The sequence below is a fragment of the Pantherophis guttatus genome, chromosome 2 (assembly GCF_059756535.1).
Source record: "Pantherophis guttatus breed Tessera chromosome 2, ASM5975653v1, whole genome shotgun sequence".
Lineage (NCBI taxonomy): Eukaryota > Metazoa > Chordata > Lepidosauria > Squamata > Colubridae > Pantherophis > Pantherophis guttatus.
The window spans coordinates 218,968,225-219,040,313 of record NC_142064.1 but is presented as its reverse complement, the minus strand read 5'-3'; the positions used below and the strand labels follow the sequence as shown (position 1 = coordinate 219,040,313).

General features: G+C 39.1%; 2 protein-coding genes across 2 annotated transcripts in view; both read left to right on the top strand.

Moving 5' to 3' along the window:
* Window positions 1-34,426, top strand: part of DCP1A (decapping mRNA 1A) — a 39,707-nt gene extending 5,281 nt beyond the window's left edge. Inside the window, exons 4-10 of the mRNA XM_034437241.3 lie at window positions 5,976-6,042; window positions 14,322-14,445; window positions 16,048-16,158; window positions 17,708-18,460; window positions 18,787-18,852; window positions 19,556-19,771; window positions 30,577-34,426. Of these exons, the coding sequence (XP_034293132.2) occupies window positions 5,976-6,042; window positions 14,322-14,445; window positions 16,048-16,158; window positions 17,708-18,460; window positions 18,787-18,852; window positions 19,556-19,771; window positions 30,577-30,657 (1,418 nt within the window). The 3' untranslated portion in view covers window positions 30,658-34,426. The remainder of the gene's footprint in view (window positions 1-5,975; window positions 6,043-14,321; window positions 14,446-16,047; window positions 16,159-17,707; window positions 18,461-18,786; window positions 18,853-19,555; window positions 19,772-30,576) is intronic.
* A 3,475-nt stretch (window positions 34,427-37,901) lies between these two features.
* Window positions 37,902-65,394, top strand: TKT (transketolase). The gene is made up of 14 exons (XM_034437252.2): window positions 37,902-38,623; window positions 43,383-43,500; window positions 44,035-44,148; window positions 45,847-45,944; window positions 52,409-52,600; window positions 53,311-53,429; window positions 54,179-54,372; window positions 55,741-55,905; window positions 57,116-57,272; window positions 59,430-59,560; window positions 61,722-61,805; window positions 62,347-62,440; window positions 64,219-64,341; window positions 65,065-65,394. Exons 1-14 carry the CDS (start codon window positions 38,517-38,519, stop codon window positions 65,250-65,252), a joined length of 1,884 nt encoding a protein of 627 aa, XP_034293143.1. The 5' UTR covers window positions 37,902-38,516; the 3' UTR covers window positions 65,253-65,394.
* The last annotated feature ends 6,695 nt before the right edge of the window (window positions 65,395-72,089 follow it).

The window sequence follows — 72,089 nt, the reverse complement described above, 5'->3', positions numbered from 1 at the left end:
ATATTATTTAGGAAATACCACTTGTAGAAGTTTAGAAAATTTCTCCTATTTTAAGTGCAGTAAAATCTCAGTTTAACACCCTTTATTTAAAGGATTTTGGATTTAGTTGCACAAAGTTCGACTTCACAAATGCCACCAAGTATGAAATCTGCCCAAACAATTGATGTAATCTATGTAATTACAGTTATTGTGGTATTGCAAATTTATGCAATGACATTAATGTTTAACAAACATTTATATTTATGAAACGCCTTTCTTCCAAAAGGTATATTGAATCAGGATTTTAATGTTTATGTGTGACATGATCTTGGAGAGTGACTGTCCCAGTTGGGAGGAGGACTCAAGCGGGAATTAGTCTGAACTCATCACTAGTCTAACACAAGAGGACAAGGTCTAATTCCCCCCACCCCCGTTCCCCTAATGTTTTTGAGCCTTTTTTAGTCTTTCCCAAGCAAAAACTGCCAGTCTGGGGAGATTCCTGTGCAATAGGCTTAGAACAATAAAGTAGCTAATTTGAACTTACATGCGCATGTCTGGTTTTTCATGCCTAAGATTATTATTTTATTATTATTATTTATTAAATTTTTATACCGCCCTTCTCCCGAAGGACTCAGGGCGGTGTACAGCCAAGATAAAAACCAACAATATAAAAGTTAAAAACAATTTTAAAATATTAAATAGTTTGGCCAACAATCTAAAATAAAATAACCCATTAAAATAATATTTTAGGCCAGCCCTGCTTGATGGAATAATAGTGTTTTAAGGGTGCGGCGAAAGGTACGAAGGTTGGGAATCCGACGAATCTCCAGGGGCAGCTCGTTCCAGAGGGCAGGTGCCCCCACAGAGAAGGCTCTCCCCCTGGGGGTTGCCAGTCGACACTGTCTAACCGACGGCACCCTGAGGAGACCCTGTCTGTGGAAGCCTACTGGTCGATGGGAGGCTATCGGAGGCAGAAGGCGGTCTCATAAGTACCCAGGTCCTATGCCATGGAGCGCTTTAAAGGTGGCAACCAACATACAATGAGAACAAGTTAACATTCAATTTGGGTTGAGTGGATGCAATTAGCTGAGGAAAATACAAAGAAAATTTAAAGAGCTTTGAAAGTGTTATAATGGGAAAGCCTTTACTCTGGCTCAATGTAATTTCTTTCCCTCAGCTGTCCTTGAAGGCCAACAGGAAAATTCCCTACCCAGAGAGAGAATGCCCCTATGACTTTGGATATATAAGAACAACAGAGTATGTACTCCTCCAGTGCCTGTATTACAGAGACAACTACGGTAGTTGTATGCAGTTTTATTACTGCACAAAAACCCAGGGTGCACAAGACAATTCTATACCTCCCTGCTGCTTGCAGATACTAATCCTGCTACAACATATAATATTGCCAAGTTCTGCACAGCAGTGTTTAAAATCTGTCAGAAGATGACCTGTGCCATAAACTAATCTTATTGAGCAGTTAGTTCATTATTCAAGTGTGTTTTTGTGTGACAGATTTAATTTGCCATATGCTAACTTTTATGTTCCCTTTCCTACATCTGCTCAATATTTCTATCCTTCCTTTTAGATTTTTTTACTCTTGATTTTTACAGTTTTTAAATATTTTAACTTTTTAAAAATTAGACTTGGATGTATCTTATACTTTTATATCTTTTAGTGTTTTTTAAATTACCAATTGTTTGTACCCCTTTATCCTTATGCTAGTCTATGACTCTAATAAGGATTTGATTTGAAAGTATTGTTATGCAGCAGGTAAATAGCACATACCTCATATATGGTAGTACCTCTTTTAGTAACACACTGAGGGAGTACTTCAACCTCGTGAACTCTGAATTTTCTTCTTTCCACTACATATTCAAACTTGCCGCTACTGTGATTAATGAGTGTGTGTGTGTGTGTGTTTGGGTAGATACATACTTTCTCTTGAGAGCAGGCAACAGAATTTCATTTTTAATGTGGGCCAGTGTGCTCACAGTAAAAAAAAATGACAATAAAGTTATCAGGAGATTGGCAATGTTGGTAGGACATCATGTGTTTCATTGCAGAAGACGAATGAATTGGTAGCTATCTTAAGCATTTTCAGCCAAGATAAGAAGTGGGACTGTTTTGCTATTTCTATGGACAGAAACAATGGAATTGCATTAGGATTTTTATAATGGAGTTTAAATTGAGAGCAGTCAAATATGTACAGTCGTGTGATGCACTGAGCTAATGTGTCAGCAGCCGTCACTGCAATCTATTGCAAAGTATTTATCTCTCTTCTTTCTTCGATAGCTTTGTTTAGGACAAACCCATTAGCTCTTGGCTTTGATATCCACTTTAGACACACTGTGTTTTTTTTTTCATCATGCTTATACCTCTAGATTAATTATTCTTCATACTGAAATGCTTGAAATGGCATCTAGAGAATTTAGGGTTCCATATTTTGATATGTTTGCCTTCCCGTATAGTACATTTATTTTGCTTCATAAAAAAAATATTAGTAAGGGAGCAAAAATATTACGGTTCTGGTGGCCAAAAATCAGACCAAAGGGTTTTTTTTTATTGTCCGCTCATGCCATTGGTTAGCAAAATCCTACTAAAACTCACAGGGATTCTAAAAGCTCCAGATTAGCCTTTGTTCAGCTTCTGATTGAAGTTGGATAGTTCTAGTCTTCTTAGAGCTGAGCCAAATGAGCTCTTCTATTAGGTGTTCTTGAATAGGTGGCTTCACATATTAAAGTTGCATCTCTTCCAGGTGGTGGATTTACCAACACATTTTCATCTTTGTAGACCAGCAGTTACCAACCGGTGGTCCATGGACCACTGGTGGTCCATGAGAAAATTTTGGTGGTCCACAGAAAAATTATTTGCATTTTTTATATTGCACTAAATCAGGGGTCCTCAAACTACGGCCCCTGGGCCGGATACATGCAATGAATGGTTGTGTTGCTGCAGAGAGTCATCATGAGTGACATCGAGTTGGCCACACCCACCCAGCCAGTCATCAGGCAGATCATATTAGTGGTATGCAGGATTTAAAATTATGAATTTAGTGGTCCCTGAGGTCCGAAATGTTGGTGACTCCTGTTGTAGACCATTATTTCTACAGTCCTAGAAAGAGATAGAGTAAGGCCTTGATGGCGAACCTATGGCACGTGTGCCACAGGTGGCACGCAGAGCCATATCGGTGGGCTCGCGAGCTCAGCTCCAGCGCACATGTGCGCGTTGGCCAGCTGATTTTTGGGTCTTCTGGGCCCACTGGAAGTTGGGAAATGGGCCATTTCCGGCCTCCGGAGAGCCTCTGGGGGAGGTAGGGAAGGTTGTTTTCGCCCTCCCCAGACTCCTAGAAAGGCTATGGAGCCTGGGGAGAGTGAAAAACGGGCCTACTGGGCCCACCGTGCCATCGCGTGCCAAAAGCAGGGAGAGCACGGGGGCACACACGCATGTATGTGGGGTGGTGGAGCACATAGAATTATGGGTGTGGGCACTCACGCGTGTGACCCCCCTGTGCTCCCCCCACTTTTGGCAGGCGATGGCAAAAAGGTTAGCCATTACTCGTCTAAGGTGTTAGTTGTTGCACTTGGATATGTATTGCTTTTTCCACATCACAGGAATTACAAGACATCAGATTAAGCATATCCCCCAAATGATCTGAATTAGCTCCAAACTGGCAAGAAGGAAAAGATAGCCATGGATAAATTAAAAGTAATCCCTAGCATATTATCATGAAGAAACATTGTCTCAAGAATCTCACAGAATGAGATCCAAAAATCCCAATTTAGCTAATATGTCCAAATGCATAAGAAAGACAACTTTCTGCACCCTAATGGGTTACAGGATTTTCAACGAACTCTCAGGATCTTAAGCAGATCTTACACTGACTTCATATATTGCATGGCAATCCCCACTTCTGAACCATTGCACTATGGAAGGCTTTCTGGGATGCAGGGGGAAACTAGCTGTAGGAACCCTGATCAATACCATAATATTGCTGTCCCAAAGCCCAGACAACCAGACTACTAAATAATATATAGTTTATAGAACTTGTCTCCTCTAAAAAAAATGATTGAAACTAGGGTTATGACCCAGAAATTGCAGTGTGATAATTATATATATTTGGTGAGCTTTATTTTATTTATTGGGTATACTTCAGGTTTTTTAAAAATATATTTGGCTTGGCCACCATATTTTTATGCCTCTGGTTTGCATCTGAGTCACCTGTCCTTCCCAAGTGATGTTTTTTTTCTTCCTGCCCTTTCATTCATCCTTTTTCTTCAGTCCCTACATTTTTTTTTAGCCATCTTCATTTACCACTTATGCTTCATATTTTTCCTCTTTTTATTTTTTGACAATAGGTAGGATGAATGACGGTTTTTAAATTTTAGGAAAACTGAGTTCATGATATTAATCATGTTTGAGAGTTCATTTTTGTAATACTATGTATGTTTACTTGGAAGTAAATCCAATTAAACTTCCTGAAAATTTCTCTCTGATAAGGGTGAGAAGAATTACAGAATTTAAGGCTGAGAAGAATTACAGAAGAACTACAGAATTTCATTTAAATTGTTAATTGACTTCTAAACAGCAATTTATAGTTACATACATAGGTTTATTTTCAGCCCTATATTTTGGATTCTTTACCAGTTCAAGTGTTTATTTCCTCTGATATATCACTAACTTCTCACATTTTGGAGATAACAGTCTTTAGCCTTTTTTGTAATTCAAGAATAGGGATTTTTCTTGGTTGTAATAATTGTTAAAAGTGGTGTGTAAGCATTTTGAATGTGAACCATTTGGCATTTGAAATACTCCATTCTGAGTTTAGAAACAGCTGTTCCAGCTTTACCAAAAGTATTGCAACACTGTTCTGGCTTTCCCATAAGCATTTTTTTGCTCAAAATGATCTGCCTTGAACTTAAAATACTTCAGGAATTATCAAAATAGTGTTAGAAGTTAAACATCTTCATAATGGGATAGAACCGATTGAGGAGTTGCCTGGGCGGTTTGGAGATTTTGAACTAGATTGCATACTGGTTTGGCTAGAACTAAAGGCCACATGGAATAGTAAGGATTTCTCCCAGAGGACAAGAATATTTACTGCAAATGTGGCACTATTCAAACAACTATCCCATCTTTTGCAATGCCCCCTGGGACTGACATGCACAAAGAACTCTGGTCAGAAATATATGTGCCATCAGCATGGCCCTTATTGGGCTAGAATGATATAAATTTGTTTTTATTAAAAGTTTTTAATCTTTTTACATTTAAATTAATAATTTCCCTTTTCTAATTCTGCATTTCTAACACGAAACAAGCATCAGAACTCTTCTGGGAAAGTTTGAATAACTTGTGTCAAAACAACAAAAGTGGAATTGAATAATTTTAGCTTGTAATGTTTTATACAACTCTATCTTGTAATGAATGTCATATAAATATTAATCCTGTATTATGGTACAGATAGTCCTTGCTTACCAACTGTTCATTTAGCAATGTTCAAAATTACAGTGATGTAAAAAAAAAAACAAAAAAAAAAAACTATGTGACCAGACCTCACATTTACAACTAATTGCAGCATCCTGCAGTCATATTATTGCCATTTGGGTGCTTTGCAACTGGCCTGCAACAAGCAGAATTAATGGAGAACACGGAAGTAAAATTGTAAACTGCGATCATTTGATGTTTTGCTTAACAATCATGGTGGTTCCTTTAAGGACCAAATAGAAAGTGATGTCATAAGTTTGTCATAGTCATAGTGAATGCAGCACATGGTGATGGAATTGCCAATCCCAATTTGGGTTGTTAAGCAAGCACTACCTGTATTATGTATTAATTCTTAACATTGAAAACTACATAGTAGCAGTACTTAGTTTTGCATAATGATTTTAAGTAAATTGCAATCTATTCATTCTGCTGCTGCTTTACATTTTTATTCACAAATCCTCTGTAATAGTTTATTTCTTAAAAAAAAATAACCACTTCTTTAAAATATCTTCCAGTGTTAATTTACAGTATCTGGTTTTATGATAAGAATGACTGTCATCGAATAGCAAAACTCATGTCTAAGTAAGTACCTAATTTTTTAATATTTAAATTGAAAGAATGACTAAGCATGCTTAGGTTATTTTTAGTTTTATAGCATCTCACTGCAAAATTGATTTTTGCGTGATTTTTTTTTTCTTCTCACCTACCTTCTAAAGGGGCATTATGACTTAATATAATACATTATGACAAAAATACATTGTGACTTAGTGTTTGGAACAAATATTGAAATTGTAATTCTGTATCTCACATTTGGAATTAAGATATGGTTTTAATTAAGGTATGCAATTAAGGTATGGGATAATTTAAAATCACAATGACTGGTAGCACTGATTGTTTATAATTATATTGATGTTTTTAATCTTAATATAATTGTATTGTAACACTCTCATAGTCTCTGGAAATGGAGTGGTATATAAATTATAATTTCAAACATCTTGATCTTAAAAATGCCAGATACAAAGATGCACTTTCCTGCATTGTCATGAGGCTTTGAATTCTGAGGAAACATTCAGACATTCAGCATATAAAAGTTCATGTGATTTTTAAAAAATATGTAACCTAAGTATTTCTTAAGGAATAAATATTTCTTTTCAATCAAAAAGCATTTAAACAACTGTCCATGGAGGTTCTCACTCACCCAGGTCATGACTGCTCTAAAGGTGTTTTTATTTTAAAGGCAACTGGATTTTCTGATATTTTTTAAAGACATTTCACTTCTCATTCAAAAAGCTTCTTCCGTTCCAACTAACTGGTGGGGAAAAGAAGGGATTTATACTCTCTACAGTCGTTAACATTCTGAGGGTTGTTGGAACAACCTAGAAGCTAATCTGTGTCCTCAGGGTCACCTGAATCAGAATGCAAACAAGGGCAGAACCCTGTTGGGACTGGGCTGCATTGTAAATGATGATACTGTAGCGTGGTGCCGAGATGAGATGAATGGTGTGGTGCCATATCCCTCCCTCTCTGTTGAGAAAACTGTTCAGTTTTAACATAAATAAATTTAAACAAGTGTCTCTTCCATTTTTTGTCCTTTTAACAACTTTTACAATAAGTGTATAGTAAAATAGTGATATGATCTGTGTGTACCTAATCAAGCATTGCTAAGTTGTTATTGTTATTAGATTTAATACAGAAACTCATTCCAGTTAACATTTTCCTTGCTTGTAATGATTGTAATCTATCACAATCTATTTTTATAAAGACACTATGAACTGAGATTCTTACCCAGCATATTTCATTTATGTCCCAATGCAATCCAAAATGATTCTCAGTGGGTTATAAGGCCATTTTGTATTTATTACATTAAACAGTTCATCATTTTAATGTCTGCTCAGTTCAATAAGATCATTTAAAAGGTTTTGCTACCTTTTGTATTTTTATCATTCTAAATAGCTTGGTGTTATGTTCCTCACCAAATCCAGGTATCTATAAAAAACCTAAAACCCAGTATAAATCCGTATGTGCTTTCTTCCATTTTGAGAACTGTCAATTTATTCCTACACTGTTCTTTAACTAGAAAAGAACATGCCTGTAAGTTTTTGGTGAAGGAATTTGCCAAAGCCTTTTGAAAACAAGTCACCTGATTGGAGTCATTACTATGTTTGTTGAGATTTTCAGAGATGTCTAAAAGGTTAGTGAGGTTGGACTTATTACAGAAGCCATATTGATTTTTCTTCAGAAAGGTTTGTCTTTCACTATGTCAATTTAACTCCTTTATACCAAGGATCCTGAACTGCCCTGCAGTTGATTATGTCCCATCAAGTAAATATCAATTCTTAGGGTCCACAGAAAGCAGCACATTAAGGATCTTTGTGTGATTTTTATCTGTAATTTAAGAAATGTTTCTTTCTGAATGTAACTTTAACTTTTTCTTAATAACTTCATTTATTCTTGTTAGCAATGCTGGTGACATTTTGGGTAGCATGTTACCTTTGCACTGTATATTGTACCTGAGTTTTTATTTTAGCTTTGCAATGGAGAAAGTTAATCCATTTGGTTTTCTCTTTTGGATTGTTTTCCACAAGCCCTTTCTTGGAAGTTTTTCCTTTTGAAATTGAATATGACAGTATAAAAGTTTCATAACAACCCTACTAGTAATTGGTAGATTTGGTGTGAGGAATTGGTGAAAAATACACACATGATTCCCTTGACCGTAATTCAAACCCTTAATCATACTTTTAGTGTGGGGGATACTATACTAATCTGGTAATATATAATACCTGCACTGTTGTAGTGGCATACGAATCTAATTTTAAAGTGTATTTATGTAATGACCTAATCCAAGTTAAATGTATTTAAAATTGGTATAAATTAGAAGCTTTATGCAGCTTAAGGTCAATTTGCATTTCCTGATGTGGTTTAGCAGCTATATCCAACATGGCGATGCCGGCCTGAGTCGCTGTCAGGACGGGCAGCATTTTGGGGGTTTCGGAGTCTCCTGGGGCTGTCAGTACCATCGGCAGCCCCACCCCCGCCCGGGAGAGTTTCCCCTCAACCCGTTGAGGGCTTTTTCGCCCTCCGGAATGCTTGGGTGAGGGGAAGGCAAAGAAGAACGCCGCGGGAGGCTGCAGGACGCCGCGAGGCGCGCCGCGAGGCGCCCCGTGAGGAGGATTAGGGAAATTGGCTGCAGCGATGCCGGCTTCTTCCCCGCTCGCTGGTCGGCGGCTGTCAGAACAGCGGCGACGACGTGGCAGGACCAATGGTGCCGATGGTGGACTGAGGGCGTTCTGGCACTGGCGGTGGAGTTGCAGAGTTGCAGCGGCAATGGCAGCCGCTGCGCAGCGATTGGGAGGGGATGTTTAGCTGGATAAAAATGGCTGCGAAAAAGGGTGAGGTGGAGGTTGTTGGACATTCGATGCTGGCGGAGAGGCGAAGCGGAGGTCGCCAACGGAGGCATGATATGGCTCAAATGACGAGGGGATGGAAAGATCTGGGGTTGGAGAGTCCGGTGGATGGCTCTGGGATGGGGCCTCCATGGGTGGCCTCTCCTCCCCCTCCTCCCCCCCCTTTCTGGCCCTGTTATCGGCCTGGGAGTCAGCCTTCCTCCCCCCCCTCACCCTCTCCTCTCCCTTGTGTATACATCTATCCTCCTACGGAATTACTGGGCAACTACTGGGCAGCTTTATTTGTACCCTGCTTCAAATCAAATCATATTAATTACTTCCATCGAAACTCCCGGCAGATGGGGACTTGGACAGTATTTTGTGGACCCTGAGGGAAGTTGGCTGTTTGAACCATCTTTTATCAGAAGGGATGATACCATCAAATTCCTTGCCTTTGGACATCTGGCCAACCACTGTGAGAGGGTGGCTGGGAAAAACTTTTCTCCCGCTGACTGTATAAACCAACTCCTTCCGCTGCTGTGAGAGAGCAGGGGATTCCGGGTTGCTGCTTATAAAAAGACCTTCTGTCCTAGGACTCTGTGGACCCTACCAAACTGCCTTCCCATTCTGATTTTACTTGATGTACTCGGCGGCGGAGCTATGTGCACTGCGAGACTCCCCCCTCTCGCAGGTTTGGCCCTCCACTCTATCGAGGGCCTACCTTAATGACGGGCTTTGGAACCCCGAGAGGTGGCATGGTGCGAGAAGGGGGTTGAGGGGTTTTTTAGCTAAATTTTTAACCAAAATTTTAAGGGGACCCGGGAGGAAGGGAGGGGGTTGTAAAAGTGGACCCGGGGGGGTTCAGATAGCAACTGAGCGGGGTGATGGGTCGATTGGCTGCAACAGAGGGGTCGTGAAAGGAAATTTAACCGGGGAGCAGGGGGACGATAGGAAGGGCTGTGTAATTGAAACAATGAGTGGGAGGGGCAGGTATGACGGGCGCAGGGGGCCATATCATGTGCTGGGGGTGCGCACACGCTGTTTACAAGTAATTACGCACCCCGGCCCCCAATGCGCGACTCGTGTCCTGGGTTGTGCAGAGTCTCAGGCCCAGGGTCCGCGGCTGATGTTGTGTAATGCCAGGTCGGTTGTTAATAAAGCCCCCCTCATTTGTGATCTTATTTTAGAGGGGGGTGCGGACCTGGCAGGTATTACGGAGACCTGGTTGGGCCAAGAGGGGGGGGTCCCCCTCGTTGAAATGTGCCCACCAGGTTTCTGTGCATTTCATCAGCCAAGGGCCCAGGGGAGGGGTGGGGGAGTGGCGGTGATTATTAGGGAGAGTCTTTGTCCGAGGGAGACCACTGTTCCTCAGATAGCCGGATGTGAGTCCCTCTTTGTGAAGTGGGGCCGTGGGGTGCAGATGGGTTTGCTGACTGCGTACCTGGCTCCCTGCCACGTGGCAGCGACCCTGCCCGAGCTACTCGACGTCATTGCCGGGGTGGCGGTTGACACCCCCAGACTTATTGTCATGGGGGATTTCAACCTTCCGTCTGCGGGTGAGGCGTCAGAGGCGGCTCGGGAGTTCATGGCTTCCATGACGGCCATGGACCTGACCCAGTTAGTTCAAGGCCCGACTCACATAGGGGGACACACTCTGGACCTGATTTTTGTCTCTGGTCAGTGGTTGAATGATCTTGGTAGAGGGGACCTAGACATCAAACCCTTGTCATGGACAGATCATTCGCTCCTTCACTTGGACTTTCCTACCGCTTTCCCCCGCCGCAGGGAGACGGAACCGACCAAATGGTTCCGTCCCAGGCGCCTGATGGACCCCGAAAGGTTCCTGACGGAGCTTGGGCCGTTTCCTGAGACTCTGGCACACGACTCGACTGAAGAGCTGGTGGCCGCCTGGGAGAGTGCGGCCACCGGAGCTTTGGACCGCGTCGTGCCTTTGCGGCCTCTGACCCGATGCCGATCTCAATTGGCTCCTTGGTTCTCTGAGGAGCTGAGAGAGATGAAGCGTCGGAAAAGACGCCTAGAGAGCATTTGGAGGACTAGTCAATCTGATTCCGACCGGACACAGGTGAGGTCTTATATCAAGACCTACCTAGTGGCGATAAAAGCGGCGAAATCTAACCATTTTTCCGCTCTTATCGCATCTGCAGAGAACCGCCCAGCCGCCCTGTTTAGGGTGACCCACTCCCTTCTTCGGGGGGGAGTGCGGGAAGATCCCTTGCAAGGCCGCGCTGAGGATTTTGTGCAATTCCTGCATGATAAAGTCGCTCGGATTCGGGATGGCTTGGACTCCGATTGGATGAGTCCAGGGGAGGAGACAGGGGCAGGCCTTGAGAATATTATCTGGGAGGAGTTTGATCCTGTGGCTCCCGAGGATGTGGACAGGGTTCTGGGTAGGATTAGTGCCGCCACATGTTTATTGGACCCGTGTCCCTCCTGGTTGGTACTGGCCTCCCGGGAGGTTACACGAGCCTGGCTCCAGGGGATTATAACTGCTTCTCTGAGTGAGGGTGCCTTTCCCGCCGCCTTGAAAGAGGCGGTGGTGAGGCCCCTCCTCAAGAAGCCTTCCCTGGACCCGGCTGAATTAGCTAACTACCGTCCGGTCTCCAACCTTCGTTTTGTGGCGAAGGTTGTTGAGAGTGTGGTGGCACGACAACTGCCCGGGCACCTGGATGAAGCTATCTATCTAGACCCGTGCCAGTCGGGCTTCAGGCAGGGGCACAGCACAGAAACGGCATTGGTCGCGTTGGTGGATGATCTCTGGAGGGCTTGGGACAGGGGTTGCTCCTCTGTCCTAGTCCTATTAGATCTCTCAGCGGCTTTTGATACCATCGACCATGGTATCATGCTGCGGCGGTTAAGAGGGTTAGGAATAGGGGGCACCGTTCTGCGGTGGTTCTCCTCCTTCCTCTCCGACCGCTCGCAGTTCGTGTTGGCAGGGGGGCAGAGGTCGACCTCGAGGCATCTCGCATGGGGAGTGCCACAAGGGTCGGTCCTCTCGCCCCTTCTGTTCAACATTTATGTGAAGCCACTGGGTGAGATCATCCGTGGTTTTGGGGTGAAGTGTCATCTGTACGCTGATGATACTCAGCTGTACATCTCCACCCCAGACCACCCCAACGATGCCCTTGATGTGATGTCTCGCTGCCTGGAGGCCGTGCGGGTCTGGATGGGGAGGAACAGGCTCAGACTCAACCCGTCCAAGACCGAGTGGCTGTGGCTGCCGGCGTCCCGATATAGTCAGCAGGTGCCATCGCTGACTATTGGGGGTGAATCTTTGCCCCCCACAGAGAGGGCTCGCAATCTGGGTGTCCTCCTGGACGCACGGCTGTCTTTAGAAGAGCATATGACGGCCGTGGCCAGGGGGTCCTTTTATCAGGTTCGCCTGATCCGCCAGTTGCAGCCCTTTCTGGACCGGGACGCCTTGCGCACGGTCACTCATGCCCTTGTCACCTCCCAGCTGGACTATTGTAATGCTCTCTACATGGGGCTCCCCTTGAAGAGCACTCGGAGGCTCCAACTGGTCCAGAATGCGGCCGCGCGGGTGGTTATGGGCGCAACTCGTTGTGCCCGCGTGACACCCCTCCTGCGCGAGCTGCACTGGCTCCCAGTGGTCTTCCGGGTGCGATTCAAGGTGTTGGTTACCACCTTTAAAGCGCTCCATGGCATAGGACCCGGGTACCTTCGAGACCGTCTTCTGCCACCAATAGCCTCCCACCGACCAGTCCGCTCCCACAGAGAGGGTCTCCTCAGGGTGCCATCAGCCAAGTTATGTCGGCTGGCGACACCCAGGGGGAGGGCCTTTTCTGTGGGAGCCCCAGCCCTGTGGAATGAACTGCCCCCGGAAATACGCAAGATCTCCGACCTCCGAGTGTTTCGTTGCGCACTGAAGACCCCGTTGTTCCGCCAGGCAGGGCTATCAACTTAATAATTTTAATTGGGGTATTTTAAATGTTTGGGGTTTTAAATCGGCCAAATCTATGTAATTATTTTAATTTTTAATTATTGTTGTGTGTTGTGTTTTTAAATTGGCTGTACACCGCCCTGAGTCCTTCGGGAGAAGGGCGGTATAGAAATAAAATTATTTATTTATTTATTATTATATTGTAAAATATGTTAAATAATCCACATTTTAGCTAATGTAGGTTTATGTTTCAGAAGATGGATGTATTCAGATTTTGTTTTAGACTAGAGATAGCCAATGTAGGTTTTACAAACATAGTATTCCTACATTTAGTGTTATTTTTATTTAAATAATTTCTCTTAAGTACACAGAAGCTCACATACATCCTTAGAAAATGCAGCCTTGTACTTTATTTGCTTTGCCCGCTCTCCAAAAAAGGCAAAGATATATTGATATACTGTAAAAGAGTTAACCATTGAGATTATAGAAAATATTCTCATCATAACAGTATTAAGCTAGTTCTATGCCATGGCAGTCATTTTGTGAGAATGCAAAATATTATTAAATTTTTTGTTGTTCAATATTATTTTAATATTATTACATATTCTTATCATTCCAAATGCACCCAAAATGATTCATAGCATCCTTACCTGGCTTAATTTTTAAGACTATAATCTGTACCATTTTTTCTTTGAAAAATAGATACCTGCTCCATTACTGTTAGTATGTCATACTAGTTTGATCTATATCCTGTCTTTCCCCCATTTCAGTTTACCTGGGAATCTCACTTCATTTTATCCTCATAGCAACATCTTTATGAAATGGGTTGAATTGAGAGAGACTATTTAGTCCAAATTATCAGCCATCATTGAGGGTAGCTTTAAATCTGGGTCTCCTCAATCCTAGTTGAATATCCTAACACCTGTTTTTTCTTAATTTCAAGTTGTTTGAGCCAATTTATTTTAAATTAGTAGAAATGTTCTGAATCAATGAAAAAACTGAAGATTAAACATTGTATTTTGTTTTATTTTATTCTAAAACATTGTTTATATTTCTGGGCAAATGTATTGTCACAGTGGTTTATAGATATTTAAAATAGTTAATAATATATTCAGCTAAGTTGTAATGGAGGTAGTAAACACAAATTATTTGAAAGTGCTCAATAAAGAAATTGTGAAGAAAACATTCATGAGGTTTTTAGTGCAATGTATGAAACAAGCAGTTACCTGTTGTTCACTGGTTTATGGCCCAGTATTATGAATTAAAGCACTATTAGCTTATTCAGCAAACCATAGTCAGAGCAAATGGTTGCTTATTTCAATTTGTAAATCATTTTATTAAAATAAAATGGGCATATTAAAGTTCAATGTAAAAAGGAATAAATACTGTACACTTTATACTGATTAATCTATGTTGCCTATTACATTTTAATCTTGTTGGTTGTTATTTGCATGTTATGTGTGCTCTGCCATTCATTAAGATCATGCTTTTCCAAGAGGGGTATATGTTATTAAAATATATTCTAAATATAAGTAGTCTTTTCTTCTCTTTTGTGATAGGGTGGTACAGGAAGAAACTCAGAGATCGCAGCAACAATTTCAGGATAGAAAACATGTCAGTCGAGTTAATGGTTGCACAGATATTCTAGAGTTGCTTAGTAAAGCAAAGGTTGAATATGAACGGGTAAGAAAATTGTGCATGTTATAATTTTAAGACCAGATTCTGATTTTAGGATTTTATGTATTTAAAAGCAAAATAACTACCCACAAATATGCTTGAAAGGGTCCTCAAATTATGACCATTCATTCAGTAACTTTGAAGTTGCAATGCTACTGAACTACTTACAATCAGTATTCAAAGTTTCAGCGCTATCCTCGCAGTCATGTGAGCAAAATTTGGTTGCATGGCATCCAGCTTGCACTTACGACCAATTGCAGTGACTTGAAACAACGTGGACACCAATTTGTGACCTTCCGTGCTAGCTTCTTCTAAGTAACATCAATGAAAAGTTGGCAAAGAAGGTTGCGCACATCTACAATTTCCCTCTAATCCCCCCCTCACACCAATGCCTTCTTTCATTCTCCCTGTGCACACACAGGCACACACTCCATGCCTTCTTCCCAAAGCCCCCCTGTAATTGCACACATGCCACGCACAACCCCATGCCCTCTTTCAACAGTCTCCCTGCATTTGCACACATGTACCCCAGGCATCATACCCCGGCCTTTCTGAGTTCACACCGCACTGGGCATCTCTTCCCCTGACTTGGGTGGGGCCTGCGCCAGTCCTCCCAGGGCTTTACCTATTCACCTGTAGAATCCCTGCACTCCTTATCTTGAATATCCTCAGCTTCCCACTTAATGAGCCAATGCATCTTGGGTTATGATGACAAGTAGAACTGCCTGGGTTATCCCGTGTGTGTCCTGTCCTGTGATGTCATGCTTTCTGACCACATCCCTAGCAAGTGGCAGTCCTGGTCTCAATTGCAAGTTCCTGGTCCCTACTAATTGCTATTAGTATTTCATGCTCTGAAAGTTTTGTTTTATTTACAGATCTCTATATTATGTTGTTTATGGTGAAATGCATATTCAGTAACGGATTTAAATCCTTTTGTAATCATCACAATAATAAAAAGCTTTCTACTTTTACATTTCCCTAAGCCTTTTCACTGCACACTGTCCTGTGGTTGGAATTATTTTTTTATTTACTTTTATTTTTTGAATATTCGCATAAAAGCTTTCATTAAACACTTAGGAAACACAGTGATTTGACACATCATCATAATATAACAACATAATTCATATTTTGTATGAGCATGTTATGTGAAGCCAGATAGCAGATTTATTCATCATAGCATGATTAAACAAACCATGTGATGTGTGAATTCTGTCAGAGTGATGGGCCTCTAACAACAGTTAACAATTGGCTAAATAACATCCAGAATCCACAATGGCAGGACCGTTAGTCATCAGACAAGATTGTTATTAAAAAAGAGGTAAGAAGGGAAAAATGGATGAGTCTTGAAATTGTGTCTGTATACAGATAGTCCTCAACTTACGACTATTTGTTCAGCAATCATTTGAAATTACAACAGTGCTAAAAAAAAGTGAGTTACAAATGGTTCTCACACTTAATGACCATTGCAGTGTCCCCACGGTCACATGATCACAATCCAAGGGAGAAAGCTTGCTGAGATCTCCTAAAGGTATTACTTAAATTGTAATTATTTCATTTAGTCCAAACTGCAATTTAAAAATAATATTTCTTCCTTTTTTATTCTTTTAGAATCAGAAAAGTGACTTAATTTCAGGGACACAAGAAAGAGGAAATCTTACAAAGACTGAAAATACAGAGGCATCTGAATACGAAACACCAGTGTTACAAGTCCAAGATCATGTATGAGAAAATCAGAACCTGCCTTTTTATCCTTATAAAGTGCTATTTTAAATGGAAGTACGGTAGTCCTCGAATTACAACAGTTCATTTAGTGACTGTACAAAGCTACAACGGCATTAAAAAAAGTGACATATGACTGTTTTTCACACTTGCAACCATTGCAGCATCCCCGTGGTCATGTGATCAAAATTTGGACACTTAGCCACTGACTCATATTTATGGCAGTTGCAGTTTCATAGGGTCATGTGATCCCCTTTTGCAACCTCCTTACAAGCAAAGTGAATGGCGAAGGCAGATTCATTTAACTGTAGTGCTAACTTTAACAACTGCAGAGATTCTCTTAATAACAACATAAAATGGGGCAAAATTCACTTAATAATTAGCAATAGAAATTTTGGGCTCAATACTGGTCATAAGGACTACCTTATTTCTTTGTCTTCATTCTAAATCATTCTATATCAGGGGTCTGTTTGGAACCCAGCCTGCGCAAGCAGCGGGTCAGACTGAATATGCTTTGGCAGCAATAGGAGGAAAATGGAGAAGGTCAGCCATGCGTGGCAAAGCCTGTGGAGTGCGGGCATTGGGGGCAACTGGGGGTTTCTGCAGTGATGCTGGGGTAGCTGGTTGCAGTATAGGGCTTGATGCAGCATTTTTCAGTAGTGGCAGCGGTAGCACTGGGTCTGAAGTTGAGACCTGGGGTGATAGTAGCTGGCTGAGACTCCTTCCGCCCCAGCCCCAGTGCTGCTGCTATCAAGTGCTGAGCTACATGGAGCAGTGGTTAGAATGCAGTACTGCAGGCTACTTCTGCTGATCACCGGCTGCCAGCAGTTTGGGAGATTGAATCTCACCAGGCTCATGGTTGATTCAGCCTTCCATCCTTCCGAGGTCGGTAAAATGAGGACCCAAATTGTTGGGGGCAATATGCTTACTCTGTAAACCGCTTAGAGAGGGCTATAAAGCACTATGAAGTGGTATATAAGTCTAAGTCTTAAGTGCTATTGCTATTGCTAAATGCTGCTGTGCAGGAAAGCCAAAAGGGCATAGATTGGAGGGGGTGGAGAGATAGGCAGGTAGGGGCGAGTTGAAGCATTTCTGTGTTTGTAAATAGCTTGAATTGTGTTCATGTGACTGGGCATGCTGCAGTGATTGTAACTTCAGTCATTGAACAAGTGGACATAAGTCGAGGATTGCCTTTATAAAGTATATTGCATTCTTTTTGTAGTGATGAGTTTTTGACAAATAGATTTCCTCGTTACTATACATTTTATGATTGTTTCCCTTAAATTTATATATTTGTGGTTATAGTATATGTGTATATATTTATGTGTGAGATAGATTGAACGAGAGACAAGACTAGGATACAAGAATTGTTGATTATTGTTGATATTGGGGAAATGTGCTTCATTTGAATACAGCAAAATTTTTGTTGCGCTAGATGGCTTTGTAGCAATCTTTTTTTTTTAAAGTAGCACTTTGGCATTCATTTGTATGCAAGGAAACAAGTGTGTTCATTCTATATTAAGCTAAACTTTTACACTTTTTTTCCTAGTCATGTCAGTCCATCCCTAAACATCTAACAGTGGAAGAATTATTTGGAACTTCATTACCAAAGGAAAACTCCACAGCTCCCATGTCCAATCCAGAGAGGATAGAGAAAACTGATACCTCATGCAGAGAACACAATTTGCTTTTACCCTTTTCATTTGAACAATCAACAGTGATCCATCAGCCTCTGGGGAAACTGGACGCTCCAAGCCTCAAAAATAACTCTTTGACTTTATTACCACAGGAATGTGTACCATCTGTACTAACTTCATCACCTTCAGTTTTGCAACCTGAAGTAAATAAAGTTTCAAACTATAATGTGCATTTAAGTCCTATCCTTAATTCGACTTTGGCAACAGAAGCACCTTGTGGTCCAGTGCTGCAGAATATCAATGCAAACAATAATGTAACGCAAGTCATGCAGCAGACTACCAAGCAAATACCTTCACTTGTGAATCAGACATTGTGCGATATGAACCACGGTACACAAAATGTAAGTTCTGGTCAAAACCAATTCCTAGGATCAATGACTTTGCCAAATACAGGAGATGCTTCAAACACATCACTTCCCAGTGTAGATCTTCTTCAAAAACTCAGGTTGACACCACAGCATGACCAAATGCAGCAATCTCTTATTAAAACCCCAGTAGCACCAAATGCTGCTTCTGCTATTAGTCAACTGGCAACACCAGATTGTTTCAAGGAATCCCACATCAAGCAACAGGCTTTGACTTGTAAAGTCATTCATCCCTATCAGGTAGGTTATTTTTAGGTGAATAAACTTCTTGTGAAGTCATTTGTAAGTCATTATTGAAAATGGCTCCCGTGTCATTATGCCATGGTCTTTCTTGAGTCTGGAAATGCCATAATTTCTTCATTTTGAATGAGGGATGCCCTTCTCTTGATCTTCTGTATCAGCCATAAGTTCAATTAATTAATATGCTGTTTTGAGATACAGCGCTACATATCGTTAACATATGCATGTAGGTATAATGTTATTGGTAATACAACAAAATCAGGGTTGATGACTTTGCAAGAAAGAAATTGTACATAAAATATTTTATTTTCATTTTAAATTTGTAGGTTACACAGCAAAATAAGGAGCCTGAAACGTTTCCAAATCCTAAAGTGTTGTCAAAAGCAAACCAGGTACATATTAAAAACCAGGCATTGTAACATTGCCTTCATGGAAAAACTTCCCTCTTCAACCTCTCTTAATTAACTAATCAGTTGAAGCTGAATATACAAAACAAACTTATTTGTCAGCTTGTGTTTTGCTGTTCTAAAGAATATCTTATTCCATCAGATGTATAACAAATATTGTTACAACTTTAATATATTCTGTTGTAATATTAATATACTTTTCCTTGAGAGTTTCATATCTTGCTAGAATCAAAAAATGCTCTTTGTGTGCATCTCATAAAATTATTGCAGCTAGCTATATTCATATATTTTTCTTCCTTAATGCTTTCTATTGTTGTCTGAGCATATACTAGTTAGTATCTTTTATTTGTAAGATTGAATCTATTTTTTAATAAATGCAAGAAAATATAATACATCCATATTATAAACGGCAACATAATAGTCTTTCAACTAAAGCATCAATATCTAAGAATAAACTTTGCATAATTTCAAGTCATTTAATTATGTCCTCAAAGAGGTTCTTTTAACCTTGATATATTTAATTTTTGTTATGTACTTTCACTTGATACCTTTCATTTTAATTGGGAATCTCTGCAACCTCTTTCTGTTCTGATAATAAAGGAAGTAATGGACTTAACATTATGGGAACTGGATTTATACAATGTTCTTTGAAACAATAAATAAGGATTCTCAAAATCGCTTTTTTTAGGTTGCTTCTACACAGTTTGCTACTACTGCAACCACAATTGCACCTTCTGTCCTCCTTTCACCTAGTGTGTTTCAACAGTCCACTATGAAATCCTCTGAAATGGAAAATAAAGTTGGCTCACCTTCTCCTGTTACACTTGGTACAGATCTTCAGACATTACCTCCAGCGGTACTCAGTAGATCTCAACTTCAGCAAACTTTGATACATCTAATAAAGGTACAATTACTATCTTAAGATAACAAGCATTACGTAGAACCCATTGTTGATGGAGCTGCTCCCATAAATAGAAGTAGAAGGAGCTGGTTCCCCTTGACTCCCAGAGATGTTGATTATTGGAAGTCCATAGAGCAGGGAAAATCACTTGCTTTTGGAAGCAGCCATATTTTTTATTATTAAATTTATTTTCAGAGTGACTCTGGGTGGCTTAAGCATAATGCTAATGGTTTCTTAATATTAATATTGCAGCAATATTGCAATATTAATGCACCATGTGCAAATTATTTTAAAATATAAACTTCAACTGAAAAATGAATAAGATTATTTTCAGTACAGGTAATCCTTGACCTACATCCCAATACTTAGCAACCATTTCAAGTTCCAACAGACCTACCTGGAAGGTACTTATGACCCAGATTCAAAGTAACCCATATTTTGACAGTAACACCCTCCCCATGGTCACACGACCACACTTCAGACACTCGGCAACTGGGCCACATTTATCAAAATAATAGAGTTGGAAGGGACCTTGGAGATCTTCTAATCCAACTCCCTTCTCAAGCAGGAGACCCTATGTCATTCTGGACAAATGGCTGTCCGTTCTCTTTTTAAAAGCCTCCATTGATGGAATACCCACAACTTCTGGAGGCAAGCCTTTCCACTAATTAATTGTTCTCACCAACACGAAGTTTCTCCTTAATTCCAGGTTGTATCACTTTTTGATAAGCTTCCACTGCCCCTCATATATTGGAAGATTGCTATTATGGCCATTTTCATAATCGTACAGTTCATGTGACCACATTTTAAAATGGTTTTGCCAAAAGCTATCATTTACTATCAATTTTCAGCAAAACCAGCTTAATAACCATGGATTTGCTTAATGACCACTGCATAATGGATCACAAGATCAGGTCAATAACATGACCAGCCTGCTTTACATGAATTGTGACCATGATGGGCAGATTCCATTATGGTGATAACTTGAGAACTGCTTTTACTAAAACTGCTGGTACAACTATATATGATTCTTGCTAGATCAGACCTAGGCAGCATTTTTGCCCATAATAGTTAACCACTCTAGTTTCTGTTCTCTAGTAAATAATAAAATGCACAGTGCCTACAATTATAGAAATAATATGTTCTTTTCATGCCTGGTAGCTAGTTCTGATAAATATATCTTATTCTACTATAGCGAGGGTCCAGCAGTCATGACAGGATTAACACAGCATTCTGGTACTGACTGAGTCTGCAATTTGAGAAGCTCCTCCCACTTCCTCTGGCTTCCCAGATTTCAGGCTCAGTCATTCTGAATAGGACTGTTTTGGCTGACCTGCCCAAATTTGACTGTTTTACAGTGAATTTGATTATTTTTCCTTTCTTTGGGTTTCTAATCCTCCTTGAAGGGATTGCAAGGCTCCCAGGGATCTGGTTGAGCCCTGCTTATTCCAGCATGAAGGGCTCACACCTGAGACCGCTGAGGACTGCTTTCAGCAGTTTGGGGTGGATCTCCCGGCTGGTAGAGATCCTCCTATCCCAGCGAGAAAGGCTTTGGTCAGAGCCCGCTGAAGACCGCTATTGCAGTGGTGGGTCTGCTGGCTGGCAGACCTTGGATTGACATCACTGGGGGTCTTCCCCACACGTCCAGAAGCGGTAGCTGTGTTTTTTCTATTTCCTCACCACCGTGGAGCCGCTAGAGCGCCCCAGCAGTACGGACCACAGCTCCAGGTCTGGGTCCGATCGTTGTGCCCCTGTTTATTTGGGATCGTGCTGGGGCGGAGCTCGTTGGCCCTTTTTGGAGTTGGGGAGGCTTTCTAAAGGCAGCACCCTCGATCCTTTTATTGTGGCCAGCATTTTGTTTGCTCCCTCGTGCCGGCCGCCATTTTGTTTTTTAACTCCTTTGTGCCGGCGGCCATTTTGAGCTTTTCTAAAGTGTTTTTTGGCCTCAGCAGCCTTATCAGATGTCTTCCAGACCTTCTACTCGCCCTTCCAAAAGGGCAGCTGCTAACCAGGCACCATCTGAGCCTTCTGGTCCTTCTGAACCAGGACCTTCAAAGAGGGGAAAGGCTTCTTCCTCCAAGCCCTCTGCTACCCAGAAGGCTTCCAAAGCCAGCGAAAAGGCTGAGGCTCAGAGGCATAAGTCCCTTGAAAGGGCAATTGAGAAAGCAGTAAGGGTGGCCACGAGAATGGAATTTCCCCAGTCCTCACACATTACTACTCCCACTGCTGGTCCTGCTACAGCACCAAGCCAATCAGTGCCTGCAGCCTGATCTCCGGATGGGGAGCCAACTCTGCCTTCCCAGGCTGAAGCCAATGCTCATTTATTTGGGGCCCTTCAGACTTCTCTTCCACCTCCCCATATATTTCCTGTAGTCCAGGTGTTGCCTTCTCCTCAGATGTCTTCCCAAGCACCAGTTCCTCCACTGGCACAGAAGGATCCTCAATCTCCTCAGGAGGATCAGGTCAGCCAGGAGAAGGCTCATTTGTCTGCAGGGGAGCATCTTCCAAGCTGTCCCGCTGATTTAGCATCTCTTATCCAAGCAGCAGTTCAGCGAGGCATTGCTGAGAAATGCAGCATAGAACTGGTTCATGAGTTTCAGACCAGGCCAGGTCACAAGGGACCCTTCAATCTCAGGGGTCTGCTGAACTAGTTCAGGCGCAAGACCAGATTTATACTAGACCCTCTGCCAGTCAGGGGTCTGAAGCAGGAGAGGATCTGGGTGAACCTGGTTTATCTGATGATGAAGACCTTACCCCTGACCAGCCTTCTTTCATTGTCTTGTTTAAAGCTCAGGTGTTCAGATCACTCCTTCATAAGGCCAAACTCACCACAGACCTAGGTCTCCCTCAGCAAAAGTCTTGCTATTCAAAAACAGGGGAGGGTCCTTCTTCCTCTTTGTTTGAGGAACCTACCTTTGAGGCTGAGGAAATCCCAGGCCCCAAGATGTTCAGGGATGTTATTACCCGACAATGATCACTTCCTGTATCTGGTCCCAATCCGAACACAGTAGACAGACGTCTCTATAACCTTGATTCTAGCATTTCTTCCATTTTGCAGGTTCCTGCAGTGGATCCCCCTATTGTTGCTTTGTCGACTTCTTCAGTCCTCACGGGCCCCCCTGAAAAGGGTCTTCGCCCTGAGGACAAACGTCTGGAACACTCCCTAACAAAAGCTCACCAGGCAGCGGCTTGGGCCATTAAGGCTTCTTCAGCTGTTTCTTTCTTTAACAGGGCTACCCTTATGTGGGTTAGGCAGTTGCAGGATCGTTTACCAGTTACTGATACCAGGGCTCACCAGGATGTCAACAAAATTCTAGTGGCCCTGGAGTATTCAGCGGATGCTACCCTTAACGCCTCCAGGTTTGCCGCCAAATCCATCGGCTCTAATGTCACCTCGCGCCATCTGCTCTGGCTACGCCAGTGGCAAGCGGATGCCAAGAATAAGTGGCATTTGGCATCTTCTCCTTACTCAGGGGATTTACTATTTGGTCCTCCTCTTGAGCCTTGCTTATCGAGTCCAAAGATAAACGGAAGGTGCTTCCCAATTTGTCCCGGAGAGTGGAATCCCGTCCCTCTTCTTCCTCCTTTCGTTCCTTTCGAGGATCATCTTCTGGTTTCTCCTTGTCTAGATCTCAGAGATTTCCCTCCCCTAGACAGGATAGGTTCCAGGACAGGCAATCCGGCCCTGATTTTAGAGGCCAGGGCCGCAAGTCCTTTCGGGGAGTGCAAGGCTGCCCCTTCCGTAGATATCGCTGACGGCTCGTTCAACCCTCCCATAGGGGGCCGCCTGGCACTCTTTGCCAGCCAGTGGGAGGCGTCGACCTCGGATGCCTGGGTCAGGGAGACAGTCTCCCAAGGGCTCTCTCTGGAGTTTCTCTCCTCCCCCCCCCCCCGGTCAAAATTTCTCCAATGCCCTCTTTCCAGGGATCGGTCGCAGAGACTCCTTTTGGAATCTGCAATAGACCACCTCTTACAAATTCAGGCCATAGAACTGGTTCCTCAGAATCAAATCGGACACGGCTTCTACTCTCGCCTGTTCCTCGTACAGAAATCCTTGGGGGGCTGGAGAGCAATTCTAGACTTGAAGTCGTTGAACCATCGAGTCATTTATCGACGGTTCAAGATGCAGTCCTTCCAAACCATCCTGGAATCCGTCAGGGTGGTGGACGTTCTTACTTCAATCGACCTGACGGAGGCCTACCTCCACGTCCCAATTCATTTGGCCTTTCGCAAATTTCTTCGATTCTGCCATGCGTCTCGTCACAACCAGTATCGGGCTCTCCCATTCGGTCTTTCCTCAGCTCCTCGAGTGTTCACCAAATTGATGGCAGTGCTGGCGGCCCATCTTCGAGTGATTCCTATCCGGATTCAGTTCTATTTGGACAATCTCCTGATCCAGTCCAGCTCGGAACGACTAGCGCTGCAGGACCTGAACACCACCATTCAGGTCCTGAGGAACCACGGGTTCTCCGTCAACGAGGCCAAGAGCCATCTGGTACCGACGACTCGCATTCAACATCTCGGGGCAGTGATAGACACCATCCAGAGCAGGGTGTATCTTTCCCAGGAGCCGCCTGACCAGTTTGCGGTCACTGGTCAGGCAGGTCTCATCGGGACAGCCCGTTCCCATACGGCCTCTATCTCAGCTCCTCGGGAAGATGGTATCTTGCATAGGCATTGTACCGTGGGCTTGCCTTCACTGCAGGGCTCTGCAGTGGTTCCTACTCCCATACCAGCGGACTCAGAGGAGCTCCTCGGAACTCCTCGTTCGTGTTCCCCCCAAGATCTTACTTTCGTTGCATTGGTGGGTCTGGACCCTTGGCCCAGCTCTGGCCAAGGGTCAATGCTTCAAGGAACCCCAGTTGACAGTGCTCATGACAGATGCCAGCCTTTACGCCTGGGGTGCCCACCTGAGAACCCATTTTGGTCAGGGTCGTTGGACTCAGACCAACCTTTCCAACGGCATCAACTGGCTGGAACTCCGGGCCATCTTCCTGGCTCTTCAAACTTTCCAGGACAAGGTTCAGGGCTGTCATGTCCTAGTCAGGACAGACAACGTGGCCGCGAAAGCTCACGTGAACCGTCTGGGGGGAAACCCAGTCACAACGTTTGATGGAGGAGTCTGAGCGTCTGGGTCTCTGGTTGGAGAGACACCTGGAATCCATCAGAGCCTCCCACATCTCCGGGGCCGCAAACATAAGAGCGGACCTTCTCAGCAGGGCCACGGTGGACCAGGGCAAGTGGCATCTCCTACCAGCCATCTTCCTGAAGGTCATGCTACGTTTCGGCACTCCGGCAGTCGACCTCTTCGCATCCGGCGAGAATCATCAGACGAGCAGGTTCTTCTCGCGGTTTCCAACCCCGGGAGCAGAAGCTGTCGACGCTCTACAGAGTCCTTGGCCTTCGGGGCTTCTTTACGCCTTTCCACCTCTGGCGATCATTCCCAAGGTCATCCGGAAGTTGCTGATCGAAGAAGCCGAGGTGATTCTCATCGCTCCTCACTGGCCTCGTCATCCATGGTTTGCAGACCTGGTGGCTCTTTTGGTGGCACCTCCCTGGCGTCTTTCTCCAGATGAGAGAGCCCTCAGTCAGGGGCCATTACTTCACCCAGACATGGCTTTGCTCCAGCTGACTGCATGGAGATTGAGCGGCAAGCCCTACTGGCACGCAACCTCTCAATGGGAGTCATAACCACGCTTCAGGCTTCTCGTCATGACTCAACCAACCGCATCTACAACTCTACTTGGCTTTCTTTCTGCCGTTGGTGCGCTCATCGTGACTTCGTGGCACTAGAGGCATCGGTGGAACAGGTCTTGGAGTTTTTGCAGACTGATCTGATGTCAGGTTTGTTGCCCAACATGCTTCGGAGACAGGTATCTGACCTTTCGACTGTTCTGTCCTGTGGGTCTTCATTGCCCCTTTCCAGACGTCCCCTGATCAGGCAATTCCTCAGGGGGGCTACCAACCTACGCCCTCCCGCTCTCCATAGGTACCCTACATGGGACCTTTCCAAGGTGCTTTCCGCCCTCACCCGGGCTCCCTTTGAACCTCTGCGGGTCGTGGGCTTATGTTATCTGTCCTACATGGTGTCATTTTTGATTGCAATAACCTCAGCCCGCAGAATATCGGAGCTGGCAGCCCTTTCCACTAAGCCTGACCTTTGTATCTTCCATACGGACCGGGTGGTCCTTCATTCATCCCTAAGGTTAACTCCACATTCCATCAATCCCTGGAGTTGGTCCTTCCAAACTTCTGTCCCTCTCCCTCTCATCACCTGGAGCGGATGTGGCATACCCTAGACGTCCGCAGGGCTCTCAGGGTTTATCTTAAAAGGACCTCCTCCTTTAGGTGTTCGGAGAGTCTCTTTATCTCTGTCCAACCGGCCACCCTGGGTCTGAGGGTTTCCTCCTCCATAGTAGGTCGTTGGCTCCGGGCTACTATTGCCTCAGCCTATGAGGCTCAGTCCCTTCCTGTACCTGCACGCATCACGGCTCATTACCCGTAGCGCTGCCACATCCGCCGCCTGGGCAACCCAAGCATCCTTCGAGGACATCTGCCGGGCAGCCACTTGGTCTTCACCTTCCCCATTCATCCGTCACTATAAGTTGGATGTGTACGCATCAGTAGAGGCGGCTTTTGGCCGTCGGGTGTTGCAGCAGGTTCTTAGAGGTGAAGCTGCTTCTTCGGACCAGGTGGATCTCTCCCTATAGAGAGTTCTGCTTTGGCCTGTCCCTGTCATGACTGCTGGACCCTCGCTACAGTAGAATGCACGTTGTCTTACCTGAATGTCCTTTCTGGGTAGCAGAGGGTCCAGCAGTCATTCCCACGCTCTTCTCCCGTGCGGGGGCGGGGGTGTTTCTAATGTTGTTGTTTCTCAGCTCAGCTTCACAGTCTGCAAGATCTCCTTCGTCAGAAATCTGAGAAGCCAGAGGAAGTGGGAGGAGCTTCTCAAATTGCAGACTCAGTCAGTACCGGAACACTGTGTTAACCCTGTCATGACTGCTGGACCCTCTGTTACGCAGAAAGGATGTTTAGGTAAGACAACGTCCACTCTCTTATAATGGCAAGAACCACTGAATTAAAATCTGAAATAAATATGCACTATTGAAATATGTCTTTATCTGTTCTTCATCTTTTATGGTTCTGAATATGATTTCACTGATTATGAGACAAGGCAAAAAGTTAATTGTATTGTATCTTTATCTTTTGGAATTTTATACAAGTCAGTCATATCTCTCATTTTGTTATATGTAAAACGATATATATCCTTAATTATTTATGTTAATGTTCTGTATTTCTTGGCAATTTTTTGTTTCCATACAAATTAAATTTGAACGCAGTGTGGTCACTGCTTCCCAATCAGTTTAACAGTGCTTTCTTTTCAGATTTGAGACTGGACATCCCTAATGATTTAAGTATTAAATATCTGTTCTTTCTATCTGATTTCAGGACCAAGTGGTTTGAAACAAATTGTTGTATTTTGTATCTAAAAGTATCTAAAACATTTTATTTTTTTCATAACAATGGAATATGCATTTAACCAGCATATATGAAGACATTTGAATATTTCTCAGATTTTATTTTAGTGAACTATTCAAACTTACCTTGGCAGATTGATCTGTTCCAATTGCATCAATAGATACTAAACAGGAGTGAGGAGAAAATTAAGTCCTGACGCACCCTACACAAGAGGTAGACTCCCCCCCCCCCATCAAAGCCAACTGGAATTGACTTTAGAGGAAGGAGGAGAACCATAATAATGCTGGCTCCAATTACTAAGCGCCAGTTGCCTATGGAGATTCTCAGTCATCCAGTTCATGGTTGTCCCAAAGGTGCTTTTTCAAGAGGCAACTGGACTTTCTTGTTTTTCTTTGAAGATTTTCATTTCTCATCCAAAAAGCTTCTTCAACTCTGACTGGATGGTGAGGAATGGAAGGATTATATTCCTTGCAGTTCCAAGAAGGCTCCACACCCATTTGTACTACTCAGGTGATCCTGAGGACACAGATAAACCTCCAAGTGGCCTCAATGTCCTTCTAAAAGAATGCAAATGACCAGCTGTCTGCAAGGAATATAATAATAATAATAATAATAATAATAAGTATGTGTGTATATGTATATGTATATGTATATGTTATGTTATGTTATGTTATGTTATGTTATGTTATGTTATGTTATGTTATGTTATGTTATGTTATGTTATGTTATGTTATGTTATGTGTTTTGGACCTGGTCTGGGTGTTAAATGAATTTCGTTGTATGGGTATACAATAATAATAATAATAATAATAATAATAATAATAATAATAATAATAATAATAATAATAATAATATTCCTTGCAGACAGCTGGTCATTTGCATTCTTTTAGAAAGACATTGAGGCCACTTGGAGGTTTATCTGTGTCCTCAGGATCACCTGAGTAGTACAAATGGGTGTGGAGCCTTCTTGGAACTGTAGACCAGTTGTCTGCAAGTAATATAAATCCTTCCATTCTCCACCATCCAGTCAGAGCTGAAGAAGCTTCTGAGATGAGAAGCGAAACGTCTTCAAAGAAAAACAAGAAAATCCAGTTGCCTCTTGAAAAAAAGACACCTTTGGAACTTTTAAGCGGCAGAGTTAATCTAGAAGGATACCATGGTATGGAAAGCTACTGAAAGATCAAGGAGAGAACAAGGATGTATGCACTATGCCTATCCCATTCCCACAAGAATTAATCTGTAAATGTAACCCATGCTGTTTCGGTCACAGCTTGAACCTAACCAGAAGGGAACCAGATGATCCAAAATTGTATTTTCCTCTTTGTAATCAATCAAGATACCAATGTTTAGTGCTATATTAGTACATTTTAGTTCTTTTTTACATTGTTGGAAAACATATACAGATATAAAAATAACAATTAACTGAAATACTGTACCTTAATAATAACATTGAAATGATTCCATATTAGCTCATATAATCAATTTTGCTGCCAGTGATTTGTTTTGTGCATAGCCTGCTGTTTCTTTTTTTCTTCAGGACCACTGTTAAAACAAAAATCTTGCTGACTTTGAAGGGAGAAACATTTTCTGAACACAGGCTGAATTGTCAGCAATTTTACATTGTAATAAAAGTACAGTCATTTTTTTCAGATTCCTGTCCATTGTTTTGATATATTTTGCATTGCATTAATTGAGATTTAGACTGCTTGTCTTATGTGTGTCTTTTTTGTTCATCAAAACCCTATTCCTTTTGACAATCAAGGTCCATGCAAAAATAAGAAATGTTCTGTTTTGGCTTAGAACTGTCAACCTAGGATATGCCAGGTTATTGTTTCCAAGAGCTAATTATGATTATGAATAATTGAGGAAATGTTTATTGTTGAAGCTTAATTACAATGTAGCAAAAATAGCAGGGTACAGAAAAAAATTACTAGGGTGAATAGATGGTTTCACTGGGTGGATGTAACTGAATTCAATGTTCTTTGAATTTTAATTACAAAGCATCTAAAGATTATTGGGTTTAGTATACTATATATACTGATAATCTTTAAAAAGTCAGCCTGTGTGAATGCACAATAATCAGTATACAAACAGTAATCTGAGGTCCAAAATATTTGTTAAAATCTTAGTATTCAATATTTATAAAGTAAATTGTTTTAATTATTGGGTATATATAACGTATAAATTCTTCATTTTGGGAAGGATCAAAAGAATTCAGATTTCTTTAAATTTTGCAAAATATATTTAATCCAAGGATATAATTTGGGATGATGACTTATTATAATATAAAATTGGATCTAAAGCTTGATTTTGATCTAAAATAGTCTTCTGATCAGGTATGCAGGATACTGAAAACAATTATGTATTTGCTTTAGATTAGGAAATATTGATTCAGGAATCTTAATTAACTGTGTTCTTTTTCTGATATTTCTTTTTCAATTATCATCTTAGAAAATTTACTAATCCAAATTAAATCAGACCATGTTTTGAATACTTATTATCACCCCTTGCATAGACTTTCCCCACTCATGTTCTCTGTAAAAGCTATTTATCATAAATATAAAAATTTTCAGGGCAGAGAGGATTATCACTTTTTAACACTTGACTAATAACTGGAGATCCCAACTTTTAACAGTCCATGTTACAAGAGAGATTGCTATTAAATATATTTAATAGTAGAAACATAACAGAAAGAAGGCATATAATATATGTCTTCTACTATATTTTGTAGTATACGCAGCCATCAATATTAATTTTATTATTGAATTTCACATCTTGTATAATGTTAAATGGTTCATTCTGTGACCGGGAAGAAAAGATATATTGAACAAATATATTCTGATGGGCAAATCTTTTATTGCTGCAAATGTATTGAATTGAATATTCTGCATGTGCTTACATAATTCATGCCAGTTTCATTTATTTATATTTTGTTTATTTGTACAAACTATTGTCTAAATGCTAGTCAAACATCAGCATTTCTTGTACTTTTATGACTAGTGTAACACTGATACAATTCAAAATGATTGAATGTATGATTTCAAAACATGTAATCTATTTGTGTTGAATTTGCAAAACATGTAATCTGTTTGTGCTGAATTTGTGCTGCTCATTTGGCTGTCTCAAAATCTAGTCTTGACAGCATTGCTATGTATCATTCCTGGTAAAAGCTTTGTTCTTGTTTCTTTCTTCCTTGATCATCTGAATTTATCACTTTGTTCATTAAATGTGTTTCCTGGACCGTACAATGCAAATATGTATTTATTTAGCAGTGATATTATGAAGTATTTATCTCATTGGGCTGATTATATTCTTTTTTTTTCTCTCAGAACGATGCAAATTTTCTTAATACTCTACATGAAGTCTATTTACAAGTCTTGACCAAGGATACTGATAGCATCAAGCTATAACTGCAATGAATTGAATCCTACTGACCACCTATCTGCTTCAGAAACATTATGCCTCTTCTGTACAACTCTTATATTTTAAAGACATTTTTTGAGTTCCTGAAGTCTTTCTAAGCCTCCAAGGAATGCTGTTCCTTAGAAATATTGTATAAATAATGTTCTAAGAAATGGTGTGGTTTCACTGTGACCAGTTACCAGCAGGATTTTATTTCTGTATGGGAAATATGGTCTTAACGTTTAACAGCACATTTTTCTTATTGTTTTAAGCAGTGTCAAATATTTGATATAATTCTTTACCATATGCACCCTGAATGTTCAGGATAACTAAAGAACATCAACAGTTGTGAAACCAGCTTCAAATTTAAGGAGCCATGGAAGAGTTTAAGAGGATACTTCTAAGGCTTTCAAATGAATGGATATGCAGTATAACATTTCTGCTTTTAGCCTTAACATAGCAACAGTATGACCTCTGGGTCATATCAACCACAAATTGGCTCTTCTGTATGCAGAATACGCATTCACTTTTACTAGGAATATATGAAATATGATTTCCCTTGAACAATAAGTTCAGTGTGTTTTGTCAGAGATATATATATTTTTAAAAAACATTTTAAAAAATTATTTCTGTGGAATATCATTTTCCCCCCTATCCAGGTCAAATGCCAATTTTGGTATAGATTTTCCTGTAGAAAGGTTGACTTGTTTCTAGATAAGCTGTTGTTCAGTTACTGTTTGGAATAGTATTAAGAACTCTCCCTAAACTTACATTATATACTGCTGTAAAGATCAAACTTCTTCCCAAAATAAGTCAGAATCTGATCTCTGTTTTATATGCTGCTATTGGTCTTTTGTGATTTCTATTTATTTTATTCTAGCATGTTACAGTAGCTAGCAATACTTAAGTGATAACATATACTCGATTTACTCAAGCAATAGCAATGTAAAGATTAGCATTTTTAAAATTATGTCTTTGTTTTATATTGTGAAACGTAATTTTGTAGTCAGTTTAGCCATTCAAGTTGCACTGCTTATTTTTCAAAGCATGGTTGAAATGGAGGAGGAGCATAGTCTTCGCTCTGTATATTATGGTATATTTCTGTGAAGCCATTAAAAAGAGGGCTGGCAAAAAAATAATATCCTACTATATATGCCCAAGAGAATCTGGAGTAAATCTTACTGGTCACTATCAGTGTGATAATGAAGATGGCATCATTATCCAGTTGTTATTTCTAATTCATCAATGAAGTTTTGATTATTGTGACTCCATCACAAATCAGTGTTTTTGATATAAACTATGTGTTATTTTTTTTTAACTAATCAATATGTACACTTAGATTTTGAGTGATTTTAGGTAGAAGTTTTTATGTTTAGCAAACTCTGCCTTCTGAAAGAACCTCTTCAGCCTTTGAAAGTGTTTCTAATAACATAGTATTTTATATTGGTTATATGTACAAAATTCAGGGAAATATGTGTATAGTGACACATATTTGACAGGCTTTAATAGTGAAACTCAAAAGTATCTTTTCAGGCTTCGTAGACTTTTTATAGAAAACCAGAAAGCTCTCTGCTTGTACACTGGATTTGTTGTAGCACACCCATGTACGTATACCAACAACAAATTTGCTTAGTGCAGCATTCTTCCATGTATAATTACAGGCTATTGTCAGACTATTAAAACTGAATTTTGTTACCGTGTTTTGTTTATGGACAAGAAAGAAATACACAGTCATAAATTATTGTAGAAAAATAACCTCAGCCATATATGTGAGATTTGCAGTGATGAAACATATGAAGTATGATAACAGTGAATGCAAGTATTATATTAAATATATAGAGAAAAAGTTTCCTTGACAATGAATGTACTTTTAAGTTCCTCGGTCTCCAAGAATTAATGAGAAAGGGAATATTGCTTTAAACAGCAAAGATATATCTTTGGTATATTTGCTCCAATAAAACTTTTTTTATTCTCATTTACTCTTTTGTGTTGAAAAGCAGTGCAAAAGTTAGTTCATGGCAATTCTAAATTCTTCAGGACCTATATAAGGATCACAAAATAAGTCTCTATTCTTCAGAAAACATCCTTAATTAGAAGGTAGTTTGAAAGCTTAGTGATTTTTAACATTTTTCATTGATACTGAGTCCTCTACGCACGTTAACATTGCAATACGTAGCTTACACTAGGAGAAGAGGGATGTACTATGTAGTACAAAGCACTGTTGGCAGCATTCACTGTTATCACACTAGTGCTCTTATTGCTTGTGGTCATGTGACAAAACGCTTTTTAAGAATTGCTTTGACAAACTAAACTGCAGAGTAAAATCACAGATGTTTACAAGATGTGAAATCACTGGACAGCTTTAGCCTGATTACCTAAATTTTTAGTAAAAGTTTCACTTTATAATCTCTCTTATTGTTCTCTGCATGCACCAATAACAAATGCTTAAATAACCAATTTAGGCTATTGATTTTAATTTTTCTCCTGGCAAAGTATCTCTTGAAAGTAGCTCATATTTTAGACTGTATTCTAAAATGAATATACACTATCTAAGCATGTATTTTTACACTGCCTATATGCAACTTCTAAAAAAGTTTAATATTTGTCTAAAGTGGCTTTCAAATATGCAGCTTATTGAAGATCTGATTGTTGTTTTGTAGGTAAAGATATTGTCTTTGAATTGTGCCTAATAACTATACATTTGTGACACATTTTACAGCATCTAATATTTTGCAAAGGCCTAAGGCACAATGTGACACAGAAAAGCAATTTGTATTTTCAGTCTTGAAATGGAACTTATATTTCAAACTGATTAAATTTTAATTTTTCCTATGTTTGTTTGCTTGGGTCTATTGCATTCCCAGAACTTTCTAATATTATGTGTTAGCAAGGGTATAATTATTAATGGACTTTCAATAGAAGTATTTAATGTCAAGTGTTTGGCACAAATAACAAGAAACCAAAAAAAAAACAAAAAACCCACAAAAAAAAACCCCTAGCAATCTCTTCTTGGCTATTTAGTTGCTCTTTTAGCATATCTTAAAGAGGAAAATGTGCAATATATATACATATATATTTCACCTCACTATTTGACATTTGCAAAAATGTTAAAATGCAATATCTTCACCTTTGGTGGGGAAAAATTGCAATAATCTTCCCCTTGTAGTTTGCTTTGTAACAATAGCATGTCTTTGTTTGAAATCCATACTATATTCAGTATGTGGATTTACTGCTTTAGTTTGCACTCCCATGCTGATTGTGACTTTGAGGAGCTTCAGATCTTTATTATTTTAATAACTTTTGGAGATTATTGGGCATAATTATATCCCAGTGGTGCAGCACCTATATCTGAAGAATTGCAATAAATAATATATGACCTCAGTTTCATAGGTCTGTGGACATAATAGAAAACACTAAAGGCCATTAAGGAAGAAATACTTGTGTATATTCTCTTCCCAATCTCCTTGACTGTAATATAACTTGTTTATGACCCTGTGCACAGTTATTGGTGAATCAGCTTGTTGGAATACATGTGTTGGAATCCTTGATCTGTTGATGCTCCTAGGATAGACTGAATTGTGCCTACTGGTTTTCAAGCAGTTTTTAAATTGTCATCACAATGCATCAACAGTTCAGTATATGGGTATGTAATTTGTGCCATCATATTATGTTGGCAAATATTAAGTTATTGCATAAATGTTTAAAAATGAACATTTTCAGTGGAAATTTTGTATGTTTTCAAATATATTTTTGTAATAAAAACTCAAAAAGACAAAAGTTTCAATCTGTCCTGAAACTTTCTTGGTCACAGTTTAACTTTGTGAGAAAAAGCTTAGGCAGGCAGCATACTGAAATACATCAATTGGCTTTATAAACAGAACAATCTGGAAGCTGAACAAAGCATTTTTGCTTTAACACCCACCCCCCCCCCTTTTTTTTTTTTGGTATTGTTTCCAGTATCTTTTATGGCGTTTGACATAAAAGGGTATTAATTTTGGCTATCTGGTAAAATGTGATAGTCAAAAATATAATTTAACTTCATTATACAGTGCTTAAATGTGCTGAGCTATGCTAGGTTTTATTGATAGGTCATTATCCACATCACTACAATTACTCATAATTAAGAAGAGCTGAACTGGGGATGTTATTTTCCTTCAGTATTAAAATGACAAAAGCAACACTGACAAAGGATAAAGGTTTGTGAGTGAAATGCCAATTAAATGCTAATGAGTGAACCATTGTGATTTCATGATGGATTGTATCCAACTGCATTCTTCTGCCCTTAATTAAGAAACTTAATTAAAATGCCTTTCTTCTGTAATTTCCTATACCTCCTAGATTTCCAGGTAATCCTCCACCATACATTCAGCAACCATTCAGAATTCCAACAACTATTCCAGCACACACACACAGTGGTCACATCATTAAAAAATTGGCACTTAGCAGTTTGCCCACCCTTGCAACTCACCGAAGGGATGCTGCTATTGCATCATTCACCTGCCTTTCCTTCATCTCAGCCACTCACCTAGCCCACCAATGCAAGCAAAGTTGCTGCAGCCCCTGGGCCCTGTTTCCTACCCTGCCAGGTCCCCGAGGCCTTTGGCTTCCTCCCCAGTCATACATGTGTGGGAGGTATAAATTGTTCCACTTCCTTTATTTTTCTGCAGCTGCTGATAGGAGCACCCAGCCAATGCAACACATAGCCTTACTGCAGAGGCTACCTTGCACCATTCTGTGAAACAGCTGCCACTCTTGTGATCTTTCAGAAGGATCCTTTTCCTAAATTGCTTCCAAAATCCCATGAAGCAGCCTCTGTAGGAAGGCCACTCCTTTTATCAGCTGAGTGATATTTTGGAAAGGCAACTTCCGATACATACGTATGTATTTTCCACCATGATTACATAGTGCATTGCATCTGATAAAGTTTAACTGTAAAAAATGAGCTATTTGGAGCTGGCAGAAAAAGATATTGAGAGAATTGAGAGAATTAAAAGACTTCGTTAGATAGTGTGATCATTTGGGGGGGTGGGTTGCTACTAATGGAAACTGAGGGAGGGCTCATTTTGAGGACAAATAAGGAATTTTGTCAATATTAATTACTACAATTTACCCACCGATACCTATGCAGAGGTCTCAATTCTTTATATATGTTTGATTAAAAGTTTTAGAGAACATTACAGAACAAACAGAATGAAGAAAATTAGGAAAGGCAAATGTGTAGAAATGTGAAAATAGCTTTCTTTTCAGTAAATATGATTACAAAGCTCTCTAGAGTTCTCAGTTCTCTATATGGGAACATGAATCAGATTCTTATAAAGTAGAAAATGACCAATCCAGACAGCATGGTGGATTTCTTTTATTTCCATTTTTAAAGCATCCTAATTCCAAACTTTAAGCTTAATTGCCTATCATTTCAAAATTATAGTGTGGGATTGGTAGGGGGAGCAGATCATGAGGTTAACAAGTCTACTAAACTAAACCTTGTGTCACAAAAGTTATAATGAATACTTAAGTCTTTGAAGTAGGAACACACAACTATTAGCTTAAGACATTGTACCATATTTCATTGGGCAAGTCAAAAACTACATTCCAAAAATGGGTCTGAACAAACATGGGTGGAGGCTATTCTTTTCCTTTAACTGTTATTCATACCGTACAATACTTGCAAATTCCTCTTCTCTCTACCACAAAAATGGCTACAGCTTTTTTTTGCATTTGTAAAGGCCTGTGACCAACTTGGCATTATAGCTGTTCTTTGATAAACACCAGATTTGTGCTTTCTCTAAGAGCCAGCAAGCTACAGAATTGATAAAACCCCAAGCATTTTATGTTTATTTTGTTTGGTTTTAGGGGACAAAATGATTAAAGTGCTGGCTTACTGAGTTCTAGTTAGCCTTATGCATGAAAAATCAGCTGGGTGACTGGGCCAGTCAATCACTCTCTCAATGCAACTAGTCTCACAGGGTTGTTGTGGGGAAAATAGGAGTGTTGGTGCATTCACCACCTTGAATTGTATATGAAAAAAATGCTGAATCAATATTTTTTTTAAAAAAACCCAGTCTATAAATAAGGGTATTTGGGTATGTCATCAAATCTCAAAACAGATCTAAAATATTACACCCACTCAGTTTCAGGAGCTGCCTAAACTGGTGGCTCAGTCTTGCTGCATCAAATTGGGCAAGAAAAGTGCATGGCATGTGGCTCTGTTGTGGATTTAATAAGACAAACACAACTTTTAGATTAATCAGAGACAGATTTTATATATATATTGCGCAATAGGTTCAAGGCTCTGTACATGAAGCGTTGAACAAAGACAGGAATTAGGTACAATGGTTTTATACCCTTCTAGACAAAGGATTCTTTTGAAGTCAGCAATTCATATGGTCATATACATTTATCAATTTTAATTGACATTACAGAGTTTCTTTGCAAAACAGTCATAATTCTTTTTGTAGATTACTGAAGCATCTCTTTTATCTTTTGACGATGGACAACTTTTAACTCATGTGGATCCCCTTGACCTAACCAACCTTTAAGCTGTATGTCATTAGAATGTTCCTTTCTTCTGACAACTTAGAGGCTTCCTAGAGGAACCAAAAGGATTTTGGCTGAGTTTGTACTTTTTCCAACCGGATGCATTGCTTTTTAGAATAGAGTGAATAGAAAGTTATCCAGTGGTCATCCATCAGAGCCCGCTTCATTACATTAGCTCTTTCTTACGTGCCTACTTAAAGCTGAACACGGGAGGTTTTTTAATCAGTACGATCGTTTGCGTGGTCAGAGAAAGTGAACGAAGAATCAAGCAGCAGCACCTCAGTCCTTGCACAAGCCAGCCACTTCCGAGAACTACACTTCCCAAGATTCTTCGAGAAAAAAAATGGCAACAATCTGAGCAATCAGTACGAAGGGTCAGAGGCGCAACTTTCCTCTGCTGCGCAAGGAAATGGCAGATTACATAATTACCCGTTGAAACATGTATTTAAATCTAGGCAAAACAGAGCAAGCACCAACCTGTATCCCTGAGCAGACCTACCACCCGTGCATCTGCCTGCCTAAACTAAGAACACCGTAAGCAATGAAACCTAGGCAGAAACGCGCGCTGCCATCGATAACACTAAAAGAAGGGCGCGGGAATGGAGAAAACGACGTTGCAGAATACCAGAGTTAAAAAAGGGACCTTGGAGCTCTTCTAGTCCAACCCCCTCCTCAAGCAGGAAATTGTAGCGTTCCAGACAAAAGGCTGTCCAATCTCTTCCTTGGGTTTTGTTTCAGGAACATGAGTGAAAGCACCGTGTTTTAAACTGATCAGAACACCTGGGCATCTAATCAGGATTGCCAGAATTTGGTGCCCAAAGTCGTCCTTGCTTGCTGCTGACTGAATAAATAAAAACATTTGTGAGCGTCTTGTGTCTTCGCGGGTTTAAAAATTACCACCCCCCCCCCAAAAAAAGCAAGAAGCGCTTGGAAAGTACGCCAGCCAGAAAAGAGGCGGTTAGTCTCTCTCTCTCTCTCTCTCTCTGGCAGCAGTTTATGGGCGCAAGTGCCCACCAGGCTGGGGAAATCTCTGCAGGGCGCACGGGGAGCGAGTCCCTCCGCGCTCGCGCCGTCGGCATTGAAGCCCTGGCCACGAGACCTCGCGCCGCCCACCCAGCCACCCTTCGGAAGCGAGGCCTCGCTCCACGGCCTGCTTTCCCGCCAGGCAGGCCCCGCCCATCCCAGAGCCCAGCCCGCGCTCTTTGGCCCCTCCCGCCGCCTTTTGCCAGGACTTGGCTGAGCTGCTCCGCCTTCCCTTCGCCAGTCGCGGAGCCTCCCTCTCCAGCTGCCGTCTGTAAGCCGAGCTCGCTGCCCGCCGCGTTCCTGTTTCTCCATGGAGGATTACCATAAGCCCGATCAGCAGACGCTGCTGGCCCTGAAGGACACGGCTAATCGCCTTCGCATCAACTCCATCAAGGCCACCTCGGCGGCCGGCTCTGGGTGAGCCAAAGGGGGCTTGGGAGGGAGAGGCAAGGCTGCAGAGCGCAGGAGTGGGGCCAGGCGCACGACGTCCCTTCAAGGGGGGCTGGCATCGCAGATGCTGGGAAGTGGGGGGGGGGAAGAGGAGAATCTGGCACAGCGGGGAAACCCTGCAGACGTCGGTTGCACTCCCGTGTCCATCTCTCCCTCTCTTCCCACGTGCTGCGGAGAGGAGGCTTTGCCCAGCTCTTGCACAAGAGGGTGAAGAGTCGAGAGCACCGTTCAAATTACAGGAAGAGGCGGGCGGGAGAAAAGGTGGCGGTGAAGAAAGCCTATTTTACTTTTCGATCATCCTCCAGGTCCTGGCCGGGGTACCACTCTGCCTAGCGAAATATCCCGTGCCGTCATCCTGCTGTCAAACAGATGTTCAGAGCAGAGTGGCTTTTTTCCTTCCTTCCTTCCTTCCTTTTCACCATTCTCATTTCTAGCACATCAAACAAATCCAACTTCTGAAACCAGTAACACTAAGGTTTTGTCTCTGACAAAAGTGCCATTATGCACAATTGTCTCACAACTCCCCTTCCCCCTTACATCTTGATTGCTAAGTGTTGATGTATGAAAGAAGTGTTGCCCTCTCTTGAATTCATCTGCCACAGTGGAACTTCTGGAGTTAACCCAGAAATGGTTAAATATTAATGCAAAAAACCCTACTCCTTCGGATCAGCTGTGCCTTTGGCCTTAAAATGAATATCTCTGGATTGTACTCTTGACAATCCTGTCTGTTGTTGGGTTTTTTTAGTGGGTTATTTCTCCCAAGAAATTAATCACTTTGCAGCATGGCCAAGTTACAGTGTTTAGTTTTTACATATGTCACTATTTCTGCCTTAAAAGCAAGTGAACAAAATAAGATGATAACTTAGGAGAACTTGGATTGCACAAAAGTTTCAAGGCTGCCTGTGGGGTAAATTTATATTTTGAAATATAGTGTTGAAACAGGCTTTTAAGTGTTGCTTATGTTTCATAATACCTGCAATGAAGAAATGTTGTTTGAGAACCTTATACTGTCAATTTCAACTCTCAGTAGATTTGATCGTAAGAGCAGATAAGAAAGTTAGGTATAAACCAAAGTTGCAGATAAAACATCTCATTTATTAATTATTTTGTTTGTGTTTGCTTGTGTGATAGAATGTCGGGAATGCAGAACTTTTACAAAAAAAAAAAAGGCATCTCCTGGAAAAGTAGAAAGCATGAGAAAGAAGCTCAAAAAAACCCCAAACCCTTTACCTTGATTAGGTATAAATTGAAACAAACAGCTTGACACTTTGAGGATTGTGTTACAATGTCTTAAGTATTTTCATAAACTCCTGGTGACTCCTAGCAATGGTTAGCCAGTTCTGTATAAATATTAACTGTTTTAAAATGAAAATCTTATCCTGCTTTAGAGTTTTTGTATTTTGTTGTGTGATTATTTTTCATGTGGAAAAGTGGGAAGTATATTTTACAAATAATAAATAAGCAATTTAAGTTTTAATCACTTTGCATTTGATAAAGAAATAGCTTCAAAGAGATGGATTATTACCTCTTCATTCTTTCTGTCACAAATATGCATGCTGTATAAAATACAGTGTTGGATACTGGCCCATTTGTTTTACTTAGGTAAAGGTATTACTTAACATGAGAAGTAAAGTCAGTTACAGTGGAAAAATGAAGAAATAGGAAATTGCTTATCTCATGGTGAAGCAGAATTATAGTGCTCTTTTGGAGGAAGTTGTACTGTACTTCATACTGTTGATGTGTTGTTGCAATAGCTGTATCAAAATAGTATCCATTTTATTTTCTACAGCTAGACTTCCACAATTGTTAATGGGCTAACAACAGGCTTGTAGTTTTTGTGTGATATAGCTGGACTGAAGAGAGAAGGCTTTGGAAAAAAGTTAAAAACTCGCTAGATACACAGATACAGGAGTTTCAGGAAATTCTGTGTGGCTACTACTTTAACTGGAAAAAAAGCCATGGATAAGGCATTAGCAGAGCCTTATTGGTGTGGCATCATAGGCAGTCTCAATTGTTACTTCCTTTGTCAGTGAAATGATGCCCACTTGTTGCTTATTGTAGGTGTGCATCTTTAATCCAAGTTCGTGATGCATATTTGTATAGTAAATACAAACTCTTATAAAAGTTCTGGCTAACCTGCTTTATACTTTCTGGTTATTTTTTATTTCCTTTGGCTATTTTTGTCTTGGCATAATTTCTCCTGCCCCTGGTGGATTTTTGCTTAGTCAACTGTGCGTGTTAAACAGGAATTTTAGTATGCAGCTCTGTTTGATTTGGGTGTGTTGAAAGTGCTTTTGTGTTAATGCAAACAGTTTGGGTGTCCTAGAGCTAACAGAATTTGATCCTTGAATGACTTGTTGCTTCAGAGAGTAAAAAGAATTAATTGATGGAGTATTTTAAAGGAAATTTTTTATAAGATAATTTGGAAAAAAAACCTTTATCTTTTTAACATTTATGTTAGATATATAAATTGAACATACATAGATCAGTTTTCATAAGAACTTGTGATTTATTACATTTAAATGCTTAGATCACACTTTATAAACTAAATTCCAATGATAGGTGGAGTGTGAAATAAAATCCATTCATTCTGAGGCATACATTTTAAATACTTCAATTAATTTGGAAAACCTTGTACAAAATAATAAAAATTGCAAGTCTTTTTTTCCTTTTGTAACATCAGTTTTCCTACAGTCAAATTCTAAACTGATATTTCAGTCCATTGCACTTAATGAGACTTGCACTTTTAGTGATTAGAACTGTAGATGCAAACATTTATTTCCTAATGAGTGTTAATTAGTTTATTTTTATTAATTAATTAATTTATTTTTATTAATTCAGTTTTATGGTGCTGTCATTTAAAGTGTTAACAATATTATAGATCTTCTACCAATGTAAATTAAAAATATATTGATCTAAATATAAATGACCAGAGCTAGATTAGTTACAACAGTGTAAAAATGGGCTCTACTATACAAAAGCCTGTGCCTGAATAAATATATTATTTTTTAAGAGTTGATTCTGGCCTTGGGTAGTGTCTATCACTGATTTTTTTTTCTGTAAACTGTTTTAATCTGTGTTTCTTTCCTTCTACTTGTTCACCAATAGGTTTCTTAAAATCTTTTCCCCAAAGCAGCAGTTCTTTAGAGAGATGGTTAAGTATAACATTTATAAGATCTAAGAAATGGGCATTAAGCAAGCATGTTAGGATTATTTATTAACTGCCATGTATAAATACACGTACTAATTTGTGATGATTTCTGTCTTAAATTGAATTTCTATTGTGCAAATACTTACCAAGAGATGGACACTAATCTTTATTTACTTCATGTGTTTTAAAAGTGTTTGCATGTGTTTCAAAAATTAGTAGCATGTGTGATGCTCATAAGTGGATTAGTCTTAAGATGTAATATATAATTGATTGATAAAACCTATTTTACAGAGTTATATTACTATCATTATATTATTTAAGATGAATTAAATTTTTGTAATGTTAAAATGCTAACAAGTAAAACAAATAAAAATATATAATACAGTTATTCTATAAATAGGGTATTTTACCAAGGTAGTACAGAGTAATAGTTAAGTTCACCAGCTTATCTGCAGTTACACTGAATCATTACAGAAATGTATTGGCTTATTATATGGGAAACAAATAAATCTGCAACCTGCAGCATATCTTTCCAGCCAAAATTTTTGGAGAGGTAGATTTTACCTGGCGCAGACAGTTCTGAAGGTAATGAGGATCCAAGCCATAAAAGGCTTCATACTAAAAAAAATATCTAGTTCGTGAACATAGAAGCCAACTGACAACTAATGCAGCTTCGGCAAAATTGGTGTTCCACTGTATTTATTCTGTTTCTTCCCAGTCAGCATGTGGGCCGCTGCATTTTTGTGTCAGCTGCAGTTTCCAAAATACCTTCAGGGGCTGCCCTGTGTAAATTGAATTGAGGTATTCCAAGTGAAAAATGATAAGGAAAGGCATTACTGTTGGCCAGTTCATACAACGACTGGAGACATTTGTGGGGTTCACCTAAAACTATAAAAGTAGAGCAATAAATATGCAAATGGTAATATTGTTTAAAATGAAGATCAATAGTGTGTAAAAACTGAGAGAACATATTCTTACTGGAAGTATTTTTTGCAAGCTTCTTTCTGCATGTTTTTCTTGGAAAGAAGCTTGAAAATTAAAAATTAAATAATACATACACAGATACACACACATATATTGAATATATACCAATAGTTAGGGATTGTTATGTTCTTGGTAAGAGAAGAGGATTACCCCAGTTAAAAAACCTACAGAAAACAGGATTGATTTGTTATTTGATTTGATTTGATTTTTATCCTGTCTTTATTACTTTATAAGAAACTCAGAAAATATACTCCTTCCTCCTCCTATTTTCCTATCATAACAACCCTGTTTAACTAAAGTAGGTTCAACTATTTATTAGGTAGACTTTATTAACACAGCAATTGCTGATTTTGATGGTACTAAAAAAAGAATGGTCCTACTGTCTCTCTTGTTAGTAAGGGTAATGATTAAATATTCATTTTAGCTAAAATAAGACAAGAATCTGCATTTACTTAAGATAGCACCATTACATACATGATGTGACATATTTTCCAGTAGAAGATTAGAAAATGGGCATGCTGGTGTTTCAGTTATGGAATGTTACTTGACAAGAAATTGCTGTTGTAAAATTTCATGTATTTTGACTTCTAGTCACCCCACATCATGTTGCAGTGCTGCCGAAATTATGTCTGTGCTGTTTTTTCACACTATGAGATATAAACCAAAGGACCCCAGGCATCCCAGCAATGACCGATTTATTCTCTCCAAGGTAAGAGCTAGAACTTTTTAGGCAGTATTTCCCCATTTTTCTAAATGAATGAATTTAGAATGAATATTCAATTTCTTAACATTAGTGGGGGAGAATAAATTCCACTGCAGAATTGTTATATAATGGTATAAAAATGTGAAAAAAAATTCTGTACTGACTTCATTGTACTGTACTGTACTGACAATTCATTGTGGCTGAAAAAATTAGGAATAGTCTTAATCCTGTTGGAGAGAAATGGATAAGCAAATTGGAAAATTTCATGGATTTTATATTAAGAGTTATTTGGGATTCTGAATATAAATAAAATAAATAATTGTTATAACTGTTGTCTTCTCCTTAGCTTCTTCAGAGTCGGCCATCTTTGCAGTTTGTAACTTTACTGTTAATTTCTTTTATTGCTCATTAACTCTAGGTAGGGGTAGGGTTTTTTTGTATATTGTTTTGCAGATTATTCTAATCATTAATGTTGTTTAATGGTTCTGTGTTCTTCCTAAGATGTTTTGTAAATCGTAGACTTTTGTTTTTTTCTTGTAGGGTCATGCAGCACCAATCTTGTATGCTGCTTGGGCTGAAGCAGGCTTCCTTCAGGAATCAGAATTGTTGAAACTAAGAAAAATTGATTCCATTTTAGAAGGACATCCTGTCCCAGTAAGTGTTTTAGAAAACATAGTCACCTTTTAATCTGAAATTTCAGTGACTCTTACAGAATCTTCGATGAAACATGTGTGGTGATATTAGCCAATAAAAACTAACTCACAAATGCAAAAGTGGATTGAACAAATAAAGAAAATTAAGGAATTTTCAATGAATTTAAAACAAGTAAAAAATTCTACTGCGAAACCTTGTTTTAATTGATTAATTAAGGAGAGGAAGTGCTTGTTATATACAAACATATATTAAAGTATTTAGTGGCAAGTTACATAATTGATGACATCATGAAACAAATAACATCATTTGCATCATTTTCATAGTAATGTCAATAGGCAAATTATTGAATTGCTACAATGCCAAATTTAGCCATTGTCAATCTCTATTACATTTTTACCACTGCATTGCTTTGCAGTCCAGGTATGGATATCCTATTGCATGATTCCTGATGTTTTTATTCCCTCCATATATTGTGATTGTATATCTTGGATTCAAAAATCTGATTTGATCTTTGGGATGCAAATAATCCTTGATTTACAATGGCAATTGGGACAGGAATTTCTATTGCTAAGTGATGCAAGACGTAAAATGAAACCACATCACTTAGCAATGGTAATCACTACAGTCCCAGTTGCGGTTGACAATTGAATCCCATAGTCATTAGGTGAGGCAACTTCTTGCCAGCTTGCTGCAACCAAAGTCAGCAGGGAAGCTGGAAGGAAGTTGAAAGTACCAGGCTTGTGGGCAAGTAAATGGTGGTGTGGGGGAGATGTGGCAAGACTAGGGAGGGTGCAAAGAGGTGTGAATTGAGGTATTGTGAGGGTCAGGAAGGGTATGTGAGTGGCCAGTGTGGTGGGAGTGCAGAGGGTGTGCAGATGGAGGAGACTTATCTCAGTGATTTGCAACCTTCCGTACTAGCTTCCCCTTTGACTTTCTGGGGAAGCTGGCAAAGATGGTTGCAAATGATGATCACATGATCACAGTGCACTGCAACCGATCATAAGTGCAAACAAAATGCCTAACACTCATATCACAATCACAAGACCAAAGGGCTGCTGGGACAGTTGGACCTCCATGGACCGGCTGTAACTCCTATTTGTTCAGTGCTATCATATCTTTGAAAAGTCACTAAATGAATGGTTATAAGTTGAGGATTCCTGTGTCCATATAGAAGAACAAACACAAGGAGATGTGCCTGAACTTTGTTATGCTTTACCCAGCATCATCTGCAAAACAGCACTGCGAAATTGCAGTACAGCCTCTGTCCCTCTTGAGCATGCATGCAAAGCTGCAATACATACAGAAAAGAGTTAAAGCTTGTATTGCTATTCCAACACTGCTATTTTCATCAGTCTTAACTCCTCTGGTTACTCCTAACCCTCACCCCAACTGATGTAAAAGGGGGAAAAAAGTTGCTTGACAAAATCATTACTACGTTGTCCCAGGAATACCTAATGAAAATAAAATATTCCCTTCCTCTAATTCTTATTCTTGGTACAATCTTAATTTGTGACAATATAGTAATATGACCAGTGCAACTGACTTATTTTTGTTATATTTATTAATAAATATATTCTGTTAATGTTGGCAGATCTAGAACTATAAATATTCTTTGGGTATTCATGTCAAAGGATCAGAGTCTTAATATTTGTAAATTTTGGTTCTGTTTGTTGGATTGTTGCCTACTTGTTTTTTTAGAAACAAGCTTTCACTGATGTGGCTACTGGATCCCTTGGCCAAGGATTGGGTGCTGCCTGCGGTATGGCTTATACTGGGAAATACTTCGACAAAGCCAGGTAATTTTATTTCCAATTTGTCTAAATTGTATAAAATTGAATGAATGAAGTTCTACTTATGGTCGATAATGATGTTTCTTTTCAAAGTCTATTTCCTCTTTTAGATTTATTTCTAAGATTGCAGATAACAGTAACATTCTATATAATAAAAATATGAATAAGCCTTTTAATTCTGTTTGCAGCTCCTTTTCAATTCAATGAACAAACATCGAAGTCTTCTATTAGCACTTGTTATTTGAATTTGCAAACTATGATTAATATATACTAGTTCTTCTTAACTAATACCTTGGAATAGCTGTGCTCTTAATTTGATTATAGAACACAAAAATGCTAAAGCCAGTATATTGTCTTCAGATTCAGTGATAGTTTTTCCTGTCTCCATCCAGATATGCTTTATTTAGGCAAAGGCGGTTCGTAATCTTTAGTTTGCATGATGTGACTTTCATTCAAAAGATGTTAAGGAAACATGACAATGTAGAACAAAAGTGGGTGTAAAGAAATAACAGAGTTATTGTGTTATGCAATCCTTGAATTGCTCAAGGGAAAGAATGTTTGGCAATAAATCATTACTGGCATGAAGTTCTTTACATGTTATTCAAAAATAGATATCTAAAGTCATGTCTGCACTGGAAAATTAATATATCTTACAGAGGAAAAGATGTAATTTCAATCTGTACATTTAACTAGCTTGAAAGTATTTCTTTGAACAAAGATTGGCTGCCCTTATGTAATCTCACTAGTGATATTTTTATGCTTTTATGCTTAACCTTGTTTGTTTGCTATTTCTAAGTGCTGAAAATAGCTAGCATTTGTAAGACTTTAACTTAACTGAGTTTAGGGTGCAAATATTTTTTAATTTCTGCTGCCATTTTAGTACATTTATGTTATACACACACACACCTATATATAATTTGTACAGTATTTATGATGTTTGGGCAGAATGACAAATCTTGGCAAAAGCAACACAATCTTCTAAAAATAATTGAAAAAATATGCCTGCGCCCAAAACTATAATTTGTAATTTGTTTTCATTCATGAAATACTAACACCGTGAGAAGATCATTTGAGGTTTCCAGCTATTTTACTTTCTATGCCTCCTGAATCTTTAACAGCTGTGTGGTAGATTAAAATCGATGATGCCTTTCTCACAAGAGTGACAGGACTTTAGAATTTCAACCAATTTAGTGTAGAAGTTTTGCCAGAAAAGGCTCATGTTCTTCCAACCAATATTTGAAATAGCAATATCCACTTTAAGTCATGCCAGATTCACATAACCTGTCTAACCTTTGCTGTACCTACCAGTAGTTGACACAATATGTAGGAATGTGCAGATTATCGGAGGGTACCTGCTTTGCCACCATATTGAACAAAGAATTCCCTTTTAAGTTATTTATGAAGCAATATGATCTCACTTCTAAAAGTGAAATAAAACAATCATATATAACAGTGGCCAAAATTGTGGAAACCTTGTGGGAAAAGTGTATTTTCTAAAACTAGCTAATAACACCACTTTTTTTTATTAGTATCATAAAATTATATATCAATGGAAAGATAATTTAATAAAGAATGTAATGCAATAACTGTTATGAAGGATTTGCTATTAAAATAGCAGTTATAGTATAAAGAAGAAAAGTGAAACGTAGAAAAAACAAGATATAAAAAAATTATCACCATAGAAAAAAACGAGATGTACAAAAATTATCACATCAGTTAATACTTAGTTGGGTAACCTTTAACATGAATTACAACCTTACAACATCTTCTCATGGAGTAAACCAAGTCTTTTAGTTCTGCAGCTGATATAATGTGAAACCAAGATTGAATGATTGCTTCTATTAACTGGGTTTTATTGCTGGGTCACTTCTGACTAACAAGTTTCTTTAGTCGGCTCCATAGATTTTCAATTGGGTTAAGGTCTGGACTATTCCCAGGCCATTCCAACAGTGGAATATGATTATCTTGAAACAAAAAAAAAAGTGGTGTTATTACACATCAAACCTCAAAAATACACTTTTCCCAAAAGGTTTCCACAATGTTGGCCACTACTGTAGGGGCTGTGGAGTAAGCCTTTTCCACACTATTGGCCAAGTGCTCTCCAGGCTGAGATGCTTCAGCATTGTTGTGGGAGTTTCTGTAGGGTCCACCAAAGCCACCTGCCCGATGCTCCCTCCAGTGGTCTTTCAGATTGGGCAGTTTGGCACATGCTGACCAAAGCTGTTCAGTCTGAAAAATACTTTGGCTAGCCTAAAATCCGCCTTCTTCCAAAGGGCTGACCCACGTGGTTTGAGGATAATGAATTGCCTTGTCAAGTTGAATCTTGTAACAGCTTTGATCAAGAGAATCCTGTTACGTCCACAGCACAAAGTTCTTCATGAAAGTGAAGCTCAGTCACTACAAACAGTACTATTTTGTGATAAACGTGGAGAGAAAATAATGTATGCTTCGTTTGAACACTATCTCCAGATGATTCATGCTAAGTAAACAAAACCCTTTGCTGTGTTAAAAGACAAACCTGGAGGGAGTATTTCTTCCCAGCCCAAAGTATTACAGGCTATTACCTTCAAAGCTTTTGAAAAACATGCCCTTTTTCCTTTGAAGTCAGGCTGATAATTGCTTTATTGTACATGTATAATATTTATTAATACAACAAATGAATTAAGTACTGCCGCCCTACAACATTTTGCACACATTGTTGAACTTCAGAGTCATCCTATACAGTACTTATTTATGTTAGCCAACAGAATAATCAATACATTATTATAATAAAATATGTACTATTATATTTATAATAATATATTGTAGTCAATTGTATGGTTTCTATTGTCCAGATTCTATGCAGCTTGCAATTATAAAAAAGTTCTACCACTGCTAGCCACCTAAATGGAATGTTCCACCCAATTATTCAGCAAAAAAAAAACCCCACCAATGCTCTTACAAACATCCTAATTTTTAACATGGTGGAAGCCATCCTGAACTGGGAGAGGCAAGTTGTTCTAAAGTAAGAAGAGTGCTACTTAGATGATTCTCTAAGGCTCCTACAGTGCTACCTCCTCTCTGCTATGTTATTGGTTGGGCGGATTGTTTCTGGAGAAGATAGACTTGAAAGTCTACTTGCAACTAATAATGCATCCAAAGTATAGGTGTTACTCTAATAAACTGATTAGCAGCAGTCAGCAGGTAAGCCAGCAACAGCATTTTGTGCCAGCTCTAGTTCCCAGGTCACCTTTAAGGACAGATACTTGGCAGAACAAATTGCAGAGGTCTAATTCCTCCAGATGATAAGCACATGGATCACTGTTGTAACTATTTCCTGATCCGGTAAAAGTTGCAACTGGCAAGCCAACCGAGATGGCTGAAGATTTTCCTGATCATGGCCTTCACCTGCTGCCTTAGCAGGAGCTGAATAGAAACTCAAGATTGTGCATCTGCTTATTCAGGAAATGTGCAGCCCCAATCACAACAACAGATGGAATCTCTGCAAAGATAATTCTAACTTCAACCTAAAGCTTTCACTGATTCTGCATCTAGAACCTGGGCTGTGTCTGGGAAGCCAGAAAAGAGAATTGAAACCAAATTTCTAATAACTCTTCCATTGTAATGGCCACCTCACTTCTAATATTTCCTGTGGCTGTCACTACTGTAATCCTTCTACTCTTTAGTCCCCTTAATCCCTCTAGCTTCTCTCGACTTTCATCCCTGACATAGTTTCTAATGGCATTCCCTAAGTGGTCACTCTGATGTCTACTAAGAAGCTATGTGGACATCCTCTCACTATCTGTGCTTTCTACCTCCTCTTCCTTCTTCTGACTGCTGGATTTCCTGCCCGGGATTCTCTCTATGGCAGGGACGTCTAACTCATGGCGTCCCCCCTTCGCTAAAATGGGAGTGGGTGTGGCCAACGTGTGATGCATCCGGCCTGCATCCCTGCTCTAGGAGGCCCCACTATCTTCCCTGCCTCTGACCCAAGTTGTGATCTTCCTTCATTCCTGATTTTTGGACTCGTACTCAAGCTGCCAGAGCTATTTACCATTTAATGATCTATTGAGTGGAGTCTTGTGATTTCTTTTTGCTTTGCTTTTTAGAGACAAGAGCTGTCCCAGAAGAGAGCAGTTTTAGCTGATAACCAAGAAGGGTGGTGCTTCATCCCATAGCCGAGAGGGATTTTCATTTGACTGACAATAATAAGAAGGGAAAGATTAAACCATTCTTTCGATGGAAAGAATGCTCATTGGAAGCTGTTACTTATTAAAATCAACTACAAGCAATTATAATTGTATTTGTTTTGGAGGGAGTGAAATTAAAGGTGTCATTTCCTTGATATGTGGAAACGTGGAGATGTACAAATACAATTTGTATATTGAAATGAGGAAGTAAGCTGTGCTTGTTCTACATGGAAGAGCTGCAGTTTCTCAGTAGTTTTGCTGAGTCACAGTGATGGTGCTTTAAAAGACAGCCAAGCTTTGGAATTATTGTTAGAACCTCTGGTTTCCTAAGATTTTCTTCACTATTTGATCTTAATATATCATGACATTTCTTTAAATATCCATGGGTGTTATTTTAAGATGGGGGTTGTAACTGAGAAATGATTCATATTTCTGATTATTTCTTGATGCTCTTGCTTGATTTTTTCACAAATGCTCAGGACTGCAGCACTGCAAGAGGAGAAAGAAAAGAAGGAAAAAATATTAATGCTAGATACTGTAGGAGGGCTTGAATTTAGTTCTTAATAATCCCTGGGCAGAACTGAATTCAAATAAATGACCTCGTAGGGCAACTTGTTTGCGTCATTTCTCATTAGGGATCCTTAATCTAACTGAGCATATGCTATATAAATGCAATGCACTGTTTGCTTCCTTACTTTGTTTGTTCGATTTATATCCTGCCTTTTATATTGCAATTCATGAAGAAAAGATCCTCCCATTTTCTCCAGCAATAACAACCATGCGAAGTAGATTAGGCTGAGAGGAACTGGCCCAAAGTCATCAGTGCGCATCTGCAGCTCAGAGTAGACTATTGTTCTTCCCTTTCCTAGTTCAACGCCTATGTGCTCTCATAATCCCCAATTTTGTGTATTTATTACATATTTATCCCATTTGTATTATTTTTATAAATAACTCAGGGCAGTGAATATATCTAATACCCCTTCCTCCTCCTATTTTCCCCTCAACAACAACCCTGTGAGGTAGATTGGGCTGAGAAGAGTGACTGGCTCAAAGTCATTCAGTTGGTTTATATGCGTATTAGGCAGGACTAGAATTCAGTCTCCTTGTTTCTAGACCAGCACTTTTAACAACTATACCAAACTAGCTCTAAACATTGCATGTGCCTATATGCATTAGTATGAGAGCACCTTCTGATTAATGGCATTTCCTGCCTCTCTCTTTCTACGATACAGGCACTTTCCCAAACTATCTTCTTATAACTGACCGAATCATAAAATTTGTTAGTTTTACATATTTAGACAAACTATATCCAAGAATGTTTAAATAAGTTTCTGCTCAAAGGAGCTTGCTTAAGGCTGACTTTGTCACAAGAGCAGATTTCCCTGAAAGAGAGCTACTAGTTCCTGCCTGTCAAACTCCAGATGGCCACCAGATTACAGGAAGAATTAAGTAGATTTTGCTTCCATCTAATGTTTGCAGTCCAGATTTAGTAGCCCTGCCAAAAGGAGACGGGAAAAGTGGAATAAAGTTTACATAGTTTGTCTCAGATGATTAAGTGCAAAAAAACCCCTTCTATGCTATAAACTATGGATTTATGTTACAGATTTAAAACTAATTGTAAACTGGGTTAGTTACATAATGACCTTGCTTGGTAAGATCAGAGACCCAGACTAGTTTTTAAGTAATTAAACAAGTTTATTGCAAGTTTACATGCAGTCGGAGCATGTGTTCTTTTATTTGTAGCAGACAAGCACAATTTTGTGATTTAACCAAACCACTGCATTTACTCGTTGTATTTTTCCTTTTTTGGAAAAGTGGTATTTATCAACCTTCTAAGAAAGAACAGGTATTCCAGCTTCATAACACTAAACTACTTTGCATTATAAAAGTAACTCTCACGCAAAGCAGGGGTGAGGTGGGATATCAGGTGAGTCATTTCTGGATGACAGGTGATGGCAGCAAGAACTACGCAGGTCTTACCCCACAGGAGGAGAAGAATAACAGTAACAATATAACAGAGCTGAAAGGGACCTTGAAGGTCTTCTAGTCTGCTCATACAGGTGATCCTGTACCATTGCAGACAAGTGGCTGTCCAATCTCTTATAAACCGCCAAGGATGGAGAACCCACAACTTCTAGAAACAAGCTGTTCTATTGACTAAATTTTTCTCACTCTCAGGAATTTCTCCTTAGTTCTAGGTTAAGTCTTATAGCCTTCTACCCTGATGGCTGAGCAATCCATTCCCTTTTTCAGTAATTTAGGAGGCTAAATTCATCATTCTGCCTTTTCTTTTATATACAGCTATCGAGTATATTGTATGCTTGGAGATGGAGAATTATCTGAAGGCTCAGTTTGGGAAGCAATGGCCTTTGCTGGATTCTACAAATTGGATAATTTGACTGCTATTCTTGATATTAACCGATTGGGACAAAGTGATCCTGCTCCATTGCAGCATAATGTAGAAACCTACCAGAAACGTTGTGAATCCTTTGGGTACGTGGTTTTATAATACATAAATGCACTATTTGTTTTAAATCTGTATTTGGGCTGATAATTAAATGCAAATTAATAAATAACAGAGAATGATCTTGGAAACAAAATGAAATAAATGCTGATAAAATTCTTATATGTTTCATGGGTTATTAGTCTTTTTTGTTGAATCTGAAAGGTATGGTAAGGATGGTATTTTACCTGACTGTCTCAATTGTTGATAGTCATGTCTTCCTGTTGCATTTTATAATATTGGCACATTTAGAAAACAAAATTTATTTTGGTGTGCTGGGTCATGTGCAGCCAGAGCAGCTCCTCTGTTCCTGCTTTCTTTTTTATCCTCTGGATATTTTATAAGTGAAGGAATTGAGAAAAAGATTGGCTTTTCCCTATGACATGTACAATGACTTTGTTAGCTTTGTTTGTTGATTGTTATGAAACAAGACAAGACAACAAATCAATACCCCTCATCCATGAATGCCAAGGTAGTCTAAGGCCTTTGATATGTCTCAAATGATTCTTTGGAATTTGATTATTTTGAACAGCTTACAACAATCCCATCAAAGAGAAATCCTTATATATGTTTCCTATGCATAAATATGCATATTTACATCTTTATAGTTCACAGACCATGTGTATTGGTGTCATACTTCAAAGTGTTTCTTTGGCTAGCTGGTATTTCTGGAAAGCTAATTGATTTGTTTGCCTTCTAGCTGGCACGCAATCATTGTTGATGGGCACAGTGTGGAGGAACTGTGCAAAGCTTTTGGTCAGACAAAACACCAGCCAACTGCAATTATTGCCAAGACCTTCAAAGGCAAAGGAATAACAGGTAATTCCAAGCTGCAGGCTCTTTAGAACAGCTGCAACCACTATTTAAGGATTACATTTTTGTTTGATTTAATAAGAAGTTAATTATAAGTAATTCCATAAATTCTTGTGTGTTTAGAGCACTTTCTAAATCTTATGTTGTAATACTTAACATTTTTTGTGGATTACAATTTTCCCCATAGGGCAGATAAGAGCAGTATATTTAGGTTCAAGGTAAATGTGAGATTTAAATCAGGAATTTATATATTTTTTTCTTAGTTAAATCAATTTGAGTTGGTTCTCTCCAATGAAAAGGGTTCAATCAACCAAACAAGAAGGAGGCAGTTTCATTTGAGTTCTTTTATTCAAATCTTTATTGCAGCTGCATATTGTAAGGACAGTAAAAACGTATTGATCTCACAAGGGCTAGTATTGGAATGTTTTAAATGAACACTTAACATTTTTATTTTCCATTGATCCTTAGCTGTAGTTGAACCATCAATGTCTTTTACTGTAGCTATCATGCTGCCAACATGAAATCGCCACAATGTTTGAATATCAATCTTTCTCACCCATTTCTTGGAGTAAGCAAAAGTAGAATAAATATTTTAAGTGTTTTTGGACAATATTTTCGCTAGAAATGCTAAAATATGCTACAAATATATTTGGGATTAGAGAATGAATGGTTTATCTGGCAGCAAAGCATTTCAATTACAAGAATGAAGTGGCTATGGCAGAAAATAGCTCAAAATATGTATAATAATTCTACAGGTGTTGAAGATAAGGAAAACTGGCATGGCAAACCTCTTCCGAAAGACATGGCTGAGCAAATAATTGAGGAGATTGTTGGCAAAATCCAGAACAAGAAAAAGCTTTCTCCAACACTTCCACAAGACGATGCACCAGCTGTTAATATTAAAAATGTCAAGATGCCATCTCCACCAAACTACAAGATAGGAAATAAGGTACTATGATGTTTTCAAATATTATTAATAATAATAGACATTCAGGAGAGCAAAAAGGGCTTTCTTTTCCAATGACTGCTTGGTTTATGGAGGCAGATTATGAGAATAAATGGTGTTTACTCAGTAGTTTATAATATTGTAAAATATATTGGAGTGGTTTCAGAAGCCACTCCTCAAGAGTTGCCATTGTAATTGATTTTTTTAATAGTATTACCTATCCAGAACAGTGAGAGCAACTGATGGGGCCAGGTAAGATTTTTTTAAAACAAAGATTTTTCCTTATAATTGCTCTCTTGTTAAATGGCCAGTCCAAAATTCAAGAGGAAGGCTCTTGCAAGAAAACCCAAATGGAAACCTCATAGATTTCAGAAATAATAAGTTACAGATTATGCTTAGGATAATTAAGCAAGGTCTTCTCTGGGCAATACTTCTGTAAAAGCTTCTGAAAAATGTCCAAATCATCCATGAATAAATTTAATGAGAACTTCATGCAAGAGGTTGCCTAAATACCATCCCAAATGTTAATCAAAGTGGAGACATGTAAAGATTGGAAAGGCCATATCCTAATAAAATTCAAATACTAATTTGTCATTTTTGGACCTCAGGAATCTTATTGTGGTTGATAAAATAATATGTACCCCAATAGTCTCCTTTGCTTGTTAGTGTTGAGTTGAGGTCCCCAAAAAGATGTGAAGAAGAGATCTCTGGCTCCTAACATAGGGCTCATAGACATTCTTTGAAAATCAGCATGAAGGTGGCTGCAATCCAGTGCTTTGTTTGGAAATGTGCCAGCTGTCCACAAAAGAATGAAGGTTAGAAATAATAGAGAATCTCTGCAGGAGAGAGTTTACTAGATGGGCGGCTGCAACATTGATATAAATTGGTCCTTTATAACTGAGTGTGTCTCCTTTCTGTATTATATCAGTGATATGGATCAGCCACTTAAGGCAGATTAGTCCTACCTCAATTTTTTATCAGTGCTTTCATGAAATAGTGTGCTATCTAAAAGCAGAATAACATGCCTCATTGAGCCATATGTCTAATTACAGGCATAGAAATAATTTTATGAGAATAATATCAAAAGGATATGAAATTTAAAAAAAAAAAAGGTTTTGTAAATATTGCCTAGATATGCCAGAATAAATTTGGGGTCATCAAATGCTAAATGTTTGAAAAGTTTGCTAAGATTAGTGCCTCAGAAACATGTCATAAAGCTTTCTATTCTGTAACATTTTAAAAAATACCTAAGAGGTTTTTCTAAACTGCTATGGAGAATAATGATTATTTGGATTTTTTTTATCGCTAAAATATTTTATTTCCAAGAATTATGGAGTATTTTTAAATGGTGCATCTTGGTTCACTTCACAGTTTGCAACCCGCAAAGCTTATGGTGTGGCTCTTGCAAAACTAGGCCAAGCCTGTAACCGCGTGGTTGCTTTGGATGGAGACACCAAGAATTCTACTTTCTCTGAGCTGTTCAAAAAGGAACATCCCAGCCGTTTCATTGAGTGTTACATTGCTGAACAAAACATGGTATGTTCTTGTGCTGCATACAGATTGTGACGTGTGCAAAATAAATTGATTTGTTAGTGCTGACCACCATCATTACTAAATCCTTATCATGATATGGGGTGGGGCGGGTTATTATATTGGTTTTTTTTTTATTGCTTTTAAGCCACCTAGAGTCATTGAAAGTGAGTGGGCATCCATATTTTATAAATAAATAAATAAATAAATAAATAAATAAATAAATAAAATGATCTCCTTTCAGAAATATCTGGAATTGAGAGGTGCAGTATAGCAAAAAGTAATGAACTTGATTTAAAGTCCTACTAGATGGGTCACACATTTCCTAATACTACAATTCTCACATTCTCCCTGTCATATCTTCTGTTTCCCTCACATCCTTTTTTTACCGCCTGTTTCCCTTCCCTCAAGCCTTGAACAATCTGTCACTTCTTTGCCGATGCCCAGTTTGCATGGACTGGTGTTTGTTGTTCAGCAGCCACATTTATTTCAACCAAGTCTGAGCATCTTACAATCTTATGTAAACAAGATTAAAATAGGAAAAAACAGCTTTGGTTGTATACACAATAAGCATGGAGAAAGTTTTCCTTCTCAAAACTTTGACGATGCCTGATAGTGATGAGGAAAAAAATGAAACATGGAAGGAGAAAGTCATAGCTAAACTGGCTTCTGCAAGTTACAGCTGCTGAATAGGAACAGCTAGAAACAGCCTTTGAGTAGATATTTCAATTTAATTTAATTCAATCTAAACCCCCTTTTCCTCCAGAAGCTCAAGGCAACGTATAGAGAACATTCTCCTTCACTTTTTCCTCACAGCAACAATTCTGAGATATCAATCAGAGCAGGAACACCTCTTTTGTAGTCCAGAATAATGAAGTATTATTTTCTATTAATTCATTGTATAGATCACTGAATATTGTGCTAAAAATTGATGAATTTCTCAAATCCAAAAGATCCATCATTTCCTTCTGCTCCTCTGTTGCACACCAATTTCATTATTCAGAAGTGTTTGTAGTTAAATTGTTTGCCTCAGCCTAACCTATCTAATGGGCTTGCAGATTTGCCATAAGAATGAAATAGCTAAGGAGAAACAGCCTATAGACTTGTCCATATTTGTTAAGGGAATAGCTGGACATCAACATAACTGTTTGAAGCATTTCTCAAAATATGTCAAATGCCAGGATGAATTTAGTTCTTTTCCTTCCCTATTATGCAGGTGAGCGTTGCAGTTGGCTGTGCTTCTCGTGACAGAAGCATTGCCTTTGCCAGCACCTTTGCCACATTTTTCACCAGGGCTTATGATCAGATACGTATGGCAGCCATTTCTGAGAGCAACATTAATCTTTGTGGATCTCACTGTGGTGTATCCATTGGTAAGTATCTTACTTTTCCCCCCTCCAAACTGTTTGTAGTCCTTCAAGGCATTGAGAGTTATTGCACATTTATATATGTATTACTAAAAAGTGAATATACTTGAGGGCATCTTGGTAAACATGCCAAACCCAGTGTGGTGGAATCTGACACTGAGTTGCAAGAGGGAGGGACTGTTTCCCAACCTGAGTCCTCGATATGCAAGAAGAGGCCCAGGAGGGATCCTCCCTAAACCTTCACAGGATATATCTAATAGTTGTGTAGAGTATGCTTTAGTCATGGTAATTGGGAAAAGCTGCCTTATATAAAAAATGAATGCCCCAGTCAGTATGATGCCAACACCCCAAACAAGGATCCATCTCCATTGTCCAAAGGCCAACTCTGCTCAACAGAAGGCTTGTGATTATAACTGTTATTCTTTTGTGGTGGATCCCAAGCAGAGTGTGCATTTTGTAGAGTCCACTTCTACAGGATATCTACATCTAGCTCTGTGAGAGACTCTGGCTTTTACATTAGCCGTCCTCAGTAACTATCTGCATGCTTGGTTCTCTCCCTCCCTCTCTCTCTCTCTCTCTCTCTCTCTCTCTCTCTGTCTGTCTGTCTGTCTCTCTCTCTCTCTCTCCCTCTCCCTCTCTTTCTCTCCCTCTCTCTCTCTCTCTCCTCCCTCCTTCTCTCCTCTCTTTCTTATCTCCCTCCTTCTCTCCTTTCTTTCTCTCTCTCTCTCTCTCTTTCTTTCTCCCCCCCCCTTAATTTAGAGACAATGCCCCCAAAGTAGCAGCACTCTGAGTGCTTCCACTCCTTCTGCTGCATTTTAAGATTATATACGTATCTGAAGGACTTCTGCTCTTGGGAAGAAAAACATGGCTTCCTTAACACTTTGACTGAAGTCCCCCTTTTAAATGACATCTTTTAGACCTGCTTCCCCGTGCCATCTGGGGAAGCCATCCGTGCGTGAATTACGAACCGTATGCTGGAGTTTGTAATTGTACTGAAAAATGTTCCAGCTAGTGCTGGTACTGTTGCTTAGTTTCTGACAGTTTTACCATTGTTTTAATATAAGGGAGAGATTGGCTGTATCCAACAAAAGTGAAACAGCAAAGTGAGATTTTAAAAACATCTTTTCTCTTTATGTTGTTTAGATAATATCATTTTGTTGTATCTGACAAAGTCAGTCAGCCAGCCAGTTTCAGCCTCATCTCCAAATAATTTTGAATAGCACAGATCCTCCTTAAGCTTATGCAAAGTATTGAGTACTGTAATGGTTTCAACATTACCAACTACCGTAGTTATATTTTTCTGCATAGAAAACCATATTTATTTCAGAAATATAATCTCAAACTTCAAAGCTAAGAAAAACCTCTGTCTTTGCCATTTTTAAACTCTGCAGATGCAGAAGAATTGTAGTGTTTTCTGCAATAGGCGACTTTGACTTTCCATTTCACTGAACCATTCATTTTTCATATAAATTTTTACTGAATATAAAAGATGGCACTTGTTTTAAACTCCTATGGCACCTTAAAGAAGCAAGTGATATTACTAAGTAGTTTAATCAAGCGGAAACTGGAAAAATACATTGCCAAGATTTATTCTTAATTTCTTCAACAGCAACCAAATCATAGAGTAATTTTTGAAAATGGTCTTCCTGGAGGAGGTTGGCATATGAAGAGACTGTGTCATCTCTTGCTATGTATATAACTGTGCATTCCTATTGATTTTAATTTTTGAAAGCCAGTTCTGACTAAAATATAGGATATGTCAATTTTGCTTTAATTTTGATGTTCCCTATAAATGATCTCTGGGATGCTATGATAGATTTCTAAATTCTTCATTCCAATTATGTTTATTTTATTCTGTACTTGTGTGCATGATGTTTACATACACACTACTTCTTATTTCCTTTTTTCACCACTGTGCTTGCTTTATTACTGCTACCTTATCCTTGATTTTTCTTTTTAACCCAGGTTTTCTTTCTTTTTAGTTTACTTCTATCTTCTTTCTTTGCTATTTAGAGGGGCCCAAGTTTAAGGACAAGATGGAAGGTGGTCCGTGAGTGTGTTATATTTATTTTGGATACTTTTGTTTGTTTGTTTTAAGAAGTGCACAGAAAAGGCATTTGCTCAATTTTATGGTTACATCTTCTTCGAACTTCCTCTTTCTAGGTGAAGATGGGCCTTCACAGATGGGACTGGAGGATCTATCCCTGTTCCGAGCCATTCCTAATTCAACTGTATTTTATCCTAGTGATGCTGTGGCCACTGAAAAGGCAGTAGAATTGGCTGCAAATAGAAAGGTCAGGAACTCTTACTTTCTTTTCTTTAAGGAAGATATGAGGAACCTTTTGTTAAATCTCACTCCCAGACAGTATTGCCAAAACTCGGGATTCTGGGAGTTGTAGTCAGCAATTTTTGGAGGGCTACCCTTTCCAGAACCTTGCTTAAAATTCTTTAAGCAGTATGGAAAAGGTATTGAGATTACATTTTAATTGGATTGAAAAGAAAGCTAACTCTGACAGAATATCAGCTGAACATTTTCTTGAAGGCTAAAAGAGTTCAGCCTTCTAGGTGCCAATTACTGGGAATCAATCAAGATTTAATTGGGAAACATTTGCTACTATGGTTTTCATTTCCTGGAAACAACCCTATTCACAAATTTGAGCCTGTATACATTAACCAGAGAGATGCGGTGGCTCAGTGACTAAGACGCTGAGCTTGTTGATCGAAAGGTCGGCAATTCAGCGGTTCGAATCCCTAGCGCCGTGTAACGGGGTGAGCTCCCGTTACTTGTCCCAGCTTCTGCCAACCTAGCAGTTTGAAAGCACATAAAAAATGCAAGTAGAAAAATAGGGACCACCTTTGGTGGGAAGGCAACAGCATTCTGTGCATCTTTGGCATTTAGTTATGCTGGCCACATGATCACAGAGATGTCTTCGGACACGCTGGCTCCTTGGCTTAGAAACAGAGATGAGCACCACCCCCTAGAGTCAGGAATGACTAGCACATATGTGTGAGGGGAAACTTTAGCTTTAACTTTACCTTTACCTTACGAGTAGAATAGAGTCATGTCTTTAGCTCACTCATGCAAGAACAACCAGGATCTAATAAAAATTTATGCAGTTCCTCTGTATAAGTTTAACTTGATATTTCCTCCTCCTCCTTGTCCTCTTTATAATGCATCCTTTGTTCCTTTGAAGCAATCCATTTCCTCTTCTTGATTCATTGTAATTAATCTGGAAGTTTTCTGTTAAACAGAGAAATTACTTTATGATACGTCATACTTAGCACAAGACAATTTAAAGTTTCTTCAAGAATTTGGGTGGTTCCATGTTTTGGCATCAAGAGCAACTGATTAATTGAAAAAGTCCTACTTATTTTGGTATGTAAAAGAGAAGTTGGTGAAAGGATGGAGGAAGTAGGCAAAAAGCTTATTCTATCCAATCTGCTTAAGGTGAGATGGGATCCCCAGATTGTAATTCTTGCGTTAATAAAGCTGTGGTCCATTGTGCTTGTGCCATTAATGAAGTAAACAAGGCCTTTTATAAAGGATAGCTTAAAAACCTAAGGTTTCACATTTTTCATTTATATCTCCTCATTTGGGGGAAACTCTTTTAAGCAATTGTAGCAGTTTTTCTGCCATAGCAATAGTTAACCCCATCTTGATAATTTTTGTAAATTATATAAGATCTCTTGAAGTGGCTGCCCAGATTTCCTTGAAGAATATTCTCAGGGTAGTGAGTTTTTATGTTTGAGTTCAGTATGATAACCCTGGAGATCCTCTGAATTTAAATTCTCTATCTGTATTTGAAGAGCACAGGTAGTCCTCCACTTACAACAGGTCATTTAGTTCAAAGTTTTTGGGGTTTTTTTAATTTGATTTATATGCCGCCCTTCTCCGGAGACTCAGGGCGGCTTACAATACGTTAAGCAAAGTTGCAACAGCATTGAAAAAAGTGACTTATGATTGTTTTTCACACTTAGACCATTGCAGCATCCCCATGGTCACATGATCAAAATTCAGATGCTTGGCAGCTGTGTCATATTTATGACCGTTGTAATGTCACTTGATCCCCTTTTGCGACCTTCTGACAAGCAAAATCAATGGGGAAGATTTCAGATTCACTTAACAACCAACTGAACAACTGCAATGATTCACTTAACTACTGTGGCAAGAAAAGTCGTAAAATGGGGCAAATTCACTTAACAAATGTTTCACTTAGCAACATAAATTTTGGGTTCAATTGTGATCGTAAGTTGAGGACTACACCTGTATATGAGTCTTTTCTGAAAATGAATTTTCCTATGGATTCAGATAAGAGTATTACAACTAAGAAGTAGACTTAATGAAAAATCATGAATGTATCCCCATTTTAATTAGCTTGTATTTTTAATTTTGAGGTTTAAATTTGTAGCTTGCAATCGGCTTTAAAGTTCTCACTGTGTTCCTTTTAAAAACAGGGCATATGTTTCATAAGAACTAGTCGCCCAGAAAATGCTGTAATTTATGATAGTGGTGAAGACTTTCAAGTTGGACATGCCAAGGTGAGTGATTTCAAAAGTCCCTGAAATAAGTGAACTACAGGAACAGGGTGGATTTGATTTAAATCAAGTTGATTTAAATCACTAGTAAAAAGTCTTGATTTAAATCATAATTTTTAAAGAGCAACTGTCACCTCTGCCCCACTGCGGCTCCTCCTCTGACCTGCTGTTGACTCACCAACAGTCCCAATATTGCAGAATATACAGCCTCATGCTACATAACTAAGCTCCATTTCATGCTGAATAAAGTAAATTATTAATGTATCTTCAATAGAAAACTATCTTTTGATGGATTTTTACTCCAAAAGCATTTTATTAAAATAAATTTGATTTAAAAAATCCAATTTAATTTCTTTTAAAAAATCTGATTTTAAATTTTAAAAAACTGGGTTTTTTTAATTTATTTTTTTTTAATCATCAATTTTTATCCATCCTGTACAGGAATGTCATTATTGTGTCTTTCATTGCAGCACTAAGCATCTCTGCAACAAATTACCTAAACATACAATATATTTAATTTCAGTTTTCATGTTGTTCTTGCCAGGTGGTGTCCAAGAGTAAGGACGACCAGGTTACTGTCATTGGAGCAGGAGTGACTCTGCATGAAGCAATAGCTGCAGCTGAACAACTTAAAAAAGGTGACTATAGAGAACTATCTTGGAAAATTTTGAATTTTCTGGTATCATATAAAATGAAGCAAAAAAGCTTAATAGTTGAAATTTTAAAAAGGGCAAGAGATGATGGATAGACATAGAATACTTTTTAATATGTTGGTTATTCTAATAAGTGTTAGAAAAAAGTAGAAATTAGAAATTGGGAAAACAATATTATGTAAACTGAAGTATAATAGAACATATTATGATTACTATTTGTACACAAATGTTAAAAGTTGAAAAAGTATGACTATGAATATTTAAATGATAATATCACTATCAGAATCGTATGCAAAATATATTGACCCAGATAAATACACTGTCCACTAAACACACACACACAGAGACACACACACATATATGTATATATATATAATAATATGACTGCTATATGGACTGCAATGCAAGAGGATAGCAAGGAGTTAAACTTTTATGACTTTGCTCCTATCTAGTTGTGGCTGCATTTTTGCAGCCAGATATGATATCTCTAAAGCAAATAGGGAAACAGAAGGTGTGATGCAATTATTAGCCTTTATCTTGGAATCTGGATAACGACTTCAGATCCAGGTTCCTCCTTCTAGCTATTTATAGACCTTGTGTAGCATTAAAAATCCCCAAGTCTTAACTGTTAGTAGCAGAATGGATTCGTGTAATGTCATTCTTTTCCTTCTGTTTTTTGAAAGTTTGTTTTGGAGTACACTATGATTGAACTAATATTAATAAGCATATTTCCTTTTAACATCAATTTGTAAATTGTAAAAAAATTATTTCAAATTTAGGCCATCATACTTAGAATGGTGACAGACTGTATTAATGCTTCATGTACCACTTCAGTTGTGACTAAAAACATGAAAAAGAGTACTGAAGCATACAAACCTGTAAAACCACATGCTCTGCTGTCACAGTAACATCAGAATTGTTGAACCTGTATGATGTCATCATCATACAGGTTCATTTGGGAAATTTGAATGAGTCAGTCCTCATTATTCCATTTATATATAAGGACAATACTCTCAACACCAGTAAAAAAAAAAAATTGAAACATGTACCAGGTACCATTATACCTTTCTTGCAGACAGCTTGTTTAAGAGCAGGATATTGGGCTCACAGTAGAAGAAAGGGGCAAAAATGTAAACATTTTAACATTTGCCAACATTGAAAAATCTATGTCACTATCCAAATTAAATGAGTTTACAAACTATAGTATTAGGAAAGCAAAAAAGTGTTCAAAACCTAATCAATACAAGAATCCATAATACAAGACACTAATAAATTTGGTGTGTTGTCATCCCCCAAATGCTGTGTGGAAAACTTTGTTTTTACTACCTGTCGAACATTATTAGGATTGGTACCGATCTGACTTCAGGAAGAAGCTGTTCTATAACATAGAGGCTCCAATAGAAAACTGCAATGAAATGGCCGATTAAATTGGGACTTTCTCATTTCTGATTTTATGTCCTATAATCCCTGGACAAAGTATTAACATGAAAGTTGAAGAGATGTGAGAATTGGGAGATACGAATATCCTCCTTCAAAAGGTTGAAGACACACAGATCTGATTTATATATTTGAAAGATAATAGAAATATAAATACATTTAAGATTATTTTGGGTATTCAGTACTTCCCTCAGATCTCATAATTAATGCACTAAAGACATTTGTGGTTGAATGTTTGCATTTTTGAAAAAAATTAAGTTTCCTGATTTGCAGTTTGTGAGGCACATGTTATACTACATGACTGTATTTTTATTCCTCATTTACAGAAAAAATTGCCATCAGAGTGATCGACCTATTCACTATAAAACCTCTGGATTCAGAAACTATACTTAAAAATGCAAGAGAAACAAAAGGCAGAATTATCACAGTGGAGGACCATTACCCTGAAGGTAGGCCAGAATATGAAAAAAGGAGCATCTTCACTGTTCGAATGCATTGTATAATGACTGTCCAGTTTCTCTTCTACCACTCTGCAACAAGGTTGCCTGAGACAGAAAGTCCTGTTTTCCTCAAAGGAAAGACCACCGAATATAGGTAGTCCTTGACTTACGACAACAGTTGACCCCAAAATTTCTGTTGCTAACTGAAACATTTATAAAAGTGGGTTTTGCCCCATTTTACAACCTTTCTTGCCACAGTTGTTAAGTGAATCGCCCGCAGTTGTTAAGTTAGTAGCATGGTTGTTAAGTAAATCTGGCTTCCCCATTGACTTTGCTTGTCAGAAGTTTGCAAAAGGTGGTCACGTGACCCGGAGACACTGTAATCGTCATAAATATGAGTCAGTTGCCAAGCGTCTGAATTTTGATCACGTGACCCTAGGGAGGATGCTGCGACAGTGGCAAGTGTGAAAAGTGGTCATGAGTCACTTTTTTTCAGTGCCATTGTAACTTTGTATTGTCACTAAACGAACTGTTGTAAGTCAAGGACTACCTGTACTTGTCCAAATGCATGGCTCTTGCTTCAAGCTTAGCTCCACTGCCCAACCATCCACTTGTTTTAAAAACTTTCTAAGGAAAGGCCTCTTATGAAAGCAGCAATTTCTAATAACTATTTATTTGCTTACTAAATGTATGCGCTTCACTTACCATCTTCTCTACTTCCTACTTCTTTAGGTGGCATTGGAGAAGCTGTATCTGCTGCTCTGATTGGCGAACCAGGGATTATGGTCCGTCGCTTGGCTGTCTCTCATGTGCCAAGAAGCGGGAAGCCGATTGAACTGCTCAAGTTGTTTGGCATCGATAAGGACGCCATCATCCAGGCAGTGAAGTCGGTGGTCTCCAAATCAAGGAATGCTGAGTAATCTCAACCTGTAACGTGCTGCTGTTATCATGAGTGGATCTTTATTTGGCAGATTTTTTTTTTATAGAGCGCTGTAACATTTGAGTATATGTTTAAAACCGTATGCAAACAGTTCTAATAAAAGTAAACGTTTTCCGGAAAAAGTTGTCGGATTGTCTCATCAAAAAATACTTTGTATTAGAACGTTGGAATTGTTTAGAAACCTGCAGGTCTAGCATAAAATGTGAAACATGGACTTCTATCTTCATCCTCCTAGAATATCAAATTGCCATACTTTAATGGGGTTGTCCAATACATTGAAATGCTTTATAAATCTCCTCACATTCAGAGATGGTGATCCTTGGAACTCTATTTAATGAGTTTCATAAAAAGAACTAAAAAGATGATTTTCTGGCTGATCACTGTTTTTAAACTGTTGCTCTTTCCAGCCTTATGGTGAAGATAGGCCTGTTTTCCAATCTATCCATATGAATTACTTCTTGAAATCGGTCACAGGTTCATCTCTTAGCCTTGCCTGCTTGACAGCGGAGTTGTCTAAATGGTAACTGTAGTTCCTAGCTGACCCATTAATCAGTTCAAATAAGCAGAAGCCATAGACCAGAAGCCACAGTTCAGCTTTACAATCTACTATTAGCCTATCCAGCAGCCACTGAGGTTTAGAACAAGGAATCCTGAGAGAACTGAAGAGAAAACAAAAGTGTGCAATTATTATTTTTATGGCATTCCACTGTTCATTAAGAAGTTCAGAGAATCTTGAATGTTTTTTTCACATGGTCTTTTGTTCAGAACCTTGCACATTTAGGTTCAAGCAGTAGTGGGTTTCAATTTAGTTTGCTACCAGTTTGCTCGTGCGTGTTCATGCTTGCGCACAACACTTCTGTGCATGCGCAAAAGCAGGTGGGTGGGCGGAGCCTCCCGCCGCTACCAGTTCACCCGAACCGCGGCAAACTGGTAGCAACCCATCACTTGATTACAGTTATTTGTCTAGCAACCATTCAAAGTTACAAGGGAAGTGAAAAAAGTGACCAGACCTTGCACTTACAATCATCACAACATCTCTATTATCATGTGATCCAAATTTGGGCCCTTGGCAACCGATACATATTTACTATGACTGCAATGTTATGGGGTCATGCACATCACCATTTGAAGTTTTCCTAGATGGCTTCTAACAAGCAAAGTCAATGGGGGAAGCTGGGTTCACTTAACCATATGATTCATTTAACAACTGCAGTGACTCACTTAACAACCATGGCAAAAAATGTCATAAAACCTAACAACTGCCTTGCTTAACAATGGAAATTCTGATCATAATTATGACCCAATTCGATGGCTAGCTATATGAAGGGCCTCTTAAGCTTGGATTTTATTGCCCCAAGTAATGTTAACAAGTATGTGGCTACAGTGAGTTACAATGCGATTTGATAAGCTACAGGATTTTGTTGCCTATCTGTAGGCCACTTTTAATCCCCCTTCCCTCATTTTCACAAAATGAAAATAACATGGTATAGCACTCCATCTTCAGATACAAATCAAAGCTCAGGCTCTGAATTGTCAAACACAAGAAATGATGTAAGAGATCATGCTTTTGCTGCTGTGCCCAATACAGAAATTCCACCCTCACCTGCAGCTATAGTTGATGCAGCAGCTAAGATCTATCAAAAGGTCCCTGGGGAGACCATTGTTTGTATTCTGGAGGGGCATAAAAAATACCATAGCAACAGTCGTGGTCGAAGATGTCTAGCAATGGGGAGTGGCCACCAGTGGCTACAAGAGACTGGATGGATTCCTGAGAGGCAGTGGTATGAGGCACTAGGTCATGATGGAAGGGATCTGTAGAACAGAGGATTCGCAACTCTGTATTGCAGTTGGTTTCAGCAGGAATTTGGCTGAGTAAGTGGACCATAACAGAACTGCAGGGGAAATAGGCGATGTAGATGTAAACCCTTATAAAACAATTTGGGTAGGGAATCACACTACCATCTTTACTCAATAAATCAGTTGATTCACCAAGGCGTCTCACAGAACTTGCAGCCCTGTGTACTGCCCACCCACCACTACTGAGTTTGTTGAACTATGCTCCAGCAGCCTCGGGGAGTTTGGCCAATGGTCAATAATGCAGAAAAGTTTAATACAGCAAGGTCCGGAAATCCACAGGACACCCATTACTGCCTTAAGTAAATGTAAGCAATAAAATAGGAAAGGGGGTTGGGGAGGGACTAATAGTGAGGAACTAATAGTGTAGAATTAAATTCTCTGAGTACGGGAATTCAAAAGATTGAATTAAATAATTACATAAAACTGCCAGGAATGGATGGCATATGAATATAGTAAATAAATACATAATTTATTAAACTTGTGTGCTCGCCAACTCCCACAACTCTGCTGTTGGGATTGTTTGTTGAGATTGCAAAAAGTATCCTGCCCCATCATTTGCCTGATGGATTATGATAGATTTCAATCCCTCAGAAATCAATGACTATTTAAATGCAAATGACACAGAACTAATATCATTCCAGCAAAAACAAACTGAAGTTCATTGATATGTTTGCGTTGCTGCTTAGTATTTCAAAATTAAAAGTCAGTTTTATTTCACGCATCACACTACAGTACCAAGTTTTATTCCTGAATAAATCTCATTCAGCTAGTTTGACATACCACAATAAGCCATGACATCATAATCCATAATGAATGGGTTCACAGACATTAAGTCAAATTTTATTTCTCTCAAACTGTTTTGTGTTTGTGTTTTAGAAAATTTGAACCAAAGCAAGGGATAATTTCTTTTGTCACAATGATTGTACTAGTAAAGTGGAGGAATGTGGGAGCTACAATACAGTTCCTCCTTATTAGTGTACACAAAATACTCTTTCGTAAGGCATTAAAGGAGCCATTTCTTCTGGAGAGCTTGTCCAGCTGCTTCAAGAGTTTTCTACCAGACAACACTGCCTCTGGACAGGGAAATGAAGTGGTTGTGCATGCACACAGAGAGGCAGGCAGCCTGTGAGAGGCACAAGCAGCCTCACATGTTACAAAGGACACCGCTGCTTTAATGCTTGTGAAGGTGTTTGTGAATTGCAAAGCATCTCTTTCAAATGCTCAAAGAGCCCTTTTTAATTGTTCTGAAAAACTCATAATAAAAGTGTTCTGTGAAGTGTTACTGCATTCATTCACAAACACACAGAGAGAGAGAGAGACAGCTGAATTGGATTTATAATCCTCTTGGCATGAGATGGGACAACTTCAAAAGCTTCAGAAAATGTTTAAGAATTATCTTAAAGTGAAAACTGAACTCCCTAGCCTAGTCTAATTGGATTTACAGTTGTGGAGGAGGCTAGATAAACAGAAGAGAACTTCAAAACTTCTGTAAACATTCATAAGTGAAGATTTGGTGATAAGTAAAACTGTTCTTTCCTGTGATTTAATTCTAATTTATGCATCATGTATAACTTTTACATGGGTTAAATAACAACAAGACCTAGAAGTTAGACATAGACTGTGAAGCATTTTCCTAGAATGAATTGTGATTAAAAGAATCTGCACTGATTATACTGACGCTTATGAAGAGTGAACAGAATGTCCTATTGAAATACTTCAGAGGACTGTTGCAGGAGTTACAGAAGCCGCAAGAGGGAGCCAAAGACAATATTATATTTACAAGATTAGCATTTGAAAAATTGTTCAGTTTTTTATTTAAAAAGGGGGAGGAGTCTGTGACTTCTCAGTAAATGTATACACAGATGATTATAACTTATATGAAGACCAGTTTCTCATCTTTTAAAGATAAAAATAATAATAATAATGTCTCCTGAACATAGGAAGAGAGATAGGGACTCAAAAGGATCTGGACAATCTATGGCAGGGGTGTCAAACTCATGTCGTCACAGCAGCATCACTTGACGTATCGGAACTTTTTTTCCCCTTCGCTAAACGAGGCATGGGTGTGGCCATGGGCTGGGAATTTGACAGCCCTGATCTAGGGTATCTAAAGAATCAGAATTGGACAGAATCATTCTGAGGTTTAAAATGTCCATGGAAATGAATAATCAGTTTCATCAGTTACAAGATAAAGTGTTCTACATATTAGAGGAATCAAAGGCACAGCTGAAAACTGAAACAAGAGGACCTACATAAAAAAGTGCAAACCAACACTCAAGACATATCAACATCGAAAGAAAAATATGAATGTCTGAAAAGAGACGAGGAAACTCAATTTAAAAATTGTGAGATAGGAGATGTTTTCGAAATTTCAGGCTCTCAGCAAAGACAATTAATTTTAAGAGCTAGAAGTATCCCAGGTGGTCTAGGATAGTGATTTGGTCTACTGGTTAAGGCACCAGGCTAGGCACAAGGAGACTGTGAGTTCTAGTCCTGCCCTAGGCATGAAAGCCAGCTGGGTGACTTTAGGCCAGTCACTCTCTCTCAGCCCAATCCACTTCAGAGGGCTGTTGTTGATGTGGAGAAAAGGTATGTTTGCTATATTGAATGTAAAAGTTATAAAGGCAGAATAAAAAAAAAACCCCTAAAAATAAAAAATATGTAGAAACCAAAATTAAAGAGAGGCAAGCAATAAAAGAGACCTTGAAAAGGGAGGTTATCTTGATAAGAATCAATTGCAATTATTAAAATGTATTACTCAACATAAATTACATTTTTTTTCCAATGGCACCAATCAGCAATTCAGAGACAATCTAACAAGGATGGCAAGAAACATCAATAAATTCATATGTAATTGGAAATTGGTTTAGAGTTAAAACAATATTTTTACAAAAATCCAAAGAGAGAGTTGGTTATATATAAATATATTCAAATTTAAGACTGTACCAAATTTAAGATGTTTATCATAGATAGCAGAATGGATAAAATCCCTAACAGCAGAATGGCAATTTTGGAAAGGGCTGGTTTAGCCAATCTACTTCAGAGATATTTAGGATATAGAAACAGAAAAAAAGATAAAAACTTAGAAGGACTTATTATCAGACAAAGTTTGACAATGCTTAACGCATTGTAAGCCGCCCTGAGTCTCCGGAGAAGGGCGGCATATAAATCAATTTTTTTTTTAAAAAAGTATGGATTGCCACAAAAGGAATAATAAGCCCAACAATTTCATCCTTGGTTTCTCCTTCAAATGTTTTTCATGTTGGAGACAAGTGCAGTAAAAGAAAGATACATACAGATAGTTCTTGACTTACAATCATTCTTTTAGCAACCATTAGAAGTTACAATGGCACATTGAAAAAATGGCCAGTCCTCACATTTTCAAACACTGCAGAATCCTCACCATTCCATGATCAAACTTCAGGGGTTGGCAGCTGGCATGTATTTATGTCAGGTGCAGCCTCCCGGGGCCATCAGATTGCCATTTTCTGTCTTCCCAGCTGGCTTCCGACAAACAAAATCAAATCTGAGGGAAAGCCAGATTTGCTTAACCAGCTGCATGATTCAGTCGCTTAACAATCCTCGGTTATTGTCTTCAAATGAAAACCACACAGGTCCTCACACGTTCACAACTTCTGACTTCCTGTTACTTTCACTGATATCTTTTCAACACTGGTTTACGGATAGTGCTCAAGTTAGGACCACGATTGAGCCCAAAATTTATGTTGCTAAGGGAAACATGTGTTAAGGGAGTTTTTGTCAAGTGAATCATTGCATTTCTTAAGTTCCACTCCAAACTCAATTGCAGAAAAAATGACTTCAGCAACAGAGTGGTCAATGCCTGGAATGCACTACCTGTTCTGTCCCACCTACGGACCCCAAAGAACGCAGCACACACAAAGTCTATACAAACCTTAGTTTACTAAATTAAATCAGTCTTTTTCAAACAAAGGCTGTTAATTAACTTTCTTAACAGCCTACAAGAATCCAAAGAATAAATAATCGTAATCTTACTATGGTTGGCAGAAAGCCCAGAAGCAATTTGCAGGAAACTGATAAGAAAACTAAGATCCAGATGTGAAGAAGAGTGAACGAAGTTGTTCCCTGCAAATTGCTTCAGTCGTCGTCCTTCCTTAAATAGGCTAAGGGAGTGGCCAATTAGCCCCAAGCCTTACTCTCGAGGAGACCTCCTCCTGAAGAGCCACTCCTGCCTTTTGGCAGCTCTGCACGCCCGTGCATCGAGAAGAGGCTCCTCCTCTTCTTCCTCTTCACTTATGGGAGCTTCTGGAGATTCTGAAGGCCCTAGCTGAATCCCCGCCTCTGGCACCACATCTTCTCCAGCCTCCTCATTGTCTGACTCAAGTGCCAGCTGCCCAGGCAGCTGGCGCAGCACCACACCAGTCTCCTCGCTGTCAGAATCAGCTACTAGCTGCACAGGCTGCTGACAGGCCACAACACTACCTGACTGTGGTTTCTTCCCCAAACCCCCAGAACGTTAACCTTAGACTGTCTACTGTTGACCTCACCCCATTCCTAAGAGGTCTGTAAGACGTTTGCATAAGAGCTCCAGGGGCCCTGTCCTTTTGTCCCCATTTATTAGTATCCATATCCTGTATTCACAATCATGTTTATACTTATGTCTGTTATCTTATACATGTTTAACAAATAAATAAATAATAATAATAAAGTTAGCAACATGGTTGTTCAGTGAATCTGGATTCCCCATTGACTTTGCTTGGCAGAAGGTCGCAAAAGCTGATCGTGTGACTACGGGGCACTGTAACCGTCTTAAATATGATCCAGTTGCCAAGCATCTGAATTTTGATCATGTGACCATGGGGATGCTGCAATGGAAAATGTGTGAAAAACGGTCATAGGTCACTTTTTTCAGTGCTGTTGTAATTTTGAATAGTCACTAAATGAAGTGGGGTAAGTCGAGGACTATACATTTGAATGGTTG

Coding starts and splice junctions, on each gene's coding strand:
- TKT (XM_034437252.2), top strand. CDS start 38,517: ATGGAGGATTACCATAAGCCCGATCAGCAGACGCTGCTGGCCCTGAAG. Junction 61,806..62,346: donor TTCAAGTTGGACATGCCAAG/GTGAGTGATTTC, acceptor TGTTCTTGCCAG/GTGGTGTCCAAGAGTAAGGA. Junction 62,441..64,218: donor AGCTGAACAACTTAAAAAAG/GTGACTATAGAG, acceptor CCTCATTTACAG/AAAAAATTGCCATCAGAGTG.